The 72,089-nt window shown below is 43.7% G+C and overlaps 2 protein-coding genes, 2 long non-coding RNA genes and 1 other non-coding gene across 6 annotated transcripts; 3 read left to right on the top strand and 2 right to left on the bottom strand.

Annotated features, from left to right (window-relative positions):
• Positions 1 to 35,394: 35,394 nt before the first annotated feature.
• Positions 35,395 to 47,718, top strand: LOC144994645 (uncharacterized). Its single transcript, XM_078953455.1, has 2 exons — positions 35,395 to 38,173; positions 38,288 to 47,718. Exons 1-2 carry the CDS (start codon positions 37,166 to 37,168, stop codon positions 39,374 to 39,376), a joined length of 2,097 nt encoding a protein of 698 aa, XP_078809581.1. The 5' UTR covers positions 35,395 to 37,165; the 3' UTR covers positions 39,377 to 47,718.
• Positions 42,505 to 42,607, top strand: LOC144994654 (U6 spliceosomal RNA). Its single transcript, XR_013658256.1, has one exon. It is a non-coding gene; the product is annotated as a U6 spliceosomal RNA (small nuclear RNA).
• On the bottom strand, positions 45,082 to 49,696 carry LOC144994647 (uncharacterized). 2 transcript variants are annotated; one of them, XR_013658249.1, is made up of 4 exons: positions 48,487 to 49,696; positions 46,161 to 46,237; positions 45,942 to 46,084; positions 45,082 to 45,857 (listed from the first exon to the last, which is right to left on the bottom strand). It is a non-coding gene; the product is annotated as an uncharacterized LOC144994647 (long non-coding RNA). The 2 variants fall into 2 exon arrangements; XR_013658250.1 differs by having other exon boundaries at positions 45,942 to 46,058.
• Positions 49,697 to 51,740: 2,044 nt separating this feature from the next.
• On the bottom strand, positions 51,741 to 54,701 carry LOC144994648 (uncharacterized). The gene is made up of 2 exons (XR_013658251.1): positions 51,910 to 54,701; positions 51,741 to 51,835 (listed from the first exon to the last, which is right to left on the bottom strand). It is a non-coding gene; the product is annotated as an uncharacterized LOC144994648 (long non-coding RNA).
• Positions 54,702 to 57,116: 2,415 nt separating this feature from the next.
• On the top strand, positions 57,117 to 59,508 carry LOC144994646 (uncharacterized). The gene is made up of 2 exons (XM_078953456.1): positions 57,117 to 58,191; positions 58,306 to 59,508. Exons 1-2 carry the CDS (start codon positions 58,105 to 58,107, stop codon positions 59,392 to 59,394), a joined length of 1,176 nt encoding a protein of 391 aa, XP_078809582.1. The 5' UTR covers positions 57,117 to 58,104; the 3' UTR covers positions 59,395 to 59,508.
• Positions 59,509 to 72,089: the final 12,581 nt, after the last annotated feature.

The raw sequence follows: 72,089 nt of genomic DNA, 5'->3' as shown, positions 1-72,089 counted from the left end.
AACCCTAACCCCTAACCCTAACCCTTTTTTCTCAGACATGATGTTTTGGACTATACATACCTTCCAAGTCACCTAATCCTGAACCTAACCTCAGTGAAGAAGTAAGAAAAACCTATTCTGAGAGGATTTTTGGAGGACAAATGACTGAAGAGGAAAAAGAAAAATGTTTTGTGCAAGCTGGGTGATTTCCTTAACTGTCTGGACCTCATCTTGGTGAGGGGGGGTGTGCTCCCACTCCTAAAAACAATAGGTGAGACTATATTTCAAAGAGCCATAAAGCTACGGACAATTTCGGAAAAGCATGGATCCACAGCCATTCAGGAGCAAAACAAAGGCTAACTCCGCCCACCTGCTCTATTTAAGAGGACCTGCTTCTTCCAACTCACTCACTCACCTTGCAGCCCTGTCATACGGAGGCACAATTAAACAGAAGGCAATCAGACCCGGATTTTGGACAAAGGATTTTTATTCCATCCAAGCTCTCATGCACAAGGGATATACAAACAAAATGTGCTCAGTTCAGCATCTGAAGAAGGACCAGGAAGTCCGAAATATAAATGCATTACTCTGGGCAACAAGTGATACCAGGAGGAGCCTGAAAAATATCCTGCAAAGAAAAGACAAGGCTACTTACCTGAGGAAATAGAGGAAATGTTCCTGCAAAGAAAAAAGAAGAGGAGACAAAATTGAAAATACAAGTTATCCAGGACGATGAGAGCCTAATTTTTGAATATGTAAGTCCATTTATTCTAATTTTTGAGTGTGGGGCGGATGATTCTGGCTTTCTGGACGGAGGGAAGGCCTATGCACTTGAAGTTCACCGCCTTTGGCGGTGAATTTCTAATCTTTAACCCCTGACAAGCTCGTGCCCCTTTGTCAGTCTGGTGCCAGGGTTTGAAGCCCCACTTCCTTCCATGCTGTAGAAGAAAAGATTTTTTCTCAGACATGATGTTTTGGACTATACATACCTTCCAAGTCACCTAATCCTGAACCTAACCTCAGTGAAGAAGTAAGAAAAACCTATTCTGAGAGGAATTTTGGAGGACAAATGACTGAAGAGGAAAAAGAAAAATGTTTTGTGCAAGCTGGGTGATTTCCTTAACTGTCTGGACCTCATCTTGGTGAGGGGGGGTGTGCTCCCACTCCTAAAAACAATAGGTGAGACTATATTTCAAAGAGCCATAAAGCTACGGACAATTTCGGAAAAGCATGGATCCACAGCCATTCAGGAGCAAAACAAAGGCTAACTCCGCCCACCTGCTCTATTTAAGAGGACCTGCTTCTTCCAACTCACTCACTCACCTTGCAGCCCTGTCATACGGAGGCACAATTAAACAGAAGGCAATCAGACCCGGATTTTGGACAAAGGATTTTTATTCCATCCAAGCTCTCATGCACAAGGGATATACAAACAAAATGTGCTCAGTTCAGCATCTGAAGAAGGACCAGGAAGTCCGAAATATAAATGCATTACTCTGGGCAACAAGTGATACCAGGAGGAGCCTGAAAAATATCCTGCAAAGAAAAGACAAGGCTACTTACCTGAGGAAATAGAGGAAATGTTCCTGCAAAGAAAAAAGAAGAGGAGACAAAATTGAAAATACAAGTTATCCAGGACGATGAGAGCCTAATTTTTGAATATGTAAGTCCATTTATTCTAATTTTTGAGTGTGGGGCGGATGATTCTGGCTTTCTGGACGGAGGGAAGGCCTATGCACTTGAAGTTCACCGCCTTTGGCGGTGAATTTCTAATCTTTAACCCCTGACAAGCTCGTGCCCCTTTGTCAGTCTGGTGCCAGGGTTTGAAGCCCCACTTCCTTCCATGCTGTAGAAGAAAAGATTTTTTCTCAGACATGATGTTTTGGACTATACATACCTTCCAAGTCACCTAATCCTGAACCTAACCTCAGTGAAGAAGTAAGAAAAACCTATTCTGAGAGGAATTTTGGAGGACAAATGACTGAAGAGGAAAAAGAAAAATGTTTTGTGCAAGCTGGGTGATTTCCTTAACTGTCTGGACCTCATCTTGGTGAGGGGGGGTGTGCTCCCACTCCTAAAAACAATAGGTGAGACTATATTTCAAAGAGCCATAAAGCTACGGACAATTTCGGAAAAGCATGGATCCACAGCCATTCAGGAGCAAAACAAAGGCTAACTCCGCCCACCTGCTCTATTTAAGAGGACCTGCTTCTTCCAACTCACTCACTCACCTTGCAGCCCTGTCATACGGAGGCACAATTAAACAGAAGGCAATCAGACCCGGATTTTGGACAAAGGATTTTTATTCCATCCAAGCTCTCATGCACAAGGGATATACAAACAAAATGTGCTCAGTTCAGCATCTGAAGAAGGACCAGGAAGTCCGAAATATAAATGCATTACTCTGGGCAACAAGTGATACCAGCAGGAGCCTGAAAAATATCCTGCAAAGAAAAGACAAGGCTACTTACCTGAGGAAATAGAGGAAATGTTCCTGCAAAGAAAAAAGAAGAGGAGACAAAATTGAAAATACAAGTTATCCAGGACGATGAGAGCCTAATTTTTGAATATGTAAGTCCATTTATTCTAATTTTTGAGTGTGGGGCGGATGATTCTGGCTTTCTGGACGGAGGGAAGGCCTATGCACTTGAAGTTCACCGCCTTTGGCGGTGAATTTCTAATCTTTAACCCCTGACAAGCTCGTGCCCCTTTGTCAGTCTGGTGCCAGGGTTTGAAGCCCCACTTCCTTCCATGCTGTAGAAGAAAAGATTTTTTCTCAGACATGATGTTTTGGACAATACATACCTTCCAAGTCACCTAATCCTGAACCTAACCTCAGTGAAGAAGTAAGAAAAACCTATTCTGAGAGGATTTTTGGAGGACAAATGACTGAAGAGGAAAAAGAAAAATGTTTTGTGCAAGCTGGGTGATTTCCTTAACTGTCTGGACCTCATCTTGGTGAGGGGGGGTGTGCTCCCACTCCTAAAAACAATAGGTGAGACTATATTTCAAAGAGCCATAAAGCTACGGACAATTTCGGAAAAGCATGGATCCACAGCCATTCAGGAGCAAAACAAAGGCTAACTCCGCCCACCTGCTCTATTTAAGAGGACCTGCTTCTTCCAACTCACTCACTCACTCACCTTGCAGCCCTGTCATACGGAGGCACAATTAAACAGAAGGCAATCAGACCCGGATTTTGGACAAAGGATTTTTTATTCCATCCAAGCTCTCATGCACAAGGGATATACAAACAAAATGTGCTCAGTTCAGCATCTGAAGAAGGACCAGGAAGTCCGAAATATAATGCATTACTCTGGGCAACAAGTGATACCAGGAGGAGCCTGAAAAATATCCTGCAAAGAAAAGACAAGGCTACTTACCTGAGGAAATAGAGGAAATGTTCCTGCAAAGAAAAAAGAAGAGGAGACAAAATTGAAAATACAAGTTATCCAGGACGATGAGAGCCTAATTTTTGAATATGTAAGTCCATTTATTCTAATTTTTGAGTGTGGGGCGGATGATTCTGGCTTTCTGGACGGAGGGAAGGCCTATGCACTTGAAGTTCACCGCCTTTGGCGGTGAATTTCTAATCTTTAACCCCTGACAAGCTCGTGCCCCTTTGTCAGTCTGGTGCCAGGGTTTGAAACCCCACTCCCTGCCATGCTGTAGAAGAAAAGATTTTTTCTCAGACATGATGTTTTGGACTATACATACCTTCCAAGTCACCTAATCCTGAACCTAACCTCAGTGAAGAAGTAAGAAAAACCTATTCTGAGAGGATTTTTGGAGGACAAATGACTGAAGAGGAAAAAGAAAAATGTTTTGTGCAAGCTGGGTGATTTCCTTAACTGTCTGGACCTCATCTTGGTGAGGGGGTGTGTGCTCCCACTCCTAAAAACAATAGGTGAGACTATATTTCAAAGAGCCATAAAGCTACGGACAATTTCGGAAAAGCATGGATCCACAGCCATTCAGGAGCAAAACAAAGGCTAACTCCGCCCACCTGCTCTATTTAAGAGGACCTGCTTCTTCCAACTCACTCACTCACTCACCTTGCAGCCCTGTCATACGGAGGCACAATTAAACAGAAGGCAATCAGACCCGGATTTTGGACAAAGGATTTTTTATTCCATCCAAGCTCTCATGCACAAGGGATATACAAACAAAATGTGCTCAGTTCAGCATCTGAAGAAGGACCAGGAAGTCCGAAATATAATGCATTACTCTGGGCAACAAGTGATACCAGGAGGAGCCTGAAAAATATCCTGCAAAGAAAAGACAAGGCTACTTACCTGAGGAAATAGAGGAAATGTTCCTGCAAAGAAAAAAGAAGAGGAGACAAAATTGAAAATACAAGTTATCCAGGACGATGAGAGCCTAATTTTTGAATATGTAAGTCCATTTATTCTAATTTTTGAGTGTGGGGCGGATGATTCTGGCTTTCTGGACGGAGGGAAGGCCTATGCACTTGAAGTTCACCGCCTTTGGCGGTGAATTTCTAATCTTTAACCCCTGACAAGCTCGTGCCCCTTTGTCAGTCTGGTGCCAGGGTTTGAAACCCCACTCCCTGCCATGCTGTAGAAGAAAAGATTTTTTCTCAGACATGATGTTTTGGACTATACATACCTTCCAAGTCACCTAATCCTGAACCTAACCTCAGTGAAGAAGTAAGAAAAACCTATTCTGAGAGGATTTTTGGAGGACAAATGACTGAAGAGGAAAAAGAAAAATGTTTTGTGCAAGCTGGGTGATTTCCTTAACTGTCTGGACCTCATCTTGGTGAGGGGGGGTGTGCTCCCACTCCTAAAAACGATAGGTGAGACTATATTTCAAAGAGCCATAAAGCTACGGACAATTTCGGAAAAGCATGGATCCACAGCCATTCAGGAGCAAAACAAAGGCTAACTCCGCCCACCTGCTCTATTTAAGAGGACCTGCTTCTTCCAACTCACTCACTCACTCACCTTGCAGCCCTGTCATACGGAGGCACAATTAAACAGAAGGCAATCAGACCCGGATTTTGGACAAAGGATTTTTTATTCCATCCAAGCTCTCATGCACAAGGGATATACAAACAAAATGTGCTCAGTTCAGCATCTGAAGAAGGACCAGGAAGTCCGAAATATAATGCATTACTCTGGGCAACAAGTGATACCAGGAGGAGCCTGAAAAATATCCTGCAAAGAAAAGACAAGGCTACTTACCTGAGGAAATAGAGGAAATGTTCCTGCAAAGAAAAAAGAAGAGGAGACAAAATTGAAAATACAAGTTATCCAGGACGATGAGAGCCTAATTTTTGAATATGTAAGTCCATTTATTCTAATTTTTGAGTGTGGGGCGGATGATTCTGGCTTTCTGGACGGAGGGAAGGCCTATGCACTTGAAGTTCACCGCCTTTGGCGGTGAATTTCTAATCTTTAACCCCTGACAAGCTCGTGCCCCTTTGTCAGTCTGGTGCCAGGGTTTGAAACCCCACTCCCTGCCATGCTGTAGAAGAAAAGATTTTTTCTCAGACATGATGTTTTGGACTATACATACCTTCCAAGTCACCTAATCCTGAACCTAACCTCAGTGAAGAAGTAAGAAAAACCTATTCTGAGAGGATTTTTGGAGGACAAATGACTGAAGAGGAAAAAGAAAAATGTTTTGTGCAAGCTGGGTGATTTCCTTAACTGTCTGGACCTCATCTTGGTGAGGGGGTGTGTGCTCCCACTCCTAAAAACAATAGGTGAGACTATATTTCAAAGAGCCATAAAGCTACGGACAATTTCGGAAAAGCATGGATCCACAGCCATTCAGGAGCAAAACAAAGGCTAACTCCGCCCACCTGCTCTATTTAAGAGGACCTGCTTCTTCCAACTCACTCACTCACCTTGCAGCCCTGTCATACGGAGGCACAATTAAACAGAAGGCAATCAGACCCGGATTTTGGACAAAGGATTTTTATTCCATCCAAGCTCTCATGCACAAGGGATATACAAACAAAATGTGCTCAGTTCAGCATCTGAAGAAGGACCAGGAAGTCCGAAATATAATGCATTACTCTGGGCAACAAGTGATACCAGGAGGAGCCTGAAAAATATCCTGCAAAGAAAAGACAAGGCTACTTACCTGAGGAAATAGAGGAAATGTTCCTGCAAAGAAAAAAGAAGAGGAGACAAAATTGAAAATACAAGTTATCCAGGACGATGAGAGCCTAATTTTTGAATATGTAAGTCCATTTATTCTAATTTTTGAGTGTGGGGCGGATGATTCTGGCTTTCTGGACGGAGGGAAGGCCTATGCACTTGAAGTTCACCGCCTTTGGCGGTGAATTTCTAATCTTTAACCCCTGACAAGCTCGTGCCCCTTTGTCAGTCTGGTGCCAGGGTTTGAAACCCCACTCCCTGCCATGCTGTAGAAGAAAAGATTTTTTCTCAGACATGATGTTTTGGACTATACATACCTTCCAAGTCACCTAATCCTGAACCTAACCTCAGTGAAGAAGTAAGAAAAACCTATTCTGAGAGGATTTTTGGAGGACAAATGACTGAAGAGGAAAAAGAAAAATGTTTTGTGCAAGCTGGGTGATTTCCTTAACTGTCTGGACCTCATCTTGGTGAGGGGGGGTGTGCTCCCACTCCTAAAAACAATAGGTGAGACTATATTTCAAAGAGCCATAAAGCTACGGACAATTTCGGAAAAGCATGGATCCACAGCCATTCAGGAGCAAAACAAAGGCTAACTCCGCCCACCTGCTCTATTTAAGAGGACCTGCTTCTTCCAACTCACTCACTCACCTTGCAGCCCTGTCATACGGAGGCACAATTAAACAGAAGGCAATCAGACCCGGATTTTGGACAAAGGATTTTTATTCCATCCAAGCTCTCATGCACAAGGGATATACAAACAAAATGTGCTCAGTTCAGCATCTGAAGAAGGACCAGGAAGTCCGAAATATAAATGCATTACTCTGGGCAACAAGTGATACCAGCAGGAGCCTGAAAAATATCCTGCAAAGAAAAGACAAGGCTACTTACCTGAGGAAATAGAGGAAATGTTCCTGCAAAGAAAAAAGAAGAGGAGACAAAATTGAAAATACAAGTTATCCAGGACGATGAGAGCCTAATTTTTGAATATGTAAGTCCATTTATTCTAATTTTTGAGTGTGGGGCGGATGATTCTGGCTTTCTGGACGGAGGGAAGGCCTATGCACTTGAAGTTCACCGCCTTTGGCGGTGAATTTCTAATCTTTAACCCCTGACAAGCTCGTGCCCCTTTGTCAGTCTGGTGCCAGGGTTTGAAGCCCCACTTCCTTCCATGCTGTAGAAGAAAAGATTTTTTCTCAGACATGATGTTTTGGACTATACATACCTTCCAAGTCACCTAATCCTGAACCTAACCTCAGTGAAGAAGTAAGAAAAACCTATTCTGAGAGGATTTTTGGAGGACAAATGACTGAAGAGGAAAAAGAAAAATGTTTTGTGCAAGCTGGGTGATTTCCTTAACTGTCTGGACCTCATCTTGGTGAGGGGGGGTGTGCTCCCACTCCTAAAAACAATAGGTGAGACTATATTTCAAAGAGCCATAAAGCTACGGACAATTTCGGAAAAGCATGGATCCACAGCCATTCAGGAGCAAAACAAAGGCTAACTCCGCCCACCTGCTCTATTTAAGAGGACCTGCTTCTTCCAACTCACTCACTCACCTTGCAGCCCTGTCATACGGAGGCACAATTAAACAGAAGGCAATCAGACCCGGATTTTGGACAAAGGATTTTTATTCCATCCAAGCTCTCATGCACAAGGGATATACAAACAAAATGTGCTCAGTTCAGCATCTGAAGAAGGACCAGGAAGTCCGAAATATAAATGCATTACTCTGGGCAACAAGTGATACCAGCAGGAGCCTGAAAAATATCCTGCAAAGAAAAGACAAGGCTACTTACCTGAGGAAATAGAGGAAATGTTCCTGCAAAGAAAAAAGAAGAGGAGACAAAATTGAAAATACAAGTTATCCAGGACGATGAGAGCCTAATTTTTGAATATGTAAGTCCATTTATTCTAATTTTTGAGTGTGGGGCGGATGATTCTGGCTTTCTGGACGGAGGGAAGGCCTATGCACTTGAAGTTCACCGCCTTTGGCGGTGAATTTCTAATCTTTAACCCCTGACAAGCTCGTGCCCCTTTGTCAGTCTGGTGCCAGGGTTTGAAGCCCCACTTCCTTCCATGCTGTAGAAGAAAAGATTTTTTCTCAGACATGATGTTTTGGACTATACATACCTTCCAAGTCACCTAATCCTGAACCTAACCTCAGTGAAGAAGTAAGAAAAACCTATTCTGAGAGGAATTTTGGAGGACAAATGACTGAAGAGGAAAAAGAAAAATGTTTTGTGCAAGCTGGGTGATTTCCTTAACTGTCTGGACCTCATCTTGGTGAGGGGGGGTGTGCTCCCACTCCTAAAAACAATAGGTGAGACTATATTTCAAAGAGCCATAAAGCTACGGACAATTTCGGAAAAGCATGGATCCACAGCCATTCAGGAGCAAAACAAAGGCTAACTCCGCCCACCTGCTCTATTTAAGAGGACCTGCTTCTTCCAACTCACTCACTCACCTTGCAGCCCTGTCATACGGAGGCACAATTAAACAGAAGGCAATCAGACCCGGATTTTGGACAAAGGATTTTTATTCCATCCAAGCTCTCATGCACAAGGGATATACAAACAAAATGTGCTCAGTTCAGCATCTGAAGAAGGACCAGGAAGTCCGAAATATAATGCATTACTCTGGGCAACAAGTGATACCAGCAGGAGCCTGAAAAATATCCTGCAAAGAAAAGACAAGGCTACTTACCTGAGGAAATAGAGGAAATGTTCCTGCAAAGAAAAAAGAAGAGGAGACAAAATTGAAAATACAAGTTATCCAGGACGATGAGAGCCTAATTTTTGAATATGTAAGTCCATTTATTCTAATTTTTGAGTGTGGGGCGGATGATTCTGGCTTTCTGGACGGAGGGAAGGCCTATGCACTTGAAGTTCACCGCCTTTGGCGGTGAATTTCTAATCTTTAACCCCTGACAAGCTCGTGCCCCTTTGTCAGTCTGGTGCCAGGGTTTGAAGCCCCACTTCCTTCCATGCTGTAGAAGAAAAGATTTTTTCTCAGACATGATGTTTTGGACTATACATACCTTCCAAGTCACCTAATCCTGAACCTAACCTCAGTGAAGAAGTAAGAAAAACCTATTCTGAGAGGATTTTTGGAGGACAAATGACTGAAGAGGAAAAAGAAAAATGTTTTGTGCAAGCTGGGTGATTTCCTTAACTGTCTGGACCTCATCTTGGTGAGGGGGGGTGTGCTCCCACTCCTAAAAACAATAGGTGAGACTATATTTCAAAGAGCCATAAAGCTACGGACAATTTCGGAAAAGCATGGATCCACAGCCATTCAGGAGCAAAACAAAGGCTAACTCCGCCCACCTGCTCTATTTAAGAGGACCTGCTTCTTCCAACTCACTCACTCACCTTGCAGCCCTGTCATACGGAGGCACAATTAAACAGAAGGCAATCAGACCCGGATTTTGGACAAAGGATTTTTATTCCATCCAAGCTCTCATGCACAAGGGATATACAAACAAAATGTGCTCAGTTCAGCATCTGAAGAAGGACCAGGAAGTCCGAAATATAATGCATTACTCTGGGCAACAAGTGATACCAGGAGGAGCCTGAAAAATATCCTGCAAAGAAAAGACAAGGCTACTTACCTGAGGAAATAGAGGAAATGTTCCTGCAAAGAAAAAAGAAGAGGAGACAAAATTGAAAATACAAGTTATCCAGGACGATGAGAGCCTAATTTTTGAATATGTAAGTCCATTTATTCTAATTTTTGAGTGTGGGGCGGATGATTCTGGCTTTCTGGACGGAGGGAAGGCCTATGCACTTGAAGTTCACCGCCTTTGGCGGTGAATTTCTAATCTTTAACCCCTGACAAGCTCGTGCCCCTTTGTCAGTCTGGTGCCAGGGTTTGAAACCCCACTCCCTGCCATGCTGTAGAAGAAAAGATTTTTTCTCAGACATGATGTTTTGGACTATACATACCTTCCAAGTCACCTAATCCTGAACCTAACCTCAGTGAAGAAGTAAGAAAAACCTATTCTGAGAGGATTTTTGGAGGACAAATGACTGAAGAGGAAAAAGAAAAATGTTTTGTGCAAGCTGGGTGATTTCCTTAACTGTCTGGACCTCATCTTGGTGAGGGGGGGTGTGCTCCCACTCCTAAAAACAATAGGTGAGACTATATTTCAAAGAGCCATAAAGCTACGGACAATTTCGGAAAAGCATGGATCCACAGCCATTCAGGAGCAAAACAAAGGCTAACTCCGCCCACCTGCTCTATTTAAGAGGACCTGCTTCTTCCAACTCACTCACTCACCTTGCAGCCCTGTCATACGGAGGCACAATTAAACAGAAGGCAATCAGACCCGGATTTTGGACAAAGGATTTTTATTCCATCCAAGCTCTCATGCACAAGGGATATACAAACAAAATGTGCTCAGTTCAGCATCTGAAGAAGGACCAGGAAGTCCGAAATATAATGCATTACTCTGGGCAACAAGTGATACCAGGAGGAGCCTGAAAAATATCCTGCAAAGAAAAGACAAGGCTACTTACCTGAGGAAATAGAGGAAATGTTCCTGCAAAGAAAAAAGAAGAGGAGACAAAATTGAAAATACAAGTTATCCAGGACGATGAGAGCCTAATTTTTGAATATGTAAGTCCATTTATTCTAATTTTTGAGTGTGGGGCGGATGATTCTGGCTTTCTGGACGGAGGGAAGGCCTATGCACTTGAAGTTCACTGCCTTTGGCGGTGAATTTCTAATCTTTAACCCCTGACAAGCTCGTGCCCCTTTGTCAGTCTGGTGCCAGGGTTTGAAACCCCACTCCCTGCCATGCTGTAGAAGAAAAGATTTTTTCTCAGACATGATGTTTTGGACTATACATACCTTCCAAGTCACCTAATCCTGAACCTAACCTCAGTGAAGAAGTAAGAAAAACCTATTCTGAGAGGATTTTTGGAGGACAAATGACTGAAGAGGAAAAAGAAAAATGTTTTGTGCAAGCTGGGTGATTTCCTTAACTGTCTGGACCTCATCTTGGTGAGGGGGGGTGTGCTCCCACTCCTAAAAACAATAGGTGAGACTATATTTCAAAGAGCCATAAAGCTACGGACAATTTCGGAAAAGCATGGATCCACAGCCATTCAGGAGCAAAACAAAGGCTAACTCCGCCCACCTGCTCTATTTAAGAGGACCTGCTTCTTCCAACTCACTCACTCACCTTGCAGCCCTGTCATACGGAGGCACAATTAAACAGAAGGCAATCAGACCCGGATTTTGGACAAAGGATTTTTATTCCATCCAAGCTCTCATGCACAAGGGATATACAAACAAAATGTGCTCAGTTCAGCATCTGAAGAAGGACCAGGAAGTCCGAAATATAATGCATTACTCTGGGCAACAAGTGATACCAGGAGGAGCCTGAAAAATATCCTGCAAAGAAAAGACAAGGCTACTTACCTGAGGAAATAGAGGAAATGTTCCTGCAAAGAAAAAAGAAGAGGAGACAAAATTGAAAATACAAGTTATCCAGGACGATGAGAGCCTAATTTTTGAATATGTAAGTCCATTTATTCTAATTTTTGAGTGTGGGGCGGATGATTCTGGCTTTCTGGACGGAGGGAAGGCCTATGCACTTGAAGTTCACCGCCTTTGGCGGTGAATTTCTAATCTTTAACCCCTGACAAGCTCGTGCCCCTTTGTCAGTCTGGTGCCAGGGTTTGAAACCCCACTCCCTGCCATGCTGTAGAAGAAAAGATTTTTTCTCAGACATGATGTTTTGGACTATACATACCTTCCAAGTCACCTAATCCTGAACCTAACCTCAGTGAAGAAGTAAGAAAAACCTATTCTGAGAGGATTTTTGGAGGACAAATGACTGAAGAGGAAAAAGAAAAATGTTTTGTGCAAGCTGGGTGATTTCCTTAACTGTCTGGACCTCATCTTGGTGAGGGGGGGTGTGCTCCCACTCCTAAAAACAATAGGTGAGACTATATTTCAAAGAGCCATAAAGCTACGGACAATTTCGGAAAAGCATGGATCCACAGCCATTCAGGAGCAAAACAAAGGCTAACTCCGCCCACCTGCTCTATTTAAGAGGACCTGCTTCTTCCAACTCACTCACTCACCTTGCAGCCCTGTCATACGGAGGCACAATTAAACAGAAGGCAATCAGACCCGGATTTTGGACAAAGGATTTTTATTCCATCCAAGCTCTCATGCACAAGGGATATACAAACAAAATGTGCTCAGTTCAGCATCTGAAGAAGGACCAGGAAGTCCGAAATATAAATGCATTACTCTGGGCAACAAGTGATACCAGCAGGAGCCTGAAAAATATCCTGCAAAGAAAAGACAAGGCTACTTACCTGAGGAAATAGAGGAAATGTTCCTGCAAAGAAAAAAGAAGAGGAGACAAAATTGAAAATACAAGTTATCCAGGACGATGAGAGCCTAATTTTTGAATATGTAAGTCCATTTATTCTAATTTTTGAGTGTGGGGCGGATGATTCTGGCTTTCTGGACGGAGGGAAGGCCTATGCACTTGAAGTTCACCGCCTTTGGCGGTGAATTTCTAATCTTTAACCCCTGACAAGCTCGTGCCCCTTTGTCAGTCTGGTGCCAGGGTTTGAAGCCCCACTTCCTTCCATGCTGTAGAAGAAAAGATTTTTTCTCAGACATGATGTTTTGGACAATACATACCTTCCAAGTCACCTAATCCTGAACCTAACCTCAGTGAAGAAGTAAGAAAAACCTATTCTGAGAGGATTTTTGGAGGACAAATGACTGAAGAGGAAAAAGAAAAATGTTTTGTGCAAGCTGGGTGATTTCCTTAACTGTCTGGACCTCATCTTGGTGAGGGGGGGTGTGCTCCCACTCCTAAAAACAATAGGTGAGACTATATTTCAAAGAGCCATAAAGCTACGGACAATTTCGGAAAAGCATGGATCCACAGCCATTCAGGAGCAAAACAAAGGCTAACTCCGCCCACCTGCTCTATTTAAGAGGACCTGCTTCTTCCAACTCACTCACTCACTCACCTTGCAGCCCTGTCATACGGAGGCACAATTAAACAGAAGGCAATCAGACCCGGATTTTGGACAAAGGATTTTTTATTCCATCCAAGCTCTCATGCACAAGGGATATACAAACAAAATGTGCTCAGTTCAGCATCTGAAGAAGGACCAGGAAGTCCGAAATATAATGCATTACTCTGGGCAACAAGTGATACCAGGAGGAGCCTGAAAAATATCCTGCAAAGAAAAGACAAGGCTACTTACCTGAGGAAATAGAGGAAATGTTCCTGCAAAGAAAAAAGAAGAGGAGACAAAATTGAAAATACAAGTTATCCAGGACGATGAGAGCCTAATTTTTGAATATGTAAGTCCATTTATTCTAATTTTTGAGTGTGGGGCGGATGATTCTGGCTTTCTGGACGGAGGGAAGGCCTATGCACTTGAAGTTCACCGCCTTTGGCGGTGAATTTCTAATCTTTAACCCCTGACAAGCTCGTGCCCCTTTGTCAGTCTGGTGCCAGGGTTTGAAACCCCACTCCCTGCCATGCTGTAGAAGAAAAGATTTTTTCTCAGACATGATGTTTTGGACTATACATACCTTCCAAGTCACCTAATCCTGAACCTAACCTCAGTGAAGAAGTAAGAAAAACCTATTCTGAGAGGATTTTTGGAGGACAAATGACTGAAGAGGAAAAAGAAAAATGTTTTGTGCAAGCTGGGTGATTTCCTTAACTGTCTGGACCTCATCTTGGTGAGGGGGGGTGTGCTCCCACTCCTAAAAACAATAGGTGAGACTATATTTCAAAGAGCCATAAAGCTACGGACAATTTCGGAAAAGCATGGATCCACAGCCATTCAGGAGCAAAACAAAGGCTAACTCCGCCCACCTGCTCTATTTAAGAGGACCTGCTTCTTCCAACTCACTCACTCACTCACCTTGCAGCCCTGTCATACGGAGGCACAATTAAACAGAAGGCAATCAGACCCGGATTTTGGACAAAGGATTTTTTATTCCATCCAAGCTCTCATGCACAAGGGATATACAAACAAAATGTGCTCAGTTCAGCATCTGAAGAAGGACCAGGAAGTCCGAAATATAATGCATTACTCTGGGCAACAAGTGATACCAGGAGGAGCCTGAAAAATATCCTGCAAAGAAAAGACAAGGCTACTTACCTGAGGAAATAGAGGAAATGTTCCTGCAAAGAAAAAAGAAGAGGAGACAAAATTGAAAATACAAGTTATCCAGGACGATGAGAGCCTAATTTTTGAATATGTAAGTCCATTTATTCTAATTTTTGAGTGTGGGGCGGATGATTCTGGCTTTCTGGACGGAGGGAAGGCCTATGCACTTGAAGTTCACCGCCTTTGGCGGTGAATTTCTAATCTTTAACCCCTGACAAGCTCGTGCCCCTTTGTCAGTCTGGTGCCAGGGTTTGAAACCCCACTCCCTGCCATGCTGTAGAAGAAAAGATTTTTTCTCAGACATGATGTTTTGGACTATACATACCTTCCAAGTCACCTAATCCTGAACCTAACCTCAGTGAAGAAGTAAGAAAAACCTATTCTGAGAGGATTTTTGGAGGACAAATGACTGAAGAGGAAAAAGAAAAATGTTTTGTGCAAGCTGGGTGATTTCCTTAACTGTCTGGACCTCATCTTGGTGAGGGGGTGTGTGCTCCCACTCCTAAAAACAATAGGTGAGACTATATTTCAAAGAGCCATAAAGCTACGGACAATTTCGGAAAAGCATGGATCCACAGCCATTCAGGAGCAAAACAAAGGCTAACTCCGCCCACCTGCTCTATTTAAGAGGACCTGCTTCTTCCAACTCACTCACTCACCTTGCAGCCCTGTCATACGGAGGCACAATTAAACAGAAGGCAATCAGACCCGGATTTTGGACAAAGGATTTTTATTCCATCCAAGCTCTCATGCACAAGGGATATACAAACAAAATGTGCTCAGTTCAGCATCTGAAGAAGGACCAGGAAGTCCGAAATATAATGCATTACTCTGGGCAACAAGTGATACCAGGAGGAGCCTGAAAAATATCCTGCAAAGAAAAGACAAGGCTACTTACCTGAGGAAATAGAGGAAATGTTCCTGCAAAGAAAAAAGAAGAGGAGACAAAATTGAAAATACAAGTTATCCAGGACGATGAGAGCCTAATTTTTGAATATGTAAGTCCATTTATTCTAATTTTTGAGTGTGGGGCGGATGATTCTGGCTTTCTGGACGGAGGGAAGGCCTATGCACTTGAAGTTCACCGCCTTTGGCGGTGAATTTCTAATCTTTAACCCCTGACAAGCTCGTGCCCCTTTGTCAGTCTGGTGCCAGGGTTTGAAACCCCACTCCCTGCCATGCTGTAGAAGAAAAGATTTTTTCTCAGACATGATGTTTTGGACTATACATACCTTCCAAGTCACCTAATCCTGAACCTAACCTCAGTGAAGAAGTAAGAAAAACCTATTCTGAGAGGATTTTTGGAGGACAAATGACTGAAGAGGAAAAAGAAAAATGTTTTGTGCAAGCTGGGTGATTTCCTTAACTGTCTGGACCTCATCTTGGTGAGGGGGTGTGTGCTCCCACTCCTAAAAACAATAGGTGAGACTATATTTCAAAGAGCCATAAAGCTACGGACAATTTCGGAAAAGCATGGATCCACAGCCATTCAGGAGCAAAACAAAGGCTAACTCCGCCCACCTGCTCTATTTAAGAGGACCTGCTTCTTCCAACTCACTCACTCACCTTGCAGCCCTGTCATACGGAGGCACAATTAAACAGAAGGCAATCAGACCCGGATTTTGGACAAAGGATTTTTATTCCATCCAAGCTCTCATGCACAAGGGATATACAAACAAAATGTGCTCAGTTCAGCATCTGAAGAAGGACCAGGAAGTCCGAAATATAAATGCATTACTCTGGGCAACAAGTGATACCAGCAGGAGCCTGAAAAATATCCTGCAAAGAAAAGACAAGGCTACTTACCTGAGGAAATAGAGGAAATGTTCCTGCAAAGAAAAAAGAAGAGGAGACAAAATTGAAAATACAAGTTATCCAGGACGATGAGAGCCTAATTTTTGAATATGTAAGTCCATTTATTCTAATTTTTGAGTGTGGGGCGGATGATTCTGGCTTTCTGGACGGAGGGAAGGCCTATGCACTTGAAGTTCACCGCCTTTGGCGGTGAATTTCTAATCTTTAACCCCTGACAAGCTCGTGCCCCTTTGTCAGTCTGGTGCCAGGGTTTGAAACCCCACTCCCTGCCATGCTGTAGAAGAAAAGATTTTTTCTCAGACATGATGTTTTGGACTATACATACCTTCCAAGTCACCTAATCCTGAACCTAACCTCAGTGAAGAAGTAAGAAAAACCTATTCTGAGAGGATTTTTGGAGGACAAATGACTGAAGAGGAAAAAGAAAAATGTTTTGTGCAAGCTGGGTGATTTCCTTAACTGTCTGGACCTCATCTTGGTGAGGGGGGGTGTGCTCCCACTCCTAAAAACAATAGGTGAGACTATATTTCAAAGAGCCATAAAGCTACGGACAATTTCGGAAAAGCATGGATCCACAGCCATTCAGGAGCAAAACAAAGGCTAACTCCGCCCACCTGCTCTATTTAAGAGGACCTGCTTCTTCCAACTCACTCACTCACCTTGCAGCCCTGTCATACGGAGGCACAATTAAACAGAAGGCAATCAGACCCGGATTTTGGACAAAGGATTTTTATTCCATCCAAGCTCTCATGCACAAGGGATATACAAACAAAATGTGCTCAGTTCAGCATCTGAAGAAGGACCAGGAAGTCCGAAATATAATGCATTACTCTGGGCAACAAGTGATACCAGGAGGAGCCTGAAAAATATCCTGCAAAGAAAAGACAAGGCTACTTACCTGAGGAAATAGAGGAAATGTTCCTGCAAAGAAAAAAGAAGAGGAGACAAAATTGAAAATACAAGTTATCCAGGACGATGAGAGCCTAATTTTTGAATATGTAAGTCCATTTATTCTAATTTTTGAGTGTGGGGCGGATGATTCTGGCTTTCTGGACGGAGGGAAGGCCTATGCACTTGAAGTTCACCGCCTTTGGCGGTGAATTTCTAATCTTTAACCCCTGACAAGCTCGTGCCCCTTTGTCAGTCTGGTGCCAGGGTTTGAAACCCCACTCCCTGCCATGCTGTAGAAGAAAAGATTTTTTCTCAGACATGATGTTTTGGACTATACATACCTTCCAAGTCACCTAATCCTGAACCTAACCTCAGTGAAGAAGTAAGAAAAACCTATTCTGAGAGGATTTTTGGAGGACAAATGACTGAAGAGGAAAAAGAAAAATGTTTTGTGCAAGCTGGGTGATTTCCTTAACTGTCTGGACCTCATCTTGGTGAGGGGGGGTGTGCTCCCACTCCTAAAAACAATAGGTGAGACTATATTTCAAAGAGCCATAAAGCTACGGACAATTTCGGAAAAGCATGGATCCACAGCCATTCAGGAGCAAAACAAAGGCTAACTCCGCCCACCTGCTCTATTTAAGAGGACCTGCTTCTTCCAACTCACTCACTCACCTTGCAGCCCTGTCATACGGAGGCACAATTAAACAGAAGGCAATCAGACCCGGATTTTGGACAAATGATTTTTATTCCATCCAAGCTCTCATGCACAAGGGATATACAAACAAAATGTGCTCAGTTCAGCATCTGAAGAAGGACCAGGAAGTCCGAAATATAATGCATTACTCTGGGCAACAAGTGATACCAGGAGGAGCCTGAAAAATATCCTGCAAAGAAAAGACAAGGCTACTTACCTGAGGAAATAGAGGAAATGTTCCTGCAAAGAAAAAAGAAGAGGAGACAAAATTGAAAATACAAGTTATCCAGGACGATGAGAGCCTAATTTTTGAATATGTAAGTCCATTTATTCTAATTTTTGAGTGTGGGGCGGATGATTCTGGCTTTCTGGACGGAGGGAAGGCCTATGCACTTGAAGTTCACCGCCTTTGGCGGTGAATTTCTAATCTTTAACCCCTGACAAGCTCGTGCCCCTTTGTCAGTCTGGTGCCAGGGTTTGAAACCCCACTCCCTGCCATGCTGTAGAAGAAAAGATTTTTTCTCAGACATGATGTTTTGGACTATACATACCTTCCAAGTCACCTAATCCTGAACCTAACCTCAGTGAAGAAGTAAGAAAAACCTATTCTGAGAGGATTTTTGGAGGACAAATGACTGAAGAGGAAAAAGAAAAATGTTTTGTGCAAGCTGGGTGATTTCCTTAACTGTCTGGACCTCATCTTGGTGAGGGGGGGTGTGCTCCCACTCCTAAAAACAATAGGTGAGACTATATTTCAAAGAGCCATAAAGCTACGGACAATTTCGGAAAAGCATGGATCCACAGCCATTCAGGAGCAAAACAAAGGCTAACTCCGCCCACCTGCTCTATTTAAGAGGACCTGCTTCTTCCAACTCACTCACTCACCTTGCAGCCCTGTCATACGGAGGCACAATTAAACAGAAGGCAATCAGACCCGGATTTTGGACAAAGGATTTTTATTCCATCCAAGCTCTCATGCACAAGGGATATACAAACAAAATGTGCTCAGTTCAGCATCTGAAGAAGGACCAGGAAGTCCGAAATATAAATGCATTACTCTGGGCAACAAGTGATACCAGCAGGAGCCTGAAAAATATCCTGCAAAGAAAAGACAAGGCTACTTACCTGAGGAAATAGAGGAAATGTTCCTGCAAAGAAAAAAGAAGAGGAGACAAAATTGAAAATACAAGTTATCCAGGACGATGAGAGCCTAATTTTTGAATATGTAAGTCCATTTATTCTAATTTTTGAGTGTGGGGCGGATGATTCTGGCTTTCTGGACGGAGGGAAGGCCTATGCACTTGAAGTTCACCGCCTTTGGCGGTGAATTTCTAATCTTTAACCCCTGACAAGCTCGTGCCCCTTTGTCAGTCTGGTGCCAGGGTTTGAAGCCCCACTTCCTTCCATGCTGTAGAAGAAAAGATTTTTTCTCAGACATGATGTTTTGGACAATACATACCTTCCAAGTCACCTAATCCTGAACCTAACCTCAGTGAAGAAGTAAGAAAAACCTATTCTGAGAGGATTTTTGGAGGACAAATGACTGAAGAGGAAAAAGAAAAATGTTTTGTGCAAGCTGGGTGATTTCCTTAACTGTCTGGACCTCATCTTGGTGAGGGGGGGTGTGCTCCCACTCCTAAAAACAATAGGTGAGACTATATTTCAAAGAGCCATAAAGCTACGGACAATTTCGGAAAAGCATGGATCCACAGCCATTCAGGAGCAAAACAAAGGCTAACTCCGCCCACCTGCTCTATTTAAGAGGACCTGCTTCTTCCAACTCACTCACTCACTCACCTTGCAGCCCTGTCATACGGAGGCACAATTAAACAGAAGGCAATCAGACCCGGATTTTGGACAAAGGATTTTTTATTCCATCCAAGCTCTCATGCACAAGGGATATACAAACAAAATGTGCTCAGTTCAGCATCTGAAGAAGGACCAGGAAGTCCGAAATATAATGCATTACTCTGGGCAACAAGTGATACCAGGAGGAGCCTGAAAAATATCCTGCAAAGAAAAGACAAGGCTACTTACCTGAGGAAATAGAGGAAATGTTCCTGCAAAGAAAAAAGAAGAGGAGACAAAATTGAAAATACAAGTTATCCAGGACGATGAGAGCCTAATTTTTGAATATGTAAGTCCATTTATTCTAATTTTTGAGTGTGGGGCGGATGATTCTGGCTTTCTGGACGGAGGGAAGGCCTATGCACTTGAAGTTCACCGCCTTTGGCGGTGAATTTCTAATCTTTAACCCCTGACAAGCTCGTGCCCCTTTGTCAGTCTGGTGCCAGGGTTTGAAACCCCACTCCCTGCCATGCTGTAGAAGAAAAGATTTTTTCTCAGACATGATGTTTTGGACTATACATACCTTCCAAGTCACCTAATCCTGAACCTAACCTCAGTGAAGAAGTAAGAAAAACCTATTCTGAGAGGATTTTTGGAGGACAAATGACTGAAGAGGAAAAAGAAAAATGTTTTGTGCAAGCTGGGTGATTTCCTTAACTGTCTGGACCTCATCTTGGTGAGGGGGGGTGTGCTCCCACTCCTAAAAACAATAGGTGAGACTATATTTCAAAGAGCCATAAAGCTACGGACAATTTCGGAAAAGCATGGATCCACAGCCATTCAGGAGCAAAACAAAGGCTAACTCCGCCCACCTGCTCTATTTAAGAGGACCTGCTTCTTCCAACTCACTCACTCACTCACCTTGCAGCCCTGTCATACGGAGGCACAATTAAACAGAAGGCAATCAGACCCGGATTTTGGACAAAGGATTTTTTATTCCATCCAAGCTCTCATGCACAAGGGATATACAAACAAAATGTGCTCAGTTCAGCATCTGAAGAAGGACCAGGAAGTCCGAAATATAATGCATTACTCTGGGCAACAAGTGATACCAGGAGGAGCCTGAAAAATATCCTGCAAAGAAAAGACAAGGCTACTTACCTGAGGAAATAGAGGAAATGTTCCTGCAAAGAAAAAAGAAGAGGAGACAAAATTGAAAATACAAGTTATCCAGGACGATGAGAGCCTAATTTTTGAATATGTAAGTCCATTTATTCTAATTTTTGAGTGTGGGGCGGATGATTCTGGCTTTCTGGACGGAGGGAAGGCCTATGCACTTGAAGTTCACCGCCTTTGGCGGTGAATTTCTAATCTTTAACCCCTGACAAGCTCGTGCCCCTTTGTCAGTCTGGTGCCAGGGTTTGAAACCCCACTCCCTGCCATGCTGTAGAAGAAAAGATTTTTTCTCAGACATGATGTTTTGGACTATACATACCTTCCAAGTCACCTAATCCTGAACCTAACCTCAGTGAAGAAGTAAGAAAAACCTATTCTGAGAGGATTTTTGGAGGACAAATGACTGAAGAGGAAAAAGAAAAATGTTTTGTGCAAGCTGGGTGATTTCCTTAACTGTCTGGACCTCATCTTGGTGAGGGGGTGTGTGCTCCCACTCCTAAAAACAATAGGTGAGACTATATTTCAAAGAGCCATAAAGCTACGGACAATTTCGGAAAAGCATGGATCCACAGCCATTCAGGAGCAAAACAAAGGCTAACTCCGCCCACCTGCTCTATTTAAGAGGACCTGCTTCTTCCAACTCACTCACTCACCTTGCAGCCCTGTCATACGGAGGCACAATTAAACAGAAGGCAATCAGACCCGGATTTTGGACAAAGGATTTTTATTCCATCCAAGCTCTCATGCACAAGGGATATACAAACAAAATGTGCTCAGTTCAGCATCTGAAGAAGGACCAGGAAGTCCGAAATATAATGCATTACTCTGGGCAACAAGTGATACCAGGAGGAGCCTGAAAAATATCCTGCAAAGAAAAGACAAGGCTACTTACCTGAGGAAATAGAGGAAATGTTCCTGCAAAGAAAAAAGAAGAGGAGACAAAATTGAAAATACAAGTTATCCAGGACGATGAGAGCCTAATTTTTGAATATGTAAGTCCATTTATTCTAATTTTTGAGTGTGGGGCGGATGATTCTGGCTTTCTGGACGGAGGGAAGGCCTATGCACTTGAAGTTCACCGCCTTTGGCGGTGAATTTCTAATCTTTAACCCCTGACAAGCTCGTGCCCCTTTGTCAGTCTGGTGCCAGGGTTTGAAACCCCACTCCCTGCCATGCTGTAGAAGAAAAGATTTTTTCTCAGACATGATGTTTTGGACTATACATACCTTCCAAGTCACCTAATCCTGAACCTAACCTCAGTGAAGAAGTAAGAAAAACCTATTCTGAGAGGATTTTTGGAGGACAAATGACTGAAGAGGAAAAAGAAAAATGTTTTGTGCAAGCTGGGTGATTTCCTTAACTGTCTGGACCTCATCTTGGTGAGGGGGTGTGTGCTCCCACTCCTAAAAACAATAGGTGAGACTATATTTCAAAGAGCCATAAAGCTACGGACAATTTCGGAAAAGCATGGATCCACAGCCATTCAGGAGCAAAACAAAGGCTAACTCCGCCCACCTGCTCTATTTAAGAGGACCTGCTTCTTCCAACTCACTCACTCACCTTGCAGCCCTGTCATACGGAGGCACAATTAAACAGAAGGCAATCAGACCCGGATTTTGGACAAAGGATTTTTATTCCATCCAAGCTCTCATGCACAAGGGATATACAAACAAAATGTGCTCAGTTCAGCATCTGAAGAAGGACCAGGAAGTCCGAAATATAAATGCATTACTCTGGGCAACAAGTGATACCAGCAGGAGCCTGAAAAATATCCTGCAAAGAAAAGACAAGGCTACTTACCTGAGGAAATAGAGGAAATGTTCCTGCAAAGAAAAAAGAAGAGGAGACAAAATTGAAAATACAAGTTATCCAGGACGATGAGAGCCTAATTTTTGAATATGTAAGTCCATTTATTCTAATTTTTGAGTGTGGGGCGGATGATTCTGGCTTTCTGGACGGAGGGAAGGCCTATGCACTTGAAGTTCACCGCCTTTGGCGGTGAATTTCTAATCTTTAACCCCTGACAAGCTCGTGCCCCTTTGTCAGTCTGGTGCCAGGGTTTGAAGCCCCACTTCCTTCCATGCTGTAGAAGAAAAGATTTTTTCTCAGACATGATGTTTTGGACAATACATACCTTCCAAGTCACCTAATCCTGAACCTAACCTCAGTGAAGAAGTAAGAAAAACCTATTCTGAGAGGATTTTTGGAGGACAAATGACTGAAGAGGAAAAAGAAAAATGTTTTGTGCAAGCTGGGTGATTTCCTTAACTGTCTGGACCTCATCTTGGTGAGGGGGGGTGTGCTCCCACTCCTAAAAACAATAGGTGAGACTATATTTCAAAGAGCCATAAAGCTACGGACAATTTCGGAAAAGCATGGATCCACAGCCATTCAGGAGCAAAACAAAGGCTAACTCCGCCCACCTGCTCTATTTAAGAGGACCTGCTTCTTCCAACTCACTCACTCACTCACCTTGCAGCCCTGTCATACGGAGGCACAATTAAACAGAAGGCAATCAGACCCGGATTTTGGACAAAGGATTTTTTATTCCATCCAAGCTCTCATGCACAAGGGATATACAAACAAAATGTGCTCAGTTCAGCATCTGAAGAAGGACCAGGAAGTCCGAAATATAATGCATTACTCTGGGCAACAAGTGATACCAGGAGGAGCCTGAAAAATATCCTGCAAAGAAAAGACAAGGCTACTTACCTGAGGAAATAGAGGAAATGTTCCTGCAAAGAAAAAAGAAGAGGAGACAAAATTGAAAATACAAGTTATCCAGGACGATGAGAGCCTAATTTTTGAATATGTAAGTCCATTTATTCTAATTTTTGAGTGTGGGGCGGATGATTCTGGCTTTCTGGACGGAGGGAAGGCCTATGCACTTGAAGTTCACCGCCTTTGGCGGTGAATTTCTAATCTTTAACCCCTGACAAGCTCGTGCCCCTTTGTCAGTCTGGTGCCAGGGTTTGAAACCCCACTCCCTGCCATGCTGTAGAAGAAAAGATTTTTTCTCAGACATGATGTTTTGGACTATACATACCTTCCAAGTCACCTAATCCTGAACCTAACCTCAGTGAAGAAGTAAGAAAAACCTATTCTGAGAGGATTTTTGGAGGACAAATGACTGAAGAGGAAAAAGAAAAATGTTTTGTGCAAGCTGGGTGATTTCCTTAACTGTCTGGACCTCATCTTGGTGAGGGGGTGTGTGCTCCCACTCCTAAAAACAATAGGTGAGACTATATTTCAAAGAGCCATAAAGCTACGGACAATTTCGGAAAAGCATGGATCCACAGCCATTCAGGAGCAAAACAAAGGCTAACTCCGCCCACCTGCTCTATTTAAGAGGACCTGCTTCTTCCAACTCACTCACTCACCTTGCAGCCCTGTCATACGGAGGCACAATTAAACAGAAGGCAATCAGACCCGGATTTTGGACAAAGGATTTTTATTCCATCCAAGCTCTCATGCACAAGGGATATACAAACAAAATGTGCTCAGTTCAGCATCTGAAGAAGGACCAGGAAGTCCGAAATATAAATGCATTACTCTGGGCAACAAGTGATACCAGCAGGAGCCTGAAAAATATCCTGCAAAGAAAAGACAAGGCTACTTACCTGAGGAAATAGAGGAAATGTTCCTGCAAAGAAAAAAGAAGAGGAGACAAAATTGAAAATACAAGTTATCCAGGACGATGAGAGCCTAATTTTTGAATATGTAAGTCCATTTATTCTAATTTTTGAGTGTGGGGCGGATGATTCTGGCTTTCTGGACGGAGGGAAGGCCTATGCACTTGAAGTTCACCGCCTTTGGCGGTGAATTTCTAATCTTTAACCCCTGACAAGCTCGTGCCCCTTTGTCAGTCTGGTGCCAGGGTTTGAAGCCCCACTTCCTTCCATGCTGTAGAAGAAAAGATTTTTTCTCAGACATGATGTTTTGGACAATACATACCTTCCAAGTCACCTAATCCTGAACCTAACCTCAGTGAAGAAGTAAGAAAAACCTATTCTGAGAGGATTTTTGGAGGACAAATGACTGAAGAGGAAAAAGAAAAATGTTTTGTGCAAGCTGGGTGATTTCCTTAACTGTCTGGACCTCATCTTGGTGAGGGGGGGTGTGCTCCCACTCCTAAAAACAATAGGTGAGACTATATTTCAAAGAGCCATAAAGCTACGGACAATTTCGGAAAAGCATGGATCCACAGCCATTCAGGAGCAAAACAAAGGCTAACTCCGCCCACCTGCTCTATTTAAGAGGACCTGCTTCTTCCAACTCACTCACTCACTCACCTTGCAGCCCTGTCATACGGAGGCACAATTAAACAGAAGGCAATCAGACCCGGATTTTGGACAAAGGATTTTTTATTCCATCCAAGCTCTCATGCACAAGGGATATACAAACAAAATGTGCTCAGTTCAGCATCTGAAGAAGGACCAGGAAGTCCGAAATATAATGCATTACTCTGGGCAACAAGTGATACCAGGAGGAGCCTGAAAAATATCCTGCAAAGAAAAGACAAGGCTACTTACCTGAGGAAATAGAGGAAATGTTCCTGCAAAGAAAAAAGAAGAGGAGACAAAATTGAAAATACAAGTTATCCAGGACGATGAGAGCCTAATTTTTGAATATGTAAGTCCATTTATTCTAATTTTTGAGTGTGGGGCGGATGATTCTGGCTTTCTGGACGGAGGGAAGGCCTATGCACATCCTGAACCTAACCTCAGTGAAGAAGTAAGAAAAACCTATTCTGAGAGGATTTTTGGAGGACAAATGACTGAAGAGGAAAAAGAAAAATGTTTTGTGCAAGCTGGGTGATTTCCTTAACTGTCTGGACCTCATCTTGGTGAGGGGGGGTGTGCTCCCACTCCTAAAAACAATAGGTGAGACTATATTTCAAAGAGCCATAAAGCTACGGACAATTTCGGAAAAGCATGGATCCACAGCCATTCAGGAGCAAAACAAAGGCTAACTCCGCCCACCTGCTCTATTTAAGAGGACCTGCTTCTTCCAACTCACTCACTCACCTTGCAGCCCTGTCATACGGAGGCACAATTAAACAGAAGGCAATCAGACCCGGATTTTGGACAAAGGATTTTTATTCCATCCAAGCTCTCATGCACAAGGGATATACAAACAAAATGTGCTCAGTTCAGCATCTGAAGAAGGACCAGGAAGTCCGAAATATAAATGCATTACTCTGGGCAACAAGTGATACCAGGAGGAGCCTGAAAAATATCCTGCAAAGAAAAGACAAGGCTACTTACCTGAGGAAATAGAGGAAATGTTCCTGCAAAGAAAAAAGAAGAGGAGACAAAATTGAAAATACAAGTTATCCAGGACGATGAGAGCCTAATTTTTGAATATTTAAGTCCATTTATTCTAATTTTTGAGTGTGGGGCGGATGATTCTGGCTTTCTGGACGGAGGGAAGGCCTATGCACTTGAAGTTCACCGCCTTTGGCGGTGAATTTCTAATCTTTAACCCCTGACAAGCTCGTGCCCCTTTGTCAGTCTGGTGCCAGGGTTTGAAGCCCCACTTCCTTCCATGCTGTAGAAGAAAAGATTTTTTCTCAGACATGATGTTTTGGACTATACATACCTTCCAAGTCACCTAATCCTGAACCTAACCTCAGTGAAGAAGTAAGAAAAACCTATTCTGAGAGGATTTTTGGAGGACAAATGACTGAAGAGGAAAAAGAAAAATGTTTTGTGCAAGCTGGGTGATTTCCTTAACTGTCTGGACCTCATCTTGGTGAGGGGGGGTGTGCTCCCACTCCTAAAAACAATAGGTGAGACTATATTTCAAAGAGCCATAAAGCTACGGACAATTTCGGAAAAGCATGGATCCACAGCCATTCAGGAGCAAAACAAAGGCTAACTCCGCCCACCTGCTCTATTTAAGAGGACCTGCTTCTTCCAACTCACTCACTCACTCACCTTGCAGCCCTGTCATACGGAGGCACAATTAAACAGAAGGCAATCAGACCCGGATTTTGGACAAAGGATTTTTATTCCATCCAAGCTCTCATGCACAAGGGATATACAAACAAAATGTGCTCAGTTCAGCATCTGAAGAAGGACCAGGAAGTCCGAAATATAATGCATTACTCTGGGCAACAAGTGATACCAGGAGGAGCCTGAAAAATATCCTGCAAAGAAAAGACAAGGCTACTTACCTGAGGAAATAGAGGAAATGTTCCTGCAAAGAAAAAAGAAGAGGAGACAAAATTGAAAATACAAGTTATCCAGGACGATGAGAGCCTAATTTTTGAATATGTAAGTCCATTTATTCTAATTTTTGAGTGTGGGGCGGATGATTCTGGCTTTCTGGACGGAGGGAAGGCCTATGCACTTGAAGTTCACCGCCTTTGGCGGTGAATTTCTAATCTTTAACCCCTGACAAGCTCGTGCCCCTTTGTCAGTCTGGTGCCAGGGTTTGAAACCCCACTCCCTGCCATGCTGTAGAAGAAAAGATTTTTTCTCAGACATGATGTTTTGGACTATACATACCTTCCAAGTCACCTAATCCTGAACCTAACCTCAGTGAAGAAGTAAGAAAAACCTATTCTGAGAGGATTTTTGGAGGACAAATGACTGAAGAGGAAAAAGAAAAATGTTTTGTGCAAGCTGGGTGATTTCCTTAACTGTCTGGACCTCATCTTGGTGAGGGGGTGTGTGCTCCCACTCCTAAAAACAATAGGTGAGACTATATTTCAAAGAGCCATAAAGCTACGGACAATTTCGGAAAAGCATGGATCCACAGCCATTCAGGAGCAAAACGAAGGCTAACTCCGCCCACCTGCTCTATTTAAGAGGACCTGCTTCTTCCAACTCACTCACTCACCTTGCAGCCCTGTCATACGGAGGCACAATTAAACAGAAGGCAATCAGACCCGGATTTTGGACAAAGGATTTTTATTCCATCCAAGCTCTCATGCACAAGGGATATACAAACAAAATGTGCTCAGTTCAGCATCTGAAGAAGGACCAGGAAGTCCGAAATATAATGCATTACTCTGGGCAACAAGTGATACCAGGAGGAGCCTGAAAAATATCCTGCAAAGAAAAGACAAGGCTACTTACCTGAGGAAATAGAGGAAATGTTCCTGCAAAGAAAAAAGAAGAGGAGACAAAATTGAAAATACAAGTTATCCAGGACGATGAGAGCCTAATTTTTGAATATGTAAGTCCATTTATTCTAATTTTTGAGTGTGGGGCGGATGATTCTGGCTTTCTGGACGGAGGGAAGGCCTATGCACTTGAAGTTCACCGCCTTTGGCGGTGAATTTCTAATCTTTAACCCCTGACAAGCTCGTGCCCCTTTGTCAGTCTGGTGCCAGGGTTTGAAACCCCACTCCCTGCCATGCTGTAGAAGAAAAGATTTTTTCTCAGACATGATGTTTTGGACTATACATACCTTCCAAGTCACCTAATCCTGAACCTAACCTCAGTGAAGAAGTAAGAAAAACCTATTCTGAGAGGATTTTTGGAGGACAAATGACTGAAGAGGAAAAAGAAAAATGTTTTGTGCAAGCTGGGTGATTTCCTTAACTGTCTGGACCTCATCTTGGTGAGGGGGGGTGTGCTCCCACTCCTAAAAACAATAGGTGAGACTATATTTCAAAGAGCCATAAAGCTACGGACAATTTCGGAAAAGCATGGATCCACAGCCATTCAGGAGCAAAACAAAGGCTAACTCCGCCCACCTGCTCTATTTAAGAGGACCTGCTTCTTCCAACTCACTCACTCACTCACCTTGCAGCCCTGTCATACGGAGGCACAATTAAACAGAAGGCAATCAGACCCGGATTTTGGACAAAGGATTTTTATTCCATCCAAGCTCTCATGCACAAGGGATATACAAACAAAATGTGCTCAGTTCAGCATCTGAAGAAGGACCAGGAAGTCCGAAATATAATGCATTACTCTGGGCAACAAGTGATACCAGGAGGAGCCTGAAAAATATCCTGCAAAGAAAAGACAAGGCTACTTACCTGAGGAAATAGAGGAAATGTTCCTGCAAAGAAAAAAGAAGAGGAGACAAAATTGAAAATACAAGTTATCCAGGACGATGAGAGCCTAATTTTTGAATATGTAAGTCCATTTATTCTAATTTTTGAGTGTGGGGCGGATGATTCTGGCTTTCTGGACGGAGGGAAGGCCTATGCACTTGAAGTTCACCGCCTTTGGCGGTGAATTTCTAATCTTTAACCCCTGACAAGCTCGTGCCCCTTTGTCAGTCTGGTGCCAGGGTTTGAAACCCCACTCCCTGCCATGCTGTAGAAGAAAAGATTTTTTCTCAGACATGATGTTTTGGACTATACATACCTTCCAAGTCACCTAATCCTGAACCTAACCTCAGTGAAGAAGTAAGAAAAACCTATTCTGAGAGGATTTTTGGAGGACAAATGACTGAAGAGGAAAAAGAAAAATGTTTTGTGCAAGCTGGGTGATTTCCTTAACTGTCTGGACCTCATCTTGGTGAGGGGGTGTGTGCTCCCACTCCTAAAAACAATAGGTGAGACTATATTTCAAAGAGCCATAAAGCTACGGACAATTTCGGAAAAGCATGGATCCACAGCCATTCAGGAGCAAAACGAAGGCTAACTCCGCCCACCTGCTCTATTTAAGAGGACCTGCTTCTTCCAACTCACTCACTCACCTTGCAGCCCTGTCATACGGAGGCACAATTAAACAGAAGGCAATCAGACCCGGATTTTGGACAAAGGATTTTTATTCCATCCAAGCTCTCATGCACAAGGGATATACAAACAAAATGTGCTCAGTTCAGCATCTGAAGAAGGACCAGGAAGTCCGAAATATAATGCATTACTCTGGGCAACAAGTGATACCAGGAGGAGCCTGAAAAATATCCTGCAAAGAAAAGACAAGGCTACTTACCTGAGGAAATAGAGGAAATGTTCCTGCAAAGAAAAAAGAAGAGGAGACAAAATTGAAAATACAAGTTATCCAGGACGATGAGAGCCTAATTTTTGAATATGTAAGTCCATTTATTCTAATTTTTGAGTGTGGGGCGGATGATTCTGGCTTTCTGGACGGAGGGAAGGCCTATGCACTTGAAGTTCACCGCCTTTGGCGGTGAATTTCTAATCTTTAACCCCTGACAAGCTCGTGCCCCTTTGTCAGTCTGGTGCCAGGGTTTGAAACCCCACTCCCTGCCATGCTGTAGAAGAAAAGATTTTTTCTCAGACATGATGTTTTGGACTATACATACCTTCCAAGTCACCTAATCCTGAACCTAACCTCAGTGAAGAAGTAAGAAAAACCTATTCTGAGAGGATTTTTGGAGGACAAATGACTGAAGAGGAAAAAGAAAAATGTTTTGTGCAAGCTGGGTGATTTCCTTAACTGTCTGGACCTCATCTTGGTGAGGGGGGGTGTGCTCCCACTCCTAAAAACAATAGGTGAGACTATATTTCAAAGAGCCATAAAGCTACGGACAATTTCGGAAAAGCATGGATCCACAGCCATTCAGGAGCAAAACAAAGGCTAACTCCGCCCACCTGCTCTATTTAAGAGGACCTGCTTCTTCCAACTCACTCACTCACCTTGCAGCCCTGTCATACGGAGGCACAATTAAACAGAAGGCAATCAGACCCGGATTTTGGACAAAGGATTTTTATTCCATCCAAGCTCTCATGCACAAGGGATATACAAACAAAATGTGCTCAGTTCAGCATCTGAAGAAGGACCAGGAAGTCCGAAATATAATGCATTACTCTGGGCAACAAGTGATACCAGGAGGAGCCTGAAAAATATCCTGCAAAGAAAAGACAAGGCTACTTACCTGAGGAAATAGAGGAAATGTTCCTGCAAAGAAAAAAGAAGAGGAGACAAAATTGAAAATACAAGTTATCCAGGACGATGAGAGCCTAATTTTTGAATATGTAAGTCCATTTATTCTAATTTTTGAGTGTGGGGCGGATGATTCTGGCTTTCTGGACGGAGGGAAGGCCTATGCACTTGAAGTTCACCGCCTTTGGCGGTGAATTTCTAATCTTTAACCCCTGACAAGCTCGTGCCCCTTTGTCAGTCTGGTGCCAGGGTTTGAAACCCCACTCCCTGCCATGCTGTAGAAGAAAAGATTTTTTCTCAGACATGATGTTTTGGACTATACATACCTTCCAAGTCACCTAATCCTGAACCTAACCTCAGTGAAGAAGTAAGAAAAACCTATTCTGAGAGGATTTTTGGAGGACAAATGACTGAAGAGGAAAAAGAAAAATGTTTTGTGCAAGCTGGGTGATTTCCTTAACTGTCTGGACCTCATCTTGGTGAGGGGGGGTGTGCTCCCACTCCTAAAAACAATAGGTGAGACTATATTTCAAAGAGCCATAAAGCTACGGACAATTTCGGAAAAGCATGGATCCACAGCCATTCAGGAGCAAAACAAAGGCTAACTCCGCCCACCTGCTCTATTTAAGAGGACCTGCTTCTTCCAACTCACTCACTCACCTTGCAGCCCTGTCATACGGAGGCACAATTAAACAGAAGGCAATCAGACCCGGATTTTGGACAAAGGATTTTTATTCCATCCAAGCTCTCATGCACAAGGGATATACAAACAAAATGTGCTCAGTTCAGCATCTGAAGAAGGACCAGGAAGTCCGAAATATAATGCATTACTCTGGGCAACAAGTGATACCAGGAGGAGCCTGAAAAATATCCTGCAAAGAAAAGACAAGGCTACTTACCTGAGGAAATAGAGGAAATGTTCCTGCAAAGAAAAAAGAAGAGGAGACAAAATTGAAAATACAAGTTATCCAGGACGATGAGAGCCTAATTTTTGAATATGTAAGTCCATTTATTCTAATTTTTGAGTGTGGGGCGGATGATTCTGGCTTTCTGGACGGAGGGAAGGCCTATGCACTTGAAGTTCACCGCCTTTGGCGGTGAATTTCTAATCTTTAACCCCTGACAAGCTCGTGCCCCTTTGTCAGTCTGGTGCCAGGGTTTGAAACCCCACTCCCTGCCATGCTGTAGAAGAAAAGATTTTTTCTCAGACATGATGTTTTGGACTATACATACCTTCCAAGTCACCTAATCCTGAACCTAACCTCAGTGAAGAAGTAAGAAAAACCTATTCTGAGAGGATTTTTGGAGGACAAATGACTGAAGAGGAAAAAGAAAAATGTTTTGTGCAAGCTGGGTGATTTCCTTAACTGTCTGGACCTCATCTTGGTGAGGGGGGGTGTGCTCCCACTCCTAAAAACAATAGGTGAGACTATATTTCAAAGAGCCATAAAGCTACGGACAATTTCGGAAAAGCATGGATCCACAGCCATTCAGGAGCAAAACAAAGGCTAACTCCGCCCACCTGCTCTATTTAAGAGGACCTGCTTCTTCCAACTCACTCACTCACCTTGCAGCCCTGTCATACGGAGGCACAATTAAACAGAAGGCAATCAGACCCGGATTTTGGACAAAGGATTTTTATTCCATCCAAGCTCTCATGCACAAGGGATATACAAACAAAATGTGCTCAGTTCAGCATCTGAAGAAGGACCAGGAAGTCCGAAATATAATGCATTACTCTGGGCAACAAGTGATACCAGGAGGAGCCTGAAAAATATCCTGCAAAGAAAAGACAAGGCTACTTACCTGAGGAAATAGAGGAAATGTTCCTGCAAAGAAAAAAGAAGAGGAGACAAAATTGAAAATACAAGTTATCCAGGACGATGAGAGCCTAATTTTTGAATATGTAAGTCCATTTATTCTAATTTTTGAGTGTGGGGCGGATGATTCTGGCTTTCTGGACGGAGGGAAGGCCTATGCACTTGAAGTTCACCGCCTTTGGCGGTGAATTTCTAATCTTTAACCCCTGACAAGCTCGTGCCCCTTTGTCAGTCTGGTGCCAGGGTTTGAAACCCCACTCCCTGCCATGCTGTAGAAGAAAAGATTTTTTCTCAGACATGATGTTTTGGACTATACATACCTTCCAAGTCACCTGATCCTGAACCTAACCTCAGTGAAGAAGTAAGAAAAACCTATTCTGAGAGGATTTTTGGAGGACAAATGACTGAAGAGGAAAAAGAAAAATGTTTTGTGCAAGCTGGGTGATTTCCTTAACTGTCTGGACCTCATCTTGGTGAGGGGGGGTGTGCTCCCACTCCTAAAAACAATAGGTGAGACTATATTTCAAAGAGCCATAAAGCTACGGACAATTTCGGAAAAGCATGGATCCACAGCCATTCAGGAGCAAAACAAAGGCTAACTCCGCCCACCTGCTCTATTTAAGAGGACCTGCTTCTTCCAACTCACTCACTCACCTTGCAGCCCTGTCATACGGAGGCACAATTAAACAGAAGGCAATCAGACCCGGATTTTGGACAAAGGATTTTTATTCCATCCAAGCTCTCATGCACAAGGGATATACAAACAAAATGTGCTCAGTTCAGCATCTGAAGAAGGACCAGGAAGTCCGAAATATAATGCATTACTCTGGGCAACAAGTGATACCAGGAGGAGCCTGAAAAATATCCTGCAAAGAAAAGACAAGGCTACTTACCTGAGGAAATAGAGGAAATGTTCCTGCAAAGAAAAAAGAAGAGGAGACAAAATTGAAAATACAAGTTATCCAGGACGATGAGAGCCTAATTTTTGAATATGTAAGTCCATTTATTCTAATTTTTGAGTGTGGGGCGGATGATTCTGGCTTTCTGGACGGAGGGAAGGCCTATGCACTTGAAGTTCACCGCCTTTGGCGGTGAATTTCTAATCTTTAACCCCTAACCCTAACCCTAACCCTAACCCTAACAATACCTCTTTGAAGCTAACCGCCAACTTCAAAATTCCAAATATTATAAACTCATAGCAGACTCATTGCAACCACATACCCAGGTCACTCTCAGGAACATAATTCAAACACTATATACGAAAAAATACATAACGGCAAAACAACGCGATTTCCTCTTTGGACCTGACATCCCAAGACCCCGCTACTTTTACTTACTCCCCAAAATACATAAAGAACCCCCCACCTGGACGGTTCCCTTTGAAGTTCCTCCCGGCAGACCAATAATCTCCGACTGCAATAGTGCCACGTACCATATCTCCCAATACATCGACCATTTTCTAGGCCCCCTCTCCGTGCAACACCCAAGCTACATCAAAGATACCTACCATTTTCTGGACATTCTACGGCCCATGGTCGTCCCAAAATCATCCTTTCTCTTCACCATAGATGTAAACAGTCTTTATACCAACATAGACACTCATCTTGGCCTACGCACAGTTAATAACACATTTATTAAATATCCAAATCCCAAACGTCCGGACAAAGAATTATTACAACTAATTGAACTCTGTTTAAACAATAATGACTTCTTATTCAATAATCAATACTATCTTCAAATTACCGGGACGGCCATGGGCCAAAGGTTTGCCCCCTCTTACGCTAACCTTTACATGAGCGAGTGGGAGCAGGAAGCCTTAACCAAATGCCCAATTAAACCAACCCTCTACCTCCGATATCTGGACGATATATTTGGCATTTGGTCTCATTCCATCACCCAATTTACCGAATTCTTCAATATTTTAAATAACCATCATCCATCTATTAAACTCAAACATACCATTGACGCACATGAAATAAACTTCCTGGACACCACCGTCTTTCTCCAAGTCACCAACAGCACGCAATATACCCTACAGACTAAGGTTTATTTCAAGCCCACAGACACCCATTCACTACTTCATAAAACCAGTTATCATCCTAGGCATACATTTAAAGGTCTTATAAAATCACAAATCATCCGTTTTCATAGAATCTGCTCAAACCCCCTTGACTTTCACTCTGCCACCACCACCCTCTTTAAAAGTCTCAGAACCAGGGGCTATTCAAAACGCTTCCTCAGATCCATAAAGTCTTCCACTTTGGCTTCTCTTGCTCCCACCCGCTCTCAGACTACCCCCCCCCCCCCCCCCTGCCCAGGCCCCAGAATCTGAACCCCCAGATTCCTCCCTCTCTTCACATCCCCCCTGTCACACTCCACAATTGGTACCATTTGTATCTACGTTCTCACACAAAATAACAGGACTTCATCACATAATCAAGCAGAATTTCACCAACTCAAAGGCTCACCATCCTGCATTTAACAACCTCCAAATCATATCAGCATATCGAAAACATAAAAGCCTTAAGTCTCTCCTGGTCACGTCCCTTTACAGTGAACATAAAAACACACCCCAACCCCAATTGACCCATCATTTCAAATCCAGGAAAATCATCCACAATATTAGAACTGGCTCATCATATCCAATTTTAGCTTCACTACCTCTAGTCACGAGAAACGTAGTTTATATCATCACTTGCACCCTGTGCAATAAGCACTATATTGGAGAGACACAACATTCAATTCAAACCCGTCTTAATCAACATCTCTACAACATTAGGGCAGGACGACTTACCACCCACCTGGTTTCACACTTTACACTACACCCCTTAACTCATCTCATAATATCTGGACTGGAACACAATGACAGATGGACGTGTGGGCAGAGAAAGAGAGCAGAGAGAATTTGGATCCAAAGACTCGGGACGATGGCCCCGGGCGGCCTAAATGAGGATTGACCTCCCTGACTAGCCACACCGTTGCTTTCACTCCCCACCTATAAAACAACCTCTGCCCCCTTATTCGTTTTTTTTTTTTGTTTTGTTTTCTGTTAACCTACCCGGTGATGTACCAATAGATTATTTTAACCCCCTCCCCCCCCCCCCCCCCCCCCCCCCCCCCCAAATAAAAGTTGACTTTAAATTTTACTTCTAAGTACTATGGTGGCTTACACTTTTATTTTGGTGGACGATGCAATACCTAATTGTTCTATGTTGTATTTTTATTATTTATTAATGCATGCGACCCTAATCTTGCATGCTTTTATGTTTTTTTATGTGTGTTTTTAATCTTAGCACTTGCTTTTATCTTTAGCACTTTAAAATTTTAGCACTTTAAAATTTTAGCACTTATTTTCTAGCACTCACTATTGCATCCATCCACCTCTTAGCCACCTGTATCTCTTATTATTTAATTATCTCTAGGGCCCCAAAATTCCCCCCACACCCTTTTTTATTTTATTTTGCTTTTTCTCTATTTTTTCCCCCCCCTTTTTTATTTATTTATTTTTATTTTTATTTTTTATTTTATTTTATTTATTTTTTATTTTTATTTTTTTTTATTATGAAGTTGTTTAAATAGAACTCCAGTTCACAGTACTCCACGGGTTCCCAGTGGCACTATATGGAAATTACTGGCCTGCCACTCTGAAAACCCAGGATCAAATCCAGCATAGAACCTCCATTTGTTTTAAAACCACAATGTCAGCCAGTTGGCCAGTGCATACAAGTATACCCCTAACTCCTAACCCCAACCCTAAAACCCAACCCTAACCCCGCCCGTGCCACTGTGCTGACCACTGGAAATAAATAGCTGAAGCCAACTAACATCCATCTGTCTTGAAATAACCTCATTTATCATGAAATTTTAAATGTATTTATTTTCACTCTTCTTATGCCACTCACCACATTACCATCTGGGACTTAACTTTGTTCTTTCTTTTAAAGAAAAGGACATGGGTTCCTGGGTGGGATTCGATCCCAGGCTTTTTGGCTGCTGCTCCTCTGCCTAACTGGATGAGCTAACCACACTGGCAAGAAGCAGCACTTCTCTTTAATAGCACTCTTATGAATCTGGCTCACGCCCCCAACCCTTAACCAATCAGTTAAGGACACATCATTTAAACCACCACTAGGATCTACCAAGACACCCCGTGACTTGTCACATGGGCCTCTTTAACCAATCAACTTAGGACACAGCATCCTTACTGAGGATTTGAACCTCCTTCCCTCCAAAATGTATACTATACTCTTGCTCCATAGGCCTTCCCTCCCAGTGGGAGGGACTATCTTCCCCTCCCAAGAGTATATAGACTGACTCTTGGACCTGAGTCATTAACCCCTGAAGAAGCAACTTGGTTGCGAAACGTTGGGATCTCTGCTCTGGTGTGTATAACCCATAACATTGTGTTTGCTAGCCTCTTATTTGGGGTAATTTTCCCCAACTTTTTTTTTTTTTAAATTTTAAATTAGTTTTTAAACTCTTTTTGATTAAAAGGACCCTTTTTTTTAGTTAAATAAAAGTATAGTGTGATTTTCATGGTGGAGGGCTCCAACAGCCCTGGCTGTTAAATTAAGGAGTTCATTATGGATTTTTTTCCTTTTTTTTACACCTAATACGGAGCACCTACCTCTCGCTGACTTTCGGATGTGTGCCTAAACAAATCTGTTTTTTTCTCCGTCCTACTGGAGCACCACACTTGCCACCGAACCAGTACCTCTTCTGAAGGACTTCAGCTTCCCTCCTCCCTGGGGGGAGCAGAATATTGGAGAGACACCAACCCTTGGAGTATCCACCCACAGGTTAAATTGGGTTCCCACTGGAACTGGACTCTACAGCTACAGAGACAACCTCCAGCGGCAGCCAGGTAGGAGCCTTATCCACCATGACGCACTTCAATGGTTTTACCCACCAGAGTAGGGCAGACTCAGGTCCACACCCTCCCCCACAACCCCTTATGTCATTACACACCCAAAAACCACCAACATTACTTAATCACCCACCAGATCCACAGACTAGAGCCACCAGTAAACAATATTTTAAACTTATCCAAGCCATTCACCATAAAAACATAATGGACACTGCACAAGCCACTCATACAGTTCCACCTGGTATGATGCGCCAAGTCACCCGCCTAACAAACTTTATTAAACCATCTACCCCTACAGAAGACACCTACAAAAAAATCCACAGTAATACAGCCCAGTGGATGCAAAACACTATTCTCATATTACAGCAACATTACTCTCTGGCAATAAACTCTTTTCCAACCAATGCATTTAATCCATTAGCCCTACAGATAGCCATCGGCTGGGCCCGAAAGCGATACGGGCCCAAATTGACTTCAGGAACTCTCATCTCTGTCAACACCATCCTTCAGACAAAACCATCTTCTGGTGGCTGCGATGTCCAACCCCCAACTCCGCGGGACTTGGAGAATTTTCCGCCTTTGCCTGCAGCCAAAGCACCCCAGACGCTGGTACATTTCTTCAGGCCTCTTTCCTCACCAATATCCTCATGCCATCAGAACAATTTAACTGTTGAGCCATCACATGCTTCCAAACTCACTCCTAACAGGCAACCACCAGCTAGAAGTGGACCTATAAAAGTCTCAACCTCTCTTCTACCAGCCTCTTCAGCAACCCCCAGTACGCTGCCTCAATCTCTTATTAAGGGAGCAACTCTGATGTCTCCACCATCATCTATCCCTTCCTTATTTCCTACTATCACCCCCAGGCCACAAAGAACCTCAGAGATTCCCAGGAAAGACTCCTCAACCCAGGAGGCCCACCCTGAAGAAAACTCCATGGTTCCCTCCATTTCTATACCCTCTGTCTCATTTAACCAGACACTTCAACCTGGCTCCAAGGTGGCGTTTCCGCTCCTAGCACAGGTACATCCACCTCCACGCCCACCCATGCAAATCCAAACTTCACAACCTATTCTTTTGAAACTACATTCAAATGTTTCAGTATTCACTTCTGATGAAATTTGTCCATCTTCTCAGCAGTCTGACGGGACCGGCTCCCCAGGCTATCCGGCTGGGCGGCGCACTCCCTCCCTAAAAAACACACCCCTGCAAGGGGAGGAGTCGGCAAAAATGATGAGAGGGAATGTGGAGGTCAAACAAGACCACCAAACAACCCACTCTGAGCCCTCCTCAACCAATCGGGTTGGGACGACGCTGCCCAGCTATGTCCCAGATCAGTCCACCTTGGTTCCCCTTCCTTCTTTGGAACCAACCTCACTACTAGACCTTTCAAACATGGATGACTCTCCTCACCAGTTTTCTTCTCGGCCCCCACAGACCCCTACACCTTCGTCTCCTCATACTTCTTCTTGTGAACCAACTCCGGCTCCTCCTTCTTATTCTGATCCTCCACATCCCCCTGGATCAGACACTTCACCTATAGTGGAGGGCTCATACTTACAGGACAACATTTCGCAACAAGACCCCATTTCTGTCTACCAAAGGACCCTTGGCCCCGTGACCACGGAACCCAGGCCTAACCCATCATTTTTCACCTCCCCATTTAGTCCAACCACTCCAAAGCTCTTTGCCCCCACTTACCATCAAGCACGCTCCAACCGCAAAATTCAGTCTTGGTCTTTTAAGCCGCGGAAACCAGTCCTGATTCTGGGGGACTCAAACATTAACAGGATTCCTCCACACAACTACAGCCAGATTCAACTGGACAGTTATCCTGGGGCCACGATCTATCATTTTCTAAAGGTTTGTGAAAAGACCCCCCCAAACCCACAGGTTAAAATAGTTATATTCTCCGTGGGAATTAATAATAAGGATCAGGACCCCAAGCAAACCTCCATCAAACAATTGAAGGGCCTCTTCCGCCAGGCTAAGTCGACCTTCCCTAATGCAGACCTTTACTTTCCCATCATGAACTTTTCGTCCCACCTAAGCCCAGTTCAACGCAACAATCTTAAGCTCATCAATAACACCATGACCATAACGGTTCCTTTCCTCACAGAAATCCCCCATGATACATTCCATACGGAGAAGGACAACATACATTGGACCTCTGAAACAGCCAACCTCATTTTTCACAACTGGATCCAGCAATTAAATTTACATTAAATTCACAGGCCCAACCGGTACCTCACACCCCTACACACCCAGAGTGGGACCTGGGCTGGGAATCCCAATCCTCAATTCTCAATCTGTCCACCCTCTTCACACCTTCAGCTTCTCAACGCCATCTTCTTGAAAGGGGGCTCACTTTTGTCCCTCGACCCATCCACTTTGATCGGGAGGAACTTCAGAGAGACCTCTGTCTCTACCACAGGAGACTCAAACTCATTGACCACTTTTCCAACAGCCCTACTGCCTATCAACATATCCCATTCACACACCCTTCCAATTGGGAACCGCACGACTCTGGTCTTCATCCCCATACACTTAGACTACTTCAGACTGACCGGAGGACCCTAGCACGCTACCATTTCCCGGCAGATGTCTCAGACAATCTATGTGGGGAGGAGCGCAGGGCCCTCACCCAAATCATTCGCAACCCCAATATCATCATCAAACCAGCAGATAAAGGTTCCAAAATTGTAATCATGGACCGGCAACAATACCTCTTTGAAGCTAACCGCCAACTTCAAAATTCCAAATATTATAAACTCATAGCAGACTCATTGCAACCACATACCCAGGTCACTCTCAGGAACATAATTCAAACACTATATACGAAAAAATACATAACGGCAAAACAACGCGATTTCCTCTTTGGACCTGACATCCCAAGACCCCGCTACTTTTACTTACTCCCCAAAATACATAAAGAACCCCCCACCTGGACGGTTCCCTTTGAAGTTCCTCCCGGCAGACCAATAATCTCCGACTGCAATAGTGCCACGTACCATATCTCCCAATACATCGACCATTTTCTAGGCCCCCTCTCCGTGCAACACCCAAGCTACATCAAAGATACCTACCATTTTCTGGACATTCTACGGCCCATGGTCGTCCCAAAATCATCCTTTCTCTTCACCATAGATGTAAACAGTCTTTATACCAACATAGACACTCATCTTGGCCTACGCACAGTTAATAACACATTTATTAAATATCCAAATCCCAAACGTCCGGACAAAGAATTATTACAACTAATTGAACTCTGTTTAAACAATAATGACTTCTTATTCAATAATCAATACTATCTTCAAATTACCGGGACGGCCATGGGCCAAAGGTTTGCCCCCTCTTACGCTAACCTTTACATGAGCGAGTGGGAGCAGGAAGCCTTAACCAAATGCCCAATTAAACCAACCCTCTACCTCCGATATCTGGACGATATATTTGGCATTTGGTCTCATTCCATCACCCAATTTACCGAATTCTTCAATATTTTAAATAACCATCATCCATCTATTAAACTCAAACATACCATTGACGCACATGAAATAAACTTCCTGGACACCACCGTCTTTTTCCAAGTCACCAACAGCACGCAATATACCCTACAGACTAAGGTTTATTTCAAGCCCACAGACACCCATTCACTACTTCATAAAACCAGTTATCATCCTAGGCATACATTTAAAGGTCTTATAAAATCACAAATCATCCGTTTTCATAGAATCTGCTCAAACCCCCTTGACTTTCACTCTGCCACCACCACCCTCTTTAAAAGTCTCAGAACCAGGGGCTATTCAAAACGCTTCCTCAGATCCATAAAGTCTTCCACTTTGGCTTCTCTTGCTCCCACCCGCTCTCAGACTACCCCCCCCCCCCCCTGCCCAGGCCCCAGAATCTGAACCCCCAGATTCCTCCCTCTCTTCACATCCCCCCTGTCACACTCCACAATTGGTACCATTTGTATCTACGTTCTCACACAAAATAACAGGACTTCATCACATAATCAAGCAGAATTTCACCAACTCAAAGGCTCACCATCCTGCATTTAACAACCTCCAAATCATATCAGCATATCGAAAACATAAAAGCCTTAAGTCTCTCCTGGTCACGTCCCTTTACAGTGAACATAAAAACACACCCCAACCCCAATTGACCCATCATTTCAAATCCAGGAAAATCATCCACAATATTAGAACTGGCTCATCATATCCAATTTTAGCTTCACTACCTCTAGTCATGAGAAACGTAGTTTATATCATCACTTGCACCCTGTGCAATAAGCACTATATTGGAGAGACACAACATTCAATTCAAACCCGTCTTAATCAACATCTCTACAACATTAGGGCAGGACGACTTACCACCCACCTGGTTTCACACTTTACACTACACCCCTTAACTCATCTCATAATATCTGGACTGGAACACAATGACAGATGGACGTGTGGGCAGAGAAAGAGAGCAGAGAGAATTTGGATCCAAAGACTCGGGACGATGGCCCCGGGCGGCCTAAATGAGGATTGACCTCCCTGACTAGCCACACCGTTGCTTTCACTCCCCACCTATAAAACAACCTCTGCCCCCTTATTCGTTTTTTTTTTTTTTTTTGTTTTCTGTTAACCTACCCGGTGATGTACCAATAGATTATTTTAACCCCCTTTCCCCCCCCCCCCCCCCCAAATAAAAGTTGACTTTAAATTTTACTTCTAAGTACTATGGTGGCTTACACTTTTATTTTGGTGGACGATGCAATACCTAATTGTTCTATGTTGTATTTTTATTATTTATTAATGCATGCGACCCTAATCTTGCATGCTTTTATGTTTTTTTATGTGTGTTTTTAATCTTAGCACTTGCTTTTATCTTTAGCACTTTAAAATTTTAGCACTTTAAAATTTTAGCACTTATTTTCTAGCACTCACTATTGCATCCATCCACCTCTTAGCCACCTGTATCTCTTATTATTTAATTATCTCTAGGGCCCCAAAATTCCCCCCACACCCTTTTTTATTTTATTTTGCTTTTTCTCTATTTTTTCCCCCCCTTTTTTATTTATTTATTTTTATTTTTATTTTTTATTTTTTATTTTTATTTTTTTATTTTTATTTTTTTTTTATTATGAAGTTGTTTAAATAGAACTCCACTTCACAGTACTCCACGGGTTCCCAGTGGCACTATATGGAAATTACTGGCCTGCCACTCTGAAAACCCAGGATCAAATCCAGCATAGAACCTCCATTTGTTTTAAAACCACAATGTCAGCCAGTTGGCCAGTGCATACAAGTATACCCCTAACTCCTAACCCCAACCCTAAAACCCAACCCTAACCCTAACCCCTAACCCTAACCCTTCTCTAGTGCATCTACTAAAATTGGAACGATACAGAGAAGATTAGCATGGCCCCTGCGCAAGGATGACACGCAAATTCGTGAAGCGTTCCTCATTTAGACCAGCATCCCCAAATCTACAAACACAGACTTTGATTGACGGCAATGCTAGAAATTGGGCCTTCACTACCGTTCTCATCCTCAGAGAGCATTATCAAAAGAACATTGACTCTGAAATGCAAAAGCTCACCCAGTTCCCTTCACCGGACTGGAGAGGCCCCTTTGAAATAGCCACAACGTGGGCGAAACGTAATTTAGGCAGACGCCTGAGACAGGATACAATAGACCGTGCCCAGGCGGTCATCATTGCCAGGACGACAGAAACAGCACCTCCTGCTCCTCTTCCTGCTGCTGCCGTTTCTTCTCTCCCAACGCAGACAGCTGACCAGACAGCAGAAGAGGACCCACATGCTGTGATTGAGCTGGCTCCATCATCACCTCCAGTGAACCAGCCTCCCTCCACGAGACCACCGAGCTCAGCTGCAGCACGGCCACCCCCTTCACCACAAAGCAGCAGTCATCAGATCACCACGATCGCCCAAATCCACGCAGCGCCTCCACCTGCGCCAATCTCCCGGGTTTCAGTGGAGACCATGACAGAACCACAACAGGAGGACTGGTCACCTCTGTTTGACCTTGAGGAGGCAAGTGAAACAGAACTTTCTCCTCCCACATCCCCGTCTCGTCTTTCTCCTGTAATCCCTCTTCCACCACGCATAAATCGCTCTCAAATAAGCTCTACGGCAGAAAGTGTCGTACGAGTTCTCGACATGCAGAAGGCTGACTCTGAAGCCGAAGAGGAAATCACTCTGGAGCCAGAACCAGCAGATGAGCAGATCACAGCGCTGAGCCAGAGAAAAGGAAGCCAACGCCCCCCTCACAGAGAAGGGAGTCCTCCTCCTCCTCCCATCCAAACCAGCACCATGGAGAGCAGAGGGTACCACACACTCACCCCTGCCACTCTCTCCAAGCTGAGATCCAGCGTGCAATCTCGCCTAGCCATCGAGCGAGCAGAGCAGACGACAACTTCTGTAGCAGAAATGCAGGTGTGTGCTCCAACACGACACGACAACACGCCCCGCAAATTTACAGAGTGGCACCTGCACATACAACAGAAGAAGGTCATCATAGGAGACTCAAACATCAGCCGCCTTCCACCTTTTAAAGGTGGAAATGTACAATTGGACAGTTTTCCTGGCGCCAGATGGCATCATGCAGAATTTCTCCTGAAGACGGCCACCTTCCAGACGGAACCAGAGGTTCTCCTGCTATCCTTCGGCCTCAACAACAGATCCCAGAGGGATAAAAAAGCTCCAGTGAAAGAGATGATCAAAGCCCTGACTGTAGCAGGACAGAGATTCCCAGACGCCACGATCTTCGTCCCTCACGTCAGTTTTTCACCTCACCTTTCACCAGATGAAAAAGTCGTCCTTATCCATTTAAATCAACACATCCAAGAACTGACAGACTACATCCCCCCACTCAGTGGCTTCTTTGAGACCCAAACTGACAGCATCCACTGGACGGCAGCTACCGCGAAGAGGATTCTGGAACACTGGGCTTCGTGGTTAAACTGAAGCTCCCTCTAAGCCTCTCACAGAGGGAGGGGAAAGATGGAGTCATGAATCTATGTGATAACTTTGTTCTTTCTCTTACACAGCTTTCCCTGCTGAGCAGAGGTCTTACTTTCATCCCTTCCAAATGTAACAGTAAGAATTTGACCTTTCAATCCAGACATGATTTACAGGAGTACCATCGCAGAATTAAGTTAACTGTTCACTATAAGGACAAAAGCAGCATCCAACCTCAGCCATTCACACTGAAATCTGACCGGACACCCCCATCTGCTACTCTCCCACCACAAATTAACCGTTTAATAGACCAGGATATTTCATACTTTGAGAATGATTTTAAAATCATTCATAACACTACAAATTTGAATGGGGAGGAAACCAAAGCTTTGAAAGAATTAGCCCAAAATAATGATATAGTTATTAAGCCAGCTGATAAGGGCAGTCTAACAGTAATTATGGATAAAAAAGATTATTTATATGAAGGTTACAGACAGTTAAATGATGTAACCTATTATCATAAACTCAATAAACCCATTTATTTAGATACAATCCCCCTAGTAGATACAATTATTAATAATTTACTGAAAAAGAAATTTATAAATAAAAAACAAAAAACTTACCTGCAGGGCAACTCGCAACCGAGGCCCAGACGGTTTTATATGTTACCCAAAATCCATAAAGATCCCCAAAAATGGACCGTTCCATCTAAAATTCCTCCTGGCAGACCCATTGTTTCAGACTGTGAGAGTGAAACCTATTATACAGCAGAATATTTGGACTTTTTTCTGAATCCGTTATCTAATAAACATGACAATTACCTTAAAGATACATATCATTTTATTGAAAAAATTAAACAGCTAGTAATCCCAGCAGACTCTTTTCTTTTCACTATGGATATTGATAGCTTATATACCAATATTGACCACAAAGAGGGCATTGATAGTATTAAAAGAATCTTTCATAAATACCCAGACAAAAAACGACCAGATAAAGAACTTCTCCAATTATTAGAGATTAATCTAAACAGAAATGATTTTGAATTTAATGGAGAATTTTTTGTTCAAATTAAGGGCACAGTTATGGGCAAAAAATTTGCACCGGCTTATGCCAACATATTCATGGCAGAATGGGAATCCTCTGCACTACAGAAATGTGCTTTAAAGCCGCTCTGTTATTACAGGTACCTCGACGACATCTGGGGCGTTTGGACGCACTCTGAGCAGGAGTTTGGAACCTTCCTGGGGACTCTCAACAGCCACAACCCTTCCATCAAACTCAAATCAACATGCCACGCCTCTTCAGTCGACTTTCTAGACACAACCACATTTAAGGGAAGTGACTTTCACACCACACACAAATTGGACATTAAAGTTTATTTTAAACCCACAGACACACATGCACTGTTACATAAAACCAGTTTTCATCCCAAACACACATTTGCAGTTCTGGTTAAATCCCAGCTGCTCCGCTTCCACAGAATCTGCACCCAACAGGCAGACTTAAAAAGGCCACCAAAATTCTTTTTTCTGCATTATACACAAGGGGTTATTCCCGCTCCTTTCTAAGAAAATGTTTTAAGTCATTTCAACAAATTAAACCTATTGATACAGCCCCCCTTCTACCCATTGTCACAACACATTCGGCAGCCACGTGCAGGATGGTGAAAGTCCTCAGGAGGAACTTCCGGGATCTGGTTCAGAGCCAGGGGCTGCTCGAGGAGCACAGATTTCTGCCAGCCTACAGGAGAAACAAAAATCTTAAGGACATTTTAATTAGAGCCAAACTTCCTCCCCCTACACAACCAAAATCCAGAGCACTCACCTCTTTTTTCAAACATTTGGATTGGATTTGCAGCCACCACAACAAAAATGTGTTTCCGTCTCTATGCAGGGGGAGCCCCCACTCTCAAAACTGCATTTATATTATCTCCTGCTCCACCTGTGGGATACAGTACGTTGGGGAGACTAGAAAAACACTCTCTTAGTTAAATTCCCCCAACACAGACACAACATCACAAAACACAAAAACACAGACACTTACCTGGTACAACATTTCATTTCCCACGGATGGGATTCAGTCAGAGCAACAGCCGTGCAGACGAATCCCAGATGGTCAACCTTTGAGAGAAGAAGACATGAGAGAAATTGGATTTCCAAATTAGACACCCTCCATCCTAGAGGCCTGAATGAGAAAAAAAAAACAAAAAAAAAAAACACCATTATTCTAATTAGAGACACTTAACCGCTCTTCCCCATTTCGGCCAGCAGAGGGAGTTGCTAAACAGTCCCTCTCCATCACCAGATTTTTTCACCCCCTGTAAATTATTTTTCCAGAATCTATTCTCATATGGCCTTGCCCCAAAGATTTTTAATCCTAATCCTAACCAAATTGAACCTGAGAGCCCTAAACCTAATTAGATTGTGATTGAATAAAATAATTGATTTCATATTACCCAGAGGGGAGAGCGAGATCTGCGTGGGGACAGAAATGGTCCGTGCACGAGGGCTCCGGGCGTATAGCTTGGAACCCTCACCCCAACCCTAACACCTAACCCTAACCCTAACCCTAACCCTAACCCATCTCCATATAGCCCTGCCCAAAGATTTCTGCCCCTAAACCTAACCGTCTCTGACTGGAAGGCCCTAAGCCTAATCAGATTGTGAGAATTAGATTCAACACAAAAAATACTAAATTTTAAATATTCTATATGGTCTGGAGAGGAGGGCGAGATCTGAGTGGAGACAGAAATGGTCTGTACATATGGGGGTTCCAGGTTTACAGCGTGGAGCTCTCGCCCCAACCCTAACACCTAACTCGTCTGAACCTTCTGCTTCTCCGCAGGGTCTCTGTCTCTCTTCTCTCCCCCCAAATCACTTCTTTCTATTTTTTAAAAATTGAATATTGCCATGTTCTTTATTTTCATGACTGCAATTTAAAACTAACATCTATCACATCTTTTTCTTTTAAAGGGATTACTCTCACCTTTGCCACTGCAGCCTTAATTATATTGGATAAAAAACAATACTCTAGTTCATTTTTTGGTTATCACTGTTACATTAAGAACAATATACAATAAATGCATAGTTGAATGTTTTTTTACACAGAACACAGTGATTGATCCTGTGCAGAATTTCCATAGCGTTGTAATTTATTATATTCACTTACTATTTTTTTTGCATTCAATTCTTGAAAATGTAATGTTTAAATATATTGTTCATTTATTTACAATACTCTTTAAAATGTTGAGATTTTTTTATATAAAAAAAGTTTAATTTTATGTGAAATTACAAATGTTCGTATGCATTTGAATGCAACGCTCCGAGCCTTCATGACCCAGCGACCTGTGAAGGAAACATTCTGCCCAGCAACGCCTCCGGATTGGATGAGCAGCCCAGGTGCAGGATGGGACATGGTCCGCCATCTTACAAACAGTTGCTTCCAACACTGTGAGGAAGCGCACGCTCGGAGCTGTTCTTCGTGTGTATGCCTACTTACATGTTTATTGTTGATAAGCCAGCCTGAAGAAAATTTATTTTGATCGAAACGTTGCAACCTTGGCTTGTATTATTTTTTTATTAAACCGAAGTTGATCGGTAAATCACGTTTCCTAGTTTATTATTAGCATAGCCTCCCAGTATTAGCATAGCTTCTTAGCCACGTGTGACGGAGGTACCTTCTGCAACGGGCCGAACTAAACCAGGACCACAGTAAGCCATGCCACCGCGCCCACACGACGACGGATGGATACTGGTGCAGTCCAGAGGAGGCAGACGGAGGGAACGGGCCTATGAACGCGACAGGCCACAGAACAGACGTGCAGCTGCAGATTTTCCCAGCTACCCACGCCGAGACGGACGCCGATCCTATGCGGACGTCACCAGAGAGGGAGCCCATTTTCTGGAGCCGACCTTCTACGGCAGACAGCAGGTGAGACATCGCCCTGCACCGCAGCCGTTCTATAGCGGGCCGCGCTACCCATTTCAAGATGGCGCTCGGCGTGCGCCAAGACCTAGGCCACGCGGTCCCTCCAACCAAAATGGCAACTACGTCTTTGTACCAGCAGGTGCTCGGAATGAAGCCCCCCCCACAGGGTACAGTCTAATGACCCTGATTTTACAGAGAAGGTGCGTGTAATGAACAGACTGATTAAAGCTGTACACCACCTCACCAATGTGTCCAGAGAGGCTCATCCTCCCTCCCTGGACAAAATAACAAACAATCTAGCTACAATTATCAAACCAGCATCCCCAAATCTACAAACACAGACTTTGATTGACGGCAATGCTAGAAATTGGGCCTTCACTACCGTTCTCATCCTCAGAGAGCATTATCAAAAGAACATTGACTCTGAAATGCAAAAGCTCACCCAGTTTCCTTCACCGGACTGGAGAGGCCCCTTTGAAATAGCCACAACGTGGGCGAAACGTAATTTAGGCAGACGCCTGAGACAGGATACAATAGACCGTGCCCAGGCGGTCATCATTGCCAGGACGACAGAAACAGCACCTCCTGCTCCTCTTCCTGCTGCTGCCGTTTCTTCTCTCCCAACGCAGACAGCTGACCAGACAGAAGAGGAGGACCCACATGCTGTGATTGAGCTGGCTCCATCATCACCTCCAGTGAACCAGCCTCCCTCCACGAGACCACAGAGCCCAGCTGCAGCACGGCCACCCCCTTCACCACAAAGCAGCAGTCAGCAGATCACCACCATCGCCCAAATCCACGCAGCGCCTCCACCTGCGCCAATCTCCCGGGTTTCAGTGGAGACCATGACAGAACCACAACAGGAGGACTGGTCACCTCTGTTTGACCTGGAGGAGGCAAGTGAAACAGAACTTTCTCCTCCGACATCCCCATCTCGTCTTTCTCCTGTAATCCCTCTTCCACCACGCATAAATCGCTCTCAAATAAGCTCTACGGCAGAAAGTGTCGTACGAGTTCTCGACATGCAGAAGGCTGACTCTGAAGCCGAAGAGGAAATCACTCTGGAGCCAGAACCAGCAGATGAGCAGATCACAGCGCTGAGCCAGAGAAAAGGAAGCCAACGCTCCCCCCACAGAGAAGGGAGTCCTCCTCCTCCTCCCATCCAAACCAGCACCATGGAGAGCAGAGGGTACCACACACTCACCCCTGCCACTCTCTCCAAGCTGAGATCCAGCGTGCAATCTCGCCTAGCCATCGAGCGAGCAGAGCAGACGACAACTTCTGCAGCAGAAATGCAGGTGTGTGCTCCAACACGACACGACAACACGCCCCGCAAATTTACAGAGTGGCACCTGCACATACAACAGAAGAAGGTCATCATAGGAGACTCAAACATCAGCCGCCTTCCACCTTTTAAAGGTGGAAATGTACAATTGGACAGTTTTCCTGGCGCCAGATGGCATCATGCAGAATTTCTCCTGAAGACGGCCACCTTCCAGACGGAACCAGAGGTTCTCCTGCTATCCTTCGGCCTCAACAACAGATCCCAGAGGGATAAAAAAGCTCCAGTGAAAGAGATGATCAAAGCCCTGACTGTAGCAGGACAGAGATTCCCAGACGCCACGATCTTCGTCCCTCACGTCAGTTTTTCACCTCACCTTTCACCAGATGAAAAAGCCGTCCTTATCCATTTAAATCAACACATCCAAGAACTGACAGACTACATCCCCCCACTCAGTGGCTTCTTTGAGACCCAAACTGACAGCATCCACTGGACGGCAGCTACCGCGAAGAGGATTCTGGAACACTGGGCTTCGTGGTTAAACTGAAGCTCCCTTTAAGCCTCTCACAGAGGGAGGGGAAAGATGGAGTCATGAATCTATGTGATAACTTTGTTCTTTCTCTCACACAGCTTTCCCTGCTGAGCAGAGGTCTTACTTTCATCCCTTCCAAATGTAACAGTAAGAATTTGACCTTTCAATCCAGACATGATTTACAGGAGTACCATCGCAGAATTAAGTTAACTGTTCACTATAAGGACAAAAGCAGCATCCAACCTCAGCCATTCACACTGAAATCTGACTGGACACCCCCATCTGCTACTCTCCCACCACAAATTAACCGTTTAATAGACCAGGATATTTCATACTTTGAGAATGATTTTAAAATCATTCATAACACTCCAAATTTGAGTGGTGAGGAAACCAAAACTCTAAAAGAATTAGCCCAAAATAATGATATAGTTATTAAGCCAGCTGATAAGGGCAGTCTAACAGTAATTATGGATAAAAAAGATTATTTATATGAAGGTTACAGACAGTTAAATGATGTAACCTATTATCATAAACTCAATAAACCCATTTATTTAGATACAATCCCCCTAGTAGATACAATTATTAATAATTTACTGAAAAAGAAATTTATAAATAAAAAACAAAAAACTTACCTGCAGGGCAACTCGCAACCGAGGCCCAGACGGTTTTATATGTTACCCAAAATCCATAAAGATCCCCAAAAATGGACCGTTCCATCTAAAATTCCTCCTGGCAGACCCATTGTTTCAGACTGTGAGAGTGAAACCTATTATACAGCAGAATATTTGGACTTTTTTCTGAATCCGTTATCTAATAAACATGACAGTTACCTTAAAGATACATATCATTTTATTGAAAAAATTAAACAGCTAGTAATCCCAGCAGACTCCTTTCTGTTTACTATGGATATTGATAGCTTATATACCAATATTGACCACAAAGAGGGCATTGACAGTATTAAAAGAATCTTTCATAAATACCCAGACAAAAAACGACCAGATAAAGAACTTCTCCAATTATTAGAGATTAATCTAAACAGAAATGATTTTGAATTTAATGGAGAATTTTTTGTTCAAATTAAAGGCACAGCTATGGGCAAAAAATTTGCACCGGCTTATGCCAACATATTCATGGCAGAATGGGAATCCTCTGCACTACAGAAATGTGCTTTAAAGCCGCTCTGTTATTACAGGTACCTCGACGACATCTGGGGCGTTTGGACGCACTCTGAGCAGGAGTTTGGAACCTTCCTGGGGACTCTCAACAGCCACAACCCTTCCATCAAACTCAAATCAACATGCCACGCCTCTTCAGTCGACTTTCTAGACACAACCACATTTAAGGGAAGTGACTTTCACACCACACACAAATTGGACATTAAAGTTTATTTTAAACCCACAGACACACATGCACTGTTACATAAAACCAGTTTTCATCCCAAACACACATTTGCAGGTCTGGTTAAATCCCAGCTGCTCCGCTTCCACAGAATCTGCACCCAACAGGCAGACTTTAAAAAGGCCACCAAAATTCTTTTTTCGGCATTATACACAAGAGGTTATTCCTGCACCTTTCTAAGAAAGTGTTTTAAGTCATTTCAACAAATTAAAACTATTGATACATCCCCCCTTTTACCCATCATTACAACATATTCGGCAGCCACGTGCAGGATGGTGAGAGTCCTCAGGAGGAACTTCCGGGATCTTGTTCAGGGCCAGGGGCTGCTCAAGGAGCATAGATTTCTACCAGCCTATAGGAGGAATAAAAATCTTAAGGACATCTTAATTAGAGCCAAACTTCCCCCCCCTACACCACCCAAATCCAGAGCACTCACCTCTTTTTTCAAACACTTGGATTGGATATGCAGCCACCACAACAAAAATGTGTTTCCGTCTCTATGCAGGGGGAGCCCCCACTCTCAAAACTGCATTTATATTATCTCCTGCTCCACCTGTGGGATACAGTACGTTGGGGAGACTGGAAACACTCTCTTAGTTAGATTCACCCAACACAGACACAACATCACAAAACAAAAAAACACAGACACTTACCTGGTCCAACACTTTATGCTTCACGGATGGGATTCAGTTAGAGCAACGATCGTTCAGATGAATCCCAGATGGTCAACCCCTGAGAGAAGAAAAAATGAAAGAATTTGGATTTCTAAATTAGACACCCTCCATCCAAAAGGTCTTAATGAGAAAAAACCATCTTTGTTCTCATAGGTGACGCTTGGCTGCTCTTCCTTCCATTGTCCAGCAGAGGGAGATGCTAAACATTCCCTCTACACATTCATATTTTGTAACCCCCTTTCATTTTTGTGTCCAGCAGAGGGAGACCAATAATTGACACAATCCATCTCCATATAGCCCTGCCCAAAGATTTCTGCCCCTAAACCTAACCGTCTCTGACTGGAAGGCCCTAAGCCTAATCAGATTGTGAGAATTTAGATTCAACACAAAAAATACTAAATTTTAAATATTCTATATGGTCTGGAGAGGAGGGCGAGATCTGAGTGGAGACAGAAATGGTCTGTACATATGGGGGTTCCAGGTTTACAGCGTGGAGCTCTCGCCCCAACCCTAACACCTAACTCGTCTGAACCTTCTGCTTCTCCGCAGGGTCTCTGTCTCTCTTCTCTCCCCCCAAATCACTTCTTTCTATTTTTTAAAAATTGAATATTGCCATGTTCTTTATTTTCATGACTGCAATTTAAAACTAACATCTATCACATCTTTTTCTTTTAAAGGGATTACTCTCACCTTTGCCACTGCAGCCTTAATTATATTGGATAAAAAACAATACTCTAGTTCATTTTTTGGTTATCACTGTTACATTAAGAACAATATACAATAAATGCATAGTTGAATGTTTTTTTACACAGAACACAGTGATTGATCCTGTGCAGAATTTCCATAGCGTTGTAATTTATTATATTCACTTACTATTTTTTTTGCATTCAATTCTTGAAAATGTAATGTTTAAATATATTGTTCATTTATTTACAATACTCTTTAAAATGTTGAGATTTTTTTATATAAAAAAAGTTTAATTTTATATGAAATTACAAATGTTCGTATGCATTTGAATGCAACGCTCCGAGCCTTCATGACCCAGCGACCTGTGAAGGCAACATTCTGCCCAGCAACGCCTCCGGATTGGATGAGCAGCCCAGGTGCAGGATGGGACATGGTCCGCCATCTTACAAACAGTTGCTTCCAACACTGTGAGGAAGCGCACGCTCGGAGCTGTTCTTCGTGTGTATGCCTACTTACATGTTTATTGTTGATAAGCCAGCCTGAAGAAGATTTATTTTGATCGAAACGTTGCAACCTTGGCTTGTATTATTTTTTTATTAAACCGAAGTTGATCGGTAAATCACGTTTCCTAGTTTATTATTAGCATAGCCTCCCAGTATTAGCATAGCTTCTTAGCCACGTGTGACGGAGGTACCTTCTGCAACGGGCCGAACTAAACCAGGACCACAGTAAGCCATGCCACCGCGCCCACACGACGACGGATGGATACTGGTGCAGTCCAGAGGAGGCAGACGGAGGGAACGGGCCTATGAACGCGACAGGCCACAGAACAGACGTGCAGCTGCGGATTTTTCCAGCTACACACGCCGAGACGGACGCCGATCCTATGCGGACGTCACCAGAGAGGGAGCCCATTTTCTGGAGCCGACCTTCTACGGCAGACAGCAGGTTAGACATCGCCCTGCACCGCAGCCGTTCTATAGCGGGCCGCGCTACCCATTTCAAGATGGCGCTCGGCGTGCGCCAAGACCTAGGCCACGCGGTCCCTCCAACCAAAATGGCCACTACGTCTTTGTACCAGCAGGTGCTCGGAATGAAGCCCCCCCCCACAGGGTACAGTCTAATGACCCTGATTTTACAGAGAAGGTGCGTGTAATGAACAGACTGATTAAAGCTGTACACCACCTCACCAATGTGTCCAGAGAGGCTCATCCTCCCTCCCTGGACAAAATAACAAACAATCTAGCTACAATTATCAAACCAGCATCCCCAAATCTACAAACACAGACTTTGATTGACGGCAATGCTAGAAATTGGGCCTTCACTACCGTTCTCATCCTCAGAGAGCATTATCAAAAGAACATTGACTCTGAAATGCAAAAGCTCACCCAGTTTCCTTCACCGGACTGGAGAGGCCCCTTTGAAATAGCCACAACGTGGGCGAAACGTAATTTAGGCAGACGCCTGAGACAGGATACAATAGACCGTGCCCAGGCGGTCATCATTGCCAGGACGACAGAAACAGCACCTCCTGCTCCTCTTCCTGCTGCTGCCGTTTCTTCTCTCCCAACGCAGACAGCTGACCAGACAGCAGAAGAGGACCCACATGCTGTGATTGAGCTGGCTCCATCATCACCTCCAGTGAACCAGCCTCCCTCCACGAGACCACAGAGCCCAGCTGCAGCACGGCCACCCCCTTCACCACAAAGCAGCAGTCATCAGATCACAACGATCGCCCAAATCCACGCAGCGCCTCCCCCTGCACCAATCTCCCGGGTTTCAGTGGAGACCATGACAGAACCACAACAGGAGGACTGGTCACCTCTGTTTGACCTTGAGGAGGCAAGTGAAACAGAACTTTCTCCTCCCACATCCCCATCTCGTCTTTCTCCTGTAATCCCTCTTCCACCACGCATAAATCGCTCTCAAATAAGCTCTACGGCAGAAAGTGTCGTACGAGTTCTCGACATGCAGAAGGCTGACTCTGAAGCCGAAGAGGAAATCACTCTGGAGCCAGAACCAGCAGATGAGCAGATCACAGCGCTGAGCCAGAGAAGAGTAAGCCAACGCTCCTCCCACAGAGAAGGGAGTCCTCCTCCTCCTGTCCAAACCAGCACCATGGAGAGCAGAGGGTACCACACACTCACCCCTGCCACTCTCTCCAAGCTGAGATCCAGCGTGCAATCTCGCCTAGCCATCGAGCGAGCAGAGCAGACGACAACTTCTGCAGCAGAAATGCAGGTGTGTGCTCCAACACGACACGACAACACGCCCCGCAAATTTACAGAGTGGCACCTGCACATACAACAGAAGAAGGTCATCATAGGAGACTCAAACATCAGCCGCCTTCCACCTTTTAAAGGTGGAAATGTACAATTGGACAGTTTTCCTGGCGCCAGATGGCATCATGCAGAATTTCTCCTGAAGACGGCCACCTTCCAGACGGAACCAGAGGTTCTCCTGCTATCCTTCGGCCTCAACAACAGATCCCAGAGGGATAAAAAAGCTCCAGTGAAAGAGATGATCAAAGCCCTGACTGTAGCAGGACAGAGATTCCCAGACGCCACGATCCTCGTCCCTCACGTCAGTTTTTCACCTCACCTTTCACCAGATGAAAAAGCCGTCCTTATCCATTTAAATCAACACATCCAAGAACTGACAGACTACATCCCCCCACTCAGTGGCTTCTTTGAGACCCAAACTGACAGCATCCACTGGACGGCAGCTACCGCGAAGAGGATTCTGGAACACTGGGCTTCGTGGTTAAACTGAAGCTCCCTTTAAGCCTCTCACAGAGGGAGGGGAAAGATGGAGTCATGAATCTATGTGATAACTTTGTTCTTTCTCTCACACAGCTTTCCCTGCTGAGCAGAGGTCTTACTTTCATCCCTTCCAAATGTAACAGTAAGAATTTGACCTTTCAATCCAGACATGACTTACAGGAGTACCATCGCAGAATTAAGTTAACTGTTCACTATAAGGACAAAAGCAGCATCCAACCTCAGCCATTCACACTGAAATCTGACTGGACACCCCCATCTGCTACTCTCCCACCACAAATTAACCGTTTAATAGACCAGGATATTTCATACTTTGAGAATGATTTTAAAATCATTCATAACACTCCAAATTTGAGTGGTGAGGAAACCAAAGCTCTAAAAGAATTAGCCCAAAATAATGATATAGTTATTAAACCAGCCGATAAGGGCAGTGTAACAGTAATTATGGATAAAAAAGATTATTTATATGAAGGTTACAGACAGTTAAATGATGTAACTTATTATCATAAACTCAATAAACCCATTTATTTAGATACAATCCCCCTAGTAGATACAATTATTAATAATTTATTGAAAAAGAAATTTATTAATAAAAAACAAAAAACTTACCTGCAGGGCAACTCGCAACCGAGGCCCAGACGGTTTTATATGTTACCCAAAATCCATAAAGATCCCCAAAAATGGACCGTTCCATCTAAAATTCCTCCTGGCAGACCCATTGTTTCAGACTGTGAGAGTGAAACCTATTATACAGCAGAATATTTGGACTTTTTTCTGAATCCGTTATCTAATAAACATGACAGTTACCTTAAAGATACATATCATTTTATTGAAAAAATTAAACAGCTAGTAATCCCAGCAGACTCTTTTCTTTTCACTATGGATATTGATAGCTTATATACCAATATTGACCACAAAGAGGGCATTGACAGTATTAAAAGAATCTTTCATAAATACCCAGACAAAAAACGACCAGATAAAGAACTTCTCCAATTATTAGAGATTAATCTAAACAGAAATGATTTTGAATTTAATGGAGAATTTTTTGTTCAAATTAAAGGCACAGTTATGGGCAAAAAATTTGCACCGGCTTATGTCAACATATTCATGGCAGAATGGGAATCCTCTGCACTACAGAAATGTGCTTTAAAGCCGCTCTGTTATTACAGGTACCTCGACGACATCTGGGGCGTGTGGACCCACTCTGAGCAGGAGTTTGGAACCTTCCTGGGGACTCTCAACAGCCACAACCCTTCCATCAAACTAAAATCAACATGCCACGCCTCTTCAGTCGACTTTCTAGACATGACCACATTTAAGGGAAGTGACTTTCACACCACACACAAATTGGACATTAAAGTTTATTTTAAACCCACAGACACACATGCACTGTTACATAAAACCAGTTTTCATCCCAAACACACATTTGCAGGTCTGGTTAAATCCCAGCTGCTCCGCTTCCACAGAATCTGCACCCAACAGGCAGACTTTAAAAAGGCCACCAAAATTCTTTTTTCGGCATTATACACAAGAGGTTATTCCCGCACCTTTCTAAGAAAGTGTTTTAAGTCATTTCAACAAATTAAAACTATTGATACATCCCCCCTTTTACCCATCATTACAACATATTCGGCAGCCACGTGCAGGATGGTGAGAGTCCTCAGGAGGAACTTCCGGGATCTTGTTCAGGGCCAGGGTCTGCTCAAGGAGCATAGATTTCTGCCAGCCTATAGGAGGAATAAAAATCTCAAAGACATTTTAATTAGAGCCAAACTTCCCCCCCCTACACCACCCAAATCCAGAGCACTCACCTCTTTTTTCAAACACTTGGATTGGATATGCAGCCACCACAACAAAAATGTGTTTCCGTCTCTATGCAGGGGGAGCCCCCACTCTCAAAACTGCATTTATATTATCTCCTGCTCCACCTGTGGGATACAGTACGTTGGGGAGACTGGAAACACTCTCTTAGTTAGATTCACCCAACACAGACACAACATCACAAAACAAAAAAACACAGACACTTACCTGGTCCAACACTTTATGCTTCACGGATGGGATTCAGTTAGAGCAACGATCGTTCAGATGAATCCCAGATGGTCAACCCCTGAGAGAAGAAAAAATGAAAGAATTTGGATTTCTAAATTAGACACCCTCCATCCAAAAGGTCTTAATGAGAAAAAACCATCTTTGTTCTCATAGGTGACGCTTGGCTGCTCTTCCTTCCATTGTCCAGCAGAGGGAGATGCTAAACATTCCCTCTACACATTCATATTTTGTAACCCCCTTTCATTTTTGTGTCCAGCAGAGGGAGACCAATAATTGACACAATCCATCTCCATATAGCCCTGCCCAAAGATTTCTGCCCCTAAACCTAACCGTCTCTGACTGGAAGGCCCTAAGCCTAATCAGATTGTGAGAATTTAGATTCAACACAAAAAATACTAAATTTTAAATATTCTATATGGTCTGGAGAGGAGGGCGAGATCTGAGTGGAGACAGAAATGGTCTGTACATATGGGGGTTCCAGGTTTACAGCGTGGAGCTCTCGCCCCAACCCTAACCCCTAACCCTAACCCTAACCCTAACCCCTAACCCCTAACCCTAACCCTAACCCTAACCCTAACCCACCCCCAGGCCACAAAGAACCTCAGAGATTCCCAGGAAAGACTCCTCAACCCAGGAGGCCCACCCTGAAGAAAACTCCATGGTTCCCTCCATTTCTATACCCTCTGTCTCATTTAACCAGACACTTCAACCTGGCTCCAAGGTGGCGTTTCCGCTCCTAGCACAGGTACATCCACCTCCACGCCCACCCATGCAAATCCAAACTTCACAACCTATTCTTTTGAAACTACATTCAAATGTTTCAGTATTCACTTCTGATGAAATTTGTCCATCTTCTCAGCAGTCTGACGGGACCGGCTCCCCAGGCTATCCGGCTGGGCGGCGCACTCCCTCCCTAAAAAACACACCCCTGCAAGGGGAGGAGTCGGCAAAAATGATGAGAGGGAATGTGGAGGTCAAACAAGACCACCAAACAACCCACTCTGAGCCCTCCTCAACCAATCGGGTTGGGACGACGCTGCCCAGCTATGTCCCAGATCAGTCCACCTTGGTTCCCCTTCCTTCTTTGGAACCAACCTCACTACTAGACCTTTCAAACATGGATGACTCTCCTCACCAGTTTTCTTCTCGGCCCCCACAGACCCCTACACCTTCGTCTCCTCATACTTCTTCTTGTGAACCAACTCCGGCTCCTCCTTCTTATTCTGATCCTCCACATCCCCCTGGATCAGACACTTCACCTATAGTGGAGGGCTCATACTTACAGGACAACATTTCGCAACAAGACCCCATTTCTGTCTACCAAAGGACCCTTGGCCCCGTGACCACGGAACCCAGGCCTAACCCATCATTTTTCACCTCCCCATTTAGTCCAACCACTCCAAAGCTCTTTGCCCCCACTTACCATCAAGCATGCTCCAACCGCAAAATTCAGTCTTGGTCTTTTAAGCCGCGGAAACCAGTCCTGATTCTGGGGGACTCAAACATTAACAGGATTCCTCCACACAACTACAGCCAGATTCAACTGGACAGTTATCCTGGGGCCACGATCTATCATTTTCTAAAGGTTTGTGAAAAGACCCCCCCAAACCCACAGGTTAAAATAGTTATATTCTCCGTGGGAATTAATAATAAGGATCAGGACCCCAAGCAAACCTCCATCAAACAATTGAAGGGCCTCTTCCGCCAGGCTAAGTCGACCTTCCCTAATGCAGACCTTTACTTTCCCATCATGAACTTTTCGTCCCACCTAAGCCCAGTTCAACGCAACAATCTTAAGCTCATCAATAACACCATGACCATAACGGTTCCTTTCCTCACAGAAATCCCCCATGATACATTCCATACGGAGAAGGACAACATACATTGGACCTCTGAAACAGCCAACCTCATTTTTCACAACTGGATCCAGCAATTAAATTTACATTAAATTCACAGGCCCAACCGGTACCTCACACCCCTACACACCCAGAGTGGGACCTGGGCTGGGAATCCCAATCCTCAATTCTCAATCTGTCCACCCTCTTCACACCTTCAGCTTCTCAACGCCATCTTCTTTTTTTTTTTTTTTTTTTTTTTTTTTTTTTTTTTTTTTTTTTTTTACCTTGTCCTGTCCAACAGCTGGGCAAACAGATGAGAGCTGAGGGCCTCTTGTGTTGGACATATTTTACTTTAACAAGAGGGGTTATTAATCTTCAGACAAACCAAAGGTATGTCTGAATAAACCCCTTTTGTAATTGAGGCCAAACTTTATTAATTTCAAACATGTTTGAAGATCTTTGGTGTTGGACCGGACGGAAAAGGAAAGAGGGGAAGAAGAGAGAGGGACGTTAGAAAGAGGGGGGGAAGGAGGGTGATAGTAGGAGGGGAAGGGGGATAAGACCATGAAGCAGCATAGAGCAACAAGTTTACTGGTTGTTAATCACCATGGTAAGGCTCAAATGCAGTACAAAAAGGGCGGAGCCTGTCCACACACACACCCAAGTGTCAAACACACCTGCTAGTTGCAAAAATGTCCATCTGTCGACATGTACACAAAACAGATAGTGCTCACACGCATACTTATGCCTTAAAACCAACTAGTGTGAAACATTTCAGTCATTCAGTCACGCAAACCGCCAGTGCAAAGGTGAGCCAACACCCGTGCTCAGGTGAGTGCTCATGTTCTTCTAATATGGATGGTGGAATGTGTAAAGAAGGAAGGAGAGCGCCCAGCCATCCCCACCCCAAGACCCCCACCGCAGCAGCAGCGGCAGCCGGAATCCCCCCACGCCACACGGAAACCGGCAGGGAACAACCGCCGCCCGGGCGACCAAGCCCGCCACCCAGGCCAGGGCCAGCAGGACCGCCGCAAGGCCCCCCAGAGCCAGAGAGCAGGGAGGCACAGAGGGAAAGAGAGGGCCGCCCCAGCCCAACCAGGAGAACAGCCCCCCCGCCGCGCCGGGAGAGCCCAACGCAGGGCCCCACCGGAGAGGGACGCCCACAGCCCCAGATGAGCACCCCACCACCACCCAGGAGTTCCGGGCATCCCCCCGCCCCAACCCCAGGTACGAGCCAGGACCCCCCAAGGGAGACCCGCCCCGCACTCCAGGCAGCCATCCGCCCGGCCCACGGTTGGTCCAGGGAGGAGCAAGGCAGGGGCCCGCCGCCCCCGCCCAGGAGGGGGGAACCCCGGGGAAAAAAGAGGGCCCACAAGGGGTGTTGTAAATATGGCCCGACCAGGCTCGGCCACAGTTGGAAGTTAGGCGGGGCCCAGCGCTCAGGAGCAAGGACCAGAACCCACCCCCCAGGGACACCAACACCCCTGGCTCAGATGTAATGTGAACCCCCCCACCGCGCGGAGAGAGCACCGCCGGGCCCAGGAAGCCGGCACCCCGGGGACACGGCCGCCGCTCCAAAGGGGCCCGTACCCCCCACCAGGGAAGAGGCAGGGGACAGATGGTCCTAGGTCCCACCTTCCTTGCAAAATGTGTGTGCGTATATGTGTGTTTAAGAGGGTGTGTGTGTGCATGTGTGTGTGTTTATGTTGGGATGTATATATTGAGGGGGGAGGGGTGTGTGTACTAAGGGGGGTGCAGTTAAAATTGGCGGGTAGGGCACTAAGGGGACATCTCCTGATTACTCACAGTGATGTCCCCTCACCCTCCCCACCAAGGGGCCCTAAATGTCTAAGGTGCGGTTAAAATTGGCGGGTAGGGTGCTAGGAGGACATCTGCTGCTTGCTGGCAGTGATGTCCAAGCACCCCCCCTACCAAGCGCCATCTTCTTGAAAGGGGGCTCACTTTTGTCCCTCGACCCATCCACTTTGATCGGGAGGAACTTCAGAGAGACCTCTGTCTCTACCACAGGAGACTCAAACTCATTGACCACTTTTCCAACAGCCCTACTGCCTATCAACATATCCCATTCACACACCCTTCCAATTGGGAACCGCACGACTCTGGTCTTCATCCCCATACACTTAGACTACTTCAGACTGACCGGAGGACCCTAGCACGCTACCATTTCCCGGCAGATGTCTCAGACAATCTATGTGGGGAGGAGCGCAGGGCCCTCACCCAAATCATTCGCAACCCCAATATCATCATCAAACCAGCAGATAAAGGTTCCAAAATTGTAATCATGGACCGGCAACAATACCTCTTTGAAGCTAACCGCCAACTTCAAAATTCCAAATATTATAAACTCATAGCAGACTCATTGCAACCACATACCCAGGTCACTCTCAGGAACATAATTCAAACACTATATACGAAAAAATACATAACGGCAAAACAACGCGATTTCCTCTTTGGACCTGACATCCCAAGACCCCGCTACTTTTACTTACTCCCCAAAATACATAAAGAACCCCCCACCTGGACGGTTCCCTTTGAAGTTCCTCCCGGCAGACCAATAATCTCCGACTGCAATAGTGCCACGTACCATATCTCCCAATACATCGACCATTTTCTAGGCCCCCTCTCCGTGCAACACCCAAGCTACATCAAAGATACCTACCATTTTCTGGACATTCTACGGCCCATGGTCGTCCCAAAATCATCCTTTCTCTTCACCATAGATGTAAACAGTCTTTATACCAACATAGACACTCATCTTGGCCTACGCACAGTTAATAACACATTTATTAAATATCCAAATCCCAAACGTCCGGACAAAGAATTATTACAACTAATTGAACTCTGTTTAAACAATAATGACTTCTTATTCAATAATCAATACTATCTTCAAATTACCGGGACGGCCATGGGCCAAAGGTTTGCCCCCTCTTACGCTAACCTTTACATGAGCGAGTGGGAGCAGGAAGCCTTAACCAAATGCCCAATTAAACCAACCCTCTACCTCCGATATCTGGACGATATATTTGGCATTTGGTCTCATTCCATCACCCAATTTACCGAATTCTTCAATATTTTAAATAACCATCATCCATCTATTAAACTCAAACATACCATTGACGCACATGAAATAAACTTCCTGGACACCACCGTCTTTTTCCAAGTCACCAACAGCACGCAATATACCCTACAGACTAAGGTTTATTTCAAGCCCACAGACACCCATTCACTACTTCATAAAACCAGTTATCATCCTAGGCATACATTTAAAGGTCTTATAAAATCACAAATCATCCGTTTTCATAGAATCTGCTCAAACCCCCTTGACTTTCACTCTGCCACCACCACCCTCTTTAAAAGTCTCAGAACCAGGGGCTATTCAAAACGCTTCCTCAGATCCATAAAGTCTTCCACTTTGGCTTCTCTTGCTCCCACCCGCTCTCAGACTACCCCCCCCCCCCTGCCCAGGCCCCAGAATCTGAACCCCCAGATTCCTCCCTCTCTTCACATCCCCCCTGTCACACTCCACAATTGGTACCATTTGTATCTACGTTCTCACACAAAATAACAGGACTTCATCACATAATCAAGCAGAATTTCACCAACTCAAAGGCTCACCATCCTGCATTTAACAACCTCCAAATCATATCAGCATATCGAAAACATAAAAGCCTTAAGTCTCTCCTGGTCACGTCCCTTTACAGTGAACATAAAAACACACCCCAACCCCAATTGACCCATCATTTCAAATCCAGGAAAATCATCCACAATATTAGAACTGGCTCATCATATCCAATTTTAGCTTCACTACCTCTAGTCATGAGAAACGTAGTTTATATCATCACTTGCACCCTGTGCAATAAGCACTATATTGGAGAGACACAACATTCAATTCAAACCCGTCTTAATCAACATCTCTACAACATTAGGGCAGGACGACTTACCACCCACCTGGTTTCACACTTTACACTACACCCCTTAACTCATCTCATAATATCTGGACTGGAACACAATGACAGATGGACGTGTGGGCAGAGAAAGAGAGCAGAGAGAATTTGGATCCAAAGACTCGGGACGATGGCCCCGGGCGGCCTAAATGAGGATTGACCTCCCTGACTAGCCACACCGTTGATTTCACTCCCCACCTATAAAACAACCTCTGCCCCCTTATTCGTTTTTTTTTTTTTTTTTTTTTTTTTTTTTCTGTTAACCTACCCGGTGATGTACCAATAGATTATTTTAACCCCCTTTTCCCCCCCCCCCAAAAAAAGTTGACTTTAAATTTTACTTCTAAGTACTATGGTGGCTTACACTTTTATTTTGGTGGACGATGCAATACCTAATTGTTCTATGTTGTATTTTGATTATTTATTAATGCATGCGACCCTAATCTTGCATGCTTTTATGTTTTTTTATGTGTGTTTTTAATCTTAGCACTTGCTTTTATCTTTAGCACTTTAAAATTTTAGCACTTTAAAATTTTAGCACTTATTTTCTAGCACTCACTATTGCATCCATCCACCTCTTAGCCACCTGTATCTCTTATTATTTATTATCTCTAGGGCCCCAAAATTCCCCCCACACCCTTTTTTATTTTATTTTGCTTTTTCTCTATTTTTTCCCCCCCTTTTTTATTTATTTATTTTTATTTTTATTTTTTATTTTTTATTTTTATTTTTTTATTTTTATTTTTTTTTTATTATGAAGTTGTTTAAATAGAACTCCACTTCACAGTACTCCACGGGTTCCCAGTGGCACTATATGGAAATTACTGGCCTGCCACTCTGAAAACCCAGGATCAAATCCAGCATAGAACCTCCATTTGTTTTAAAACCACAATGTCAGCCAGTTGGCCAGTGCATACAAGTATACCCCTAACTCCTAACCCCAACCCTAAAACCCAACCCTAACCCTAACCCTAACCAACCCTAACCCTAACCCCTAACCCTTACCCCTAACCCCTAACCCTAACCCCTAACCCTAACCCTAACCCTCACAACACGGGGAGACGCAGCCGGAGCGCCCCCACACAGAGTGCAGTCGGATGACCCAGACTTCCCCCAAAAGGTGCGTGTCATCAATAGACTCATCAAAGCGGTGCACCACCTCAATAATGTGTCCAAGGAGGTATATCCTCCATCTTTACATAGAATAACCCAAAATCTGACAAAAATCATCAAACCTGCTTTCCCCAATTTACAAATACAGACTCTTATAGAGGGAAATGCCAAAAATTGGACTTATACCACCATCCTGATGCTGAGAGAGCACTATCAGAACATTATAGACGTGGAGCTGAACACACTCTCCCAGCTTTCCACAGACGGTTGGAGGGGACCTCTTGAGATCGCCACCTGCTGGGCAAAGAGACACCTGGGCACGCGACTGAAGCAGGAAACCCTGGACCAGTGCCTGAGCATGCTCAGCACCGGATTAAGAGCACCGGCCCCCCCCTCTCCTCTTCCCTGTGTTTCAGAACTAACAGAGGAACTAGAGGGAGACGTAAGCTTGGAGCTGGCTCCATCACCTTCACCAGCAGTCCAGCCCCGAATCACAAGGCCACAGAGACCAGCAGAAGCACATAAACGTGCTCCTAGGAAGACCAGGAGGAAGAGCACAGAGTGGGACTGGTCACCTCTGCTCCAATCTACAGAGATGAGTGACACAGAATATTCGCCTCCCACATCTCCTCCCCATCATCTTTCTTTGATGACTCCTCCTCCATCACAAGTGAAGATCGCCATTGCAGCTAAACCATCTCCCATCCCGGAGATGCAGCCAGCAGATGAACAACGTGCGTCCCAGGAGCAAAACACTGAGGCTCCTCACTCCACCCTAGCAGGACCTGCAGCATTCTCTGCAGCAGCTGTGCAGGTATGCACCCCAACACGACATGCCATCACTCCACACAAATTCACAGACTGGCATCTCCACATACATCAGGAGACGGTCGTTGTGGGAGATTCAAATACCGGCAGACTTCCATCCTTTAAAGCTGACCACATTCAAGTGGACAGCTTTCCTCAAGCCACATGGCACCACGCTGAGTTTCTGCTAAAAAACGCCACCTTCTACACTGAACCAAAGACTCTGTTGCTGTCATTCGGCATCCACCAGAGAACACATGAGGACAAAGATGTCCCAGTGACGGAAATGTTCCAAACGGTGAAAGTGGCAGAAGAACTTTTTCCAGAGGCCCAAATAATTGTCCCTGCAATCGGCTATAGAAAGTTCATGTTATTAACTTACATTTGAACATTGTTTTCTTTGCTTTCAGTACAGCTCCAGCACAAAGGACGGCTTGCAACCAGGGTCTCTCCCTCTTTATTCAGAAGAGGAAGCTGATGTTTAAACCAATTAGGTCTTTTTCTTTCCTTTCTTGTTTTCTCCAGCAGAGGGAGTTAAAGAGTCACATAATCTGAATGTTTTATTTTGTCCTTTCCTTTGGGTTTAACCATGGCTTTTTGACCTTCATTTAACCACCTTCATTTAACTGACCCTAATCCCAACCAGGGGAGTACATCTTCTAACCCTAACCAGGTGAATTTGGTCCCCTAATCCTAACCAGGTGTTTTTCTTGCTCTAACCCTAAACTGTTTTGACCCATAAGGCCTTATACTTACCCACTTTAACATTTGGATCCAAAATGATGCTATAATTTTACCCATACTTACCTGCTGTGATGACCAGACAGCTCTCCTTATGAGAAAAGACCCTGAAAGAAAAGTTAAAAAATAAAGTTAAGGGGAGATGAAGGTGGAGCCATGGTGGAGACAGAGATGGCCCGTGCATCAGGGCTCCTTGCTTAATAGCAGGGAGTCCTTATATTTCTTACTCCTAACCCTAACCCCTAACCCCTAACCCTAACCCTAACCCTCCCTAACCCTAACCCTAACCCTAACCCCTAACCCTAACCCTAACCCTGTGAAAATATTATTCTCTGCCTTAAGACATAGGGGATACTCCAGGTCATTTCTACGACGTTGTTTCAAAACTCTCAAGGATTCTGGACAAAAACATAACGATGTAAAAGAAAAAATCCCATTGATTACAAATTTCTCAAAAGGAAGTAAAACACTAAATCATAAAATAAAAAATAACTTCAAACACTTTATTACAGACCAGGGATTACTGAAAAAGCATCAAGTAATCTCTGCATACAGACGGAACAAAAGTCTAAGAGATTATTTGGTGAAGGCAAAAGTACAACCCTTACAACAAAACCAAAAACATACAAACCTTAAAGACCACTTTATTAAATTACAATACATTCAAAATCAAGTAAACAAAAAAATCTTCAAACTTCCCCAAACCTTTACTTTGAAATCGAGGAATTGTGTCTATGTCATTTTTTGTGCCAAATGCAAAATTCAATATATTGGAGAAACTAAAAACTCACTTTCCACAAGAATGGCTCAACACAAATACAATATTATTAATAAAAAGGACACAGACACTAATTTGGTCAAACATTTTATTTTACACGGATGGCATAATGTAAAGGTTGCAGGTATACAAAACAATTCCATTTGGACTGACAAAGAAAGAAAGTCAAAAGAGAGACAATGGATATATTTATTGAACACAAACGAACCAAATGGTCTAAACATGAAAAGACATTATCCATTATCATAAAGTCCCATTTTGCAGTTTCAATGATTAGTCCCCTTAATTTAGTCGAGCCCCTAATTAGTAATTTAATCACTTACCTTATAAATTACTTACCTTGAATGAATCACTTACCTTGATTGGATCTTCTTAACCTGGCCCTTTAATTTAATCCTAACCAGAGTAATTAGCCCTAACCCTAACCAAATTGAGTACATAGCCCTAACCTTAACCATATTGACTATATAGCCCTAACCCTAACCAAATTATTGAAATATTAAAGCAAATTAGAATATAGCCCTAACCCTAACCAAATCCTTTACAAATCAATAAATTATATAAATAATTAGTTTATAAACATAATTTAAAGATGGGATTATTAAAAACATGCAATACAACATTAAGATCCTAAAAAGATTTGTGTACATGTATATGTGTATGTGTATATGTATGTGTATATGTATATATATATATGTATGTGTGTATGTGTATATATATATATATGTATATATAAGTATATAGGAATAAAAATTGGCTAAAGTAACAGTAAAATTGATTAAAATTTAAAATCATTACTACTTTCTTTTACACAATTAATATACTATTTAAGTTTACAATTTAGAGGCATTAAAATTTCATTTGGTATTTGATTGGGATATTCAGTTTAAAAAGTAACTTTAAAATAAAAGGCAAAAATTAAATGAAACTGTGAAAAATAGAAGCTGGGAAAATACAAGGGGTGGAGCCCAGAGGCTATATATACAGAGAGGCTGAGCAGGGCTCATTTCTGCTCTGCTCTTCGAAGGGACAACATCTCTCTTAGTGCCAGCAAACCCAGCCAACTTTATCAGCGTGCTATATAGGCCTGAGGAAGACCTGAATACAGGTCGAAACGTAAGAAAAAGAAAAAGAAGGCCGCTAAAGCACGCTAATTTGGTTTAGATTTTGCACTTGTCTTTTTTCTTTCTTATTTTTTTTCTTCTTCTTTTTTACAAACCTTTATTTTTTTGCTTTCATTCGGCTGTTTTACTTTCGTTCACAAAAAATAAAAAACACAAAAAAAAAAAAAATAAAAAAAATAAAAACATTATAAGAAAATACAAAAAACAAATTTCATTTACGCCTTATTAAGATTATAATAACAAAGGCGAACCTGAAAAACAAAACATGGACAGGGAATGGATCCTTGTACAGCCACGGAGGGGAAGGAAACGTACCTTCCAACGGAACCCGAGGGGACGTAGCAATGATGCTCACTTAGGGATGGACCGTGCACCGCCCACCTTCCGCGGAAGGGGGTCCAGAACCCATCGACCTAACCCTAACCCTAACCCTAACCCTAACCCTAACCCCTAACCTTAACCCTAAAATGTTTTTACATGCAATACAAAAATTAAGATCCTAAAAACACACAAATACATGTATAGGGCTGTAAACATTAGCTATAATAATAGTAATTTGAAGATGGGTGGATTCACATACAATAACTACATGTACTACAAAAGCAATACTAAACAAAAACATATACATAAATATATAAGGTTAAAAATTGGCCTGAGTAGCAGTGAATTGATTTAAAGCTTAAAATGATTCTTTTGAATTCATTACAAATTTCTAAATTCATTACAAATTTAATTTTAAATAAACACATTTTTTAAATAAATGAACACTTTAAATTCATTACATTTAAGTTAAACATAAATGATGACAATAAGTTAAATATATGGACTCAAAATAAGTTAAAATAAGATAAGAGGGGCAAAAATATAACACAAAATAAAAAAGTCTGAAAACTAAACTCTGGAAAATACAAGGGGGTGGAGCCCAGAGGCTATATAAAAGGAAGAGCCTCAGCAGAGCTCATTTCTGCTCTGCTCTTCGAAGGGACAACATCTCTCCAAGTGCCAGCAACCCTAGCCAAACTGAAAAGCGTGCTTTATAGGCCTGAGGAAGACCTGAACACAGGTTGAAACGTTGCCGCTTTAGCACGCTATTTTCGTTTTTTGGACGCCTTTCTTTTTTCCTTCTTTTTTTACTTTTTTCATATTTTTGTCTTATTTCCTTTCACAAAAAAATAAAAAAAACACAAAAAAACTTAAAACTTATAAAAACAAACAAAAAAACATAAATTTCATTTACATTTGATTAAAATTAGAATAACAAAGGTGAACCTAAACTAAATATGGACGGTGAGTGGATTCTTGTCCGCCCACGGAGGGGAAGGAATCAGACCTTCCAGCAGAACCCTAGGAGACGACACAGTGATGCCCACATTGGGATGGACCGTGCACCGCCCATCTTCCTTGGAAGGGGGGCCAAAACCTTACGCCCTAACCCTAACCCTAACCCCTAACCCTAACCCCTAACCCTAACCCTAACCCTAACCCTAAGCCCCACTTCCTTCCATGCTGTAGAAGAAAAGATCTTTTCGCAGACATGATGTTTTGGACTGTACATGCCTTCCAAGTCACCTAGCCCTAAACCTAACCTCAGTGAAGAAGTGAGAAAAACCTATTCTGAGAGGATTTTTGGAGGACAAATGACTGAGGAGGAAAAAAGAAAAATTGTTTGTGCAAGATGGGTGATTTCCTTACCTGTTTGGACCTCATCTTGGTGAGGGGGGGTGTGCTCCCACTCCTAAAAACAATATGTGAGACTATACTTCAAAGAGCCATAAAGCTACGGACAATTTCGGAAAAGCATGGATCCACAGCCATTCAGGAGCAAAACAAAGGCTAACTCCGCCCACCTGCTCTATTTAAGAGGACCTGCTTCTTTCAACTCACTCACTCACCTTGCAGCCCTGTCATACGGAGGCACAATAAGACAGAAGGCAATCAGACCAGGATTTATGGACAAAGGATTTTTATTCCATCCAAGCGCTCATGTACAAGGGATATACAAACAAAGATTGCTCAGCTCAGCACCTGAAGAAGGACCAGAAAGTCCGAAATATCGCGCATTATTCTGGGCAACAAGTGACTCCAGGAGGAGCCTGAAGATTATCCTGCAAAGACAGGGGTTAGGGGTTAGGGTTAGACAAAGACAAGGCTACTTACCTGAGGAAATAGAGGAAATGTCCCTGCAAAGAAAAAAGAAGAGGAGACAAAATTGAAAATACAAGTTATCCAGGACGATGAGAGCCTAATTTTTGATCATGTAAGTCCAATTATTCTAATTTTTGAGTGTGGGGCGGATGACTCTGGCTTTCTGGGCGAGAGGAAGGCCAATGCACTTGAGGTTCACTGCCTTTGGCGGTGAATTTCTAATCTTCAACCCCTGACTAGCTAGTGCCCCTTTGTCGGTCTGGTGCCGGGGTTTGAAGCCCCACTTCCTTCCATGCTGTAGAAGAAAAGATCTTTTCGCAGACATGATGTTTTGGACTGTACATGCCTTCCAAGTCACCTAGCCCTAAACCTAACCTCAGTGAAGAAGTGAGAAAAACTTATTCTGAGAGGATTTTTGGAGGACAAATGACTGAGGAGGAAAAAGAAAAATTGTTTGTGCAAGCTGGGTGATTTCCTTACCTGTTTGGACCCTAACCCTAACCCCTAACCCTAACCCTAACCCAATCAGGTGCAGTTCACTTTCTGTTGTCATCCAGTAGAGGGGATTGAAGAGTTTCCATCCCTAATGTGAAACCATCATTTGGACTCACCATAGCTTTTGGGCTTTTATTTTAATCATTTCCTTTTAGATCATTTTAATCCTAACCAAGTGATTGAATGTTCTAACCCTAAACCAGTGATTTTTGTTCTAACCCTAACCCAGGTTTTTTTTCCTGACCTTAACCAAGTGAACTTCAGGCTCTAACCCTAATTTGCATAATTAATAAGCCCTTTAATACATCCACTTCTCTGGATCCAAAATTAGGCATATAATTGCCTTTACTTACCTGCAGCGGTTACCAGACAGATCTCTTCAGCAGCGAGAGAATCCTGAAACAGAAGAAATGAGCACAATCCAGAGGGGAGGAGGGTGGAGCCATGGTGAGGACAGGGAAGGCCAGAGCTTGAGATCTCCAGGCGCCCTGCATGGAGATCTTAATTTTCTCACTCCTAACCCTAACCCTAACCCCTAACCTCTAACCCTAACCCCAACCAACCCTAACCCTAACCCCTAACCCCTAACCCTAACCCAACGACCCCCCTCCTGGCAAGACGACTCCCATTGCTAGCTGGAGTGTAGAACTGAAGCATGTCAAAATCCCAGTACGCCCTGGTCCTCTGTGCTTCCAGGCAGTAGGCCTCCAGTAACCGCATGTCCCGCTCTGGGTCCAGGAAAAAGTATGGCTGGTTAGGGTTGTGCCAGGGTTGTACGATACCATCGTCCATCGGGATGGGTGACTGACATCCCGATGGAGAGACACCATCGTGATGCCACGCCCCCGCCACGCTGCGAGTAGAGACCATAAGCCGCGGTTACATGTGCAAAATATCTTGATCGGATCAATGGTCGGATTAGAATCCAACCGTGTACATGGGCCCAGAAAAATGTTTTCAGAATATAACAAACTTTCGCATGGGTCACACTTTCGGTCGGAATAAATCATTCGCACATGCGCAGTAGGGTTTGAAAAACCGGAATGACTGAGGAAATGACTTCCGCCGAGCGGCTATATACATTTATATGTCAGCTCCGTAATATACGAAACGATCTTCTAAACTGATTTTAACAATGTTACGATTATTATGAAGCGCCTGTTCGCCTGTTTTAATTTTAATCCGTGTGGTCAGTGCTTTTTCTGTTGAAGAGCGGAGCCGGAAAGAAGCCAGAATTCGCAGTGTGCTAACACGGGCTAACAACATTTGCTTTGGGTGGTGCTGCAATCTGCATCCTGGCTGCACGTAAACATGTGGGAATAACATCAGCCTTTATTTTGTCGGGACGCGACTCGAAACACAAATCCACGTGATTGTTTGAATGGTTTCTAAGGACTGAGCGACATTTCTGCTTTGAAGCTCACACAGCCGCTGTATGTGCGCTGACGATCCGAGCTGTGCTCAGACACACACTTTTAGACCCGGTTCTGAGTTCGGTAGCTCGTACCCCTAGAGATGCGGGACGGATCGCAGTCCTAAATCTCCCCCACATACCGCTCATGTAACAAAGCACCCCCCTTCCCCTCAAACACAAAGCTGTAAATCCGCGCTCCGCCGGTCCACTTGACTAGTTAAGT

This window comes from Oryzias latipes, chromosome 9, assembly GCF_053564925.1.
Source record: "Oryzias latipes strain Hd-rR chromosome 9, Olatipes_Hd-rR_3.1".
In the NCBI taxonomy this organism is placed as follows: domain Eukaryota; kingdom Metazoa; phylum Chordata; class Actinopteri; order Beloniformes; family Adrianichthyidae; genus Oryzias; species Oryzias latipes.
The sequence above is the reverse complement of the archived record's forward strand: the minus strand, read 5'-3'. Positions and strand labels throughout refer to the sequence as shown.

Coding starts and splice junctions, on each gene's coding strand:
- LOC144994645 (XM_078953455.1), top strand. CDS start 37,166: ATGACGCACTTCAATGGTTTTACCCACCAGAGTAGGGCAGACTCAGGT. Junction 38,174..38,287: donor CGTTTCCGCTCCTAGCACAG/GTACATCCACCT, acceptor CCATCTTCTCAG/CAGTCTGACGGGACCGGCTC.
- LOC144994646 (XM_078953456.1), top strand. CDS start 58,105: ATGGTTCCCTCCATTTCTATACCCTCTGTCTCATTTAACCAGACACTT. Junction 58,192..58,305: donor CGTTTCCGCTCCTAGCACAG/GTACATCCACCT, acceptor CCATCTTCTCAG/CAGTCTGACGGGACCGGCTC.